The 71,456-nt window shown below is 48.9% G+C and overlaps 1 protein-coding gene across 3 annotated transcripts; it reads right to left on the bottom strand.

Annotated features, from left to right (window-relative positions):
- Positions 1-43,923: 43,923 nt before the first annotated feature.
- On the bottom strand, positions 43,924-48,399 carry PJA1 (praja ring finger ubiquitin ligase 1). 3 transcript variants are annotated; one of them, XM_058658613.1, is made up of 3 exons: positions 48,245-48,399; positions 47,960-48,030; positions 43,924-46,047 (listed from the first exon to the last, which is right to left on the bottom strand). In XM_058658613.1, the coding sequence occupies exons 2-3, from the start codon at positions 47,968-47,970 to the stop codon at positions 44,046-44,048; spliced, it is 2,013 nt and encodes a 670-aa protein (XP_058514596.1). In that variant the 5' UTR covers positions 47,971-48,030; positions 48,245-48,399; the 3' UTR covers positions 43,924-44,045. The 3 variants fall into 3 exon arrangements, with proteins under 3 accessions (XP_058514596.1, XP_058514597.1, XP_058514598.1); XM_058658614.1 differs by having other exon boundaries at positions 43,924-46,041; XM_058658615.1 differs by lacking the exon at positions 47,960-48,030 and having other exon boundaries at positions 48,245-48,398.
- Positions 48,400-71,456: the final 23,057 nt, after the last annotated feature.

Below are 71,456 nucleotides of genomic sequence, written 5' to 3'. Positions count from 1 at the left end.
CCACCACCACAACCAGGAGTTGCAGACTCTATCCAGCTCCCCACCACCCCCAGGCCAGGGAAACCCCTGGAAACTCTCAGAGAAAGAGCAGAGTGCTGTGCGAGGCTGCAGGACGACTGGTTTGGGCTATAGTCCTGTTTCTGCTTCACCTTGGCCATGTATGTGATCTTGGGCAGCCCACTTTTTTTTTAAAAGATTTATCTGTTTTACTTGAAAATCAGAATTATAGAGAGGGCCTGGCACACTGGCTCAGTTGCTAAATCCCCGCTTTGCAAGTGCCAGGATCCCAAATGGGTGCCAGTTTGTGTCCCAACTGTTGCACTTCACATCCAGCTTCCTGCTTGTGGCCTGGCAAGCAGTTGAGGATGGCCCGAAGTCTTGGGACCCTGCATTGGCATGGGAAGACCTGAAAGAAGCTCCTGGTTTCGGATTGGCTTAGCTCCAGCTGTTGTGGCCACTTGGGGAGTGAACCAGTGGATGGAAGATATTTCTCCATGTATCTCTTTCTCTATGTAAATCTGCTTTTCCAATAAATAAATCTTTAAAAAAAATACCAAGACAGAGGGAGAGAAAAAGAGAGCTCTTCCATCTGCTGGTTCACTCCTCACATGGCCACGATGACCAGAGCTAAGCTAATCCAAAGCCAGGAACTTGGAGCTTCGTCTGAGTCTTCCACATGGATGCAATGGCCCAAGTACTTGGGCTATCCTCCGCTATTTTCCCAGGCACATTAACAGGGAGCTGGATCAGAAGTGGGGCAGCCAGCGCTGGAATTGTGCCTTTGGGGGGATACCAATGCCACTAACACAAGATTAGCCAGCTGTACTACCATACCACTCCTCCACAAACCTCTCCACTCTGTGGGTTCTTTTGTCTATAAAACGAGGAAGATGATGCTACTTTCCCACTTGAGTATGGGATACTCCATGTGTCACTCCACGTCACAGAGTCTCAGGATGCTAGGAGCTGGAGACACAGAGAAACAGGATTCTGTCTGTGCCTTTGGGCACTTGCCAGTCTCATGCAGGAACAGGCACAACTGCGTTAAAAGGAAAATTGTGGTACCTTCCTTAAGAAAGGGACACATGGGGTGCTGGAAAGTAGACACAAAGACAAGAATGGAGAGGTTGGCACTGCGGTGCAATGAGTTAAGCCTCTCCCTGTAGTGCCAGCATCCCATATGGGCACCAGTTTGTGCCCTGACTGCTTCATTTCCCATCCAGGTCTTTACTTATAGCCTGGAAAAGCGTCAGACCATGGCTCAAGTGCTTGGGCCCCTGCACCCATGTGGGAGACTTTGAATCAGCTCTTGGCTTCTAGCTTTGAACTGTTCCAACTTGACAGGTACAGCCATTTGGAGAGTGAACCAGTGGATGGAAAATATCTCTCACTCACTCATTTACTCTTCCTCCCCCTCCCACGTCACTCTATTTTTCAAATAAAAAATATCTTAAACAAAATAAGAAAAACAAGAGTGAAAGCATAGGGTGACTTTAAGGAGGCTGTCTCATTTGGGATCCATCTCACCATCTAATTCCCCTTGGTTCTTCCTGAGAGCCTGGGCATCTGGTCAGAAGCATCTTGGTATAACACAGCAATAGGGAAAGTCCCAACATCACTTCCTCCCTTGTCTGCTCCTGCTCATTTGTATGCGTGTGTGTGTGTGTGTGTGTGGACTTCTCTGTATTCATGTATGCATACACATGTAGAGATGAATGTATGTGTGTGTTGGGGGTGCTCACATGTGCATGGAAATCTTGGGGGAGGAAATAGAAGAAAGCAGCTTGGGAGCAGGGTCCCCTCTGCCAGTGCCTCAGAGAGCTCAAGCGGCCCACGGCCCACCTCCTCCCCCACAGTCCCTCTCTTTTGCTGGGCACCCACTCTCTCCCAAAGACAGCACCCTGCCGCTCCTTCTCCTTCCTCCCAATCACTATTTGAGTGCACAGTTCCCCTCAGATCAGTCCCCTTGTCCCAACAATTAGGTTCCAGTAATAGCTTTACTTAAAAGTTTGGGAAAATGTGCCGGCAAGATGGTAACAAGTTAATCCTCCACGTTGCAGTACTAGCAACCTATGTGGGCACTGGTTCGTGTCCCTGATGCTCTGCTTCCCAACCAGCTTCTTGCTAATGTGCCTGAGAAAGCAGTGGAAGATAACCCAGGTCCTTCAACCCCTGCACCCATGTGGGAGTTCTGGAAGAAGCTCCTGGCTCTTGGTTATGGATTGGCCCAGATTTGGCCATTGAAACCATTTGGGGAGTGAACCAGCAGATGGATGATCTCTCTCTTTGTCTCTCCTTCTCTATATAAAGCTTCCTTTAAAATAAAAATAAAATGAATCTTTAAAAAAGGTTAGGAAGCAGGCATGAGCGAGATATGCTTTAATCCCCCCAAATTGGTTTTTTAAAATAAGCTCTTCAACCTCTAGTCCTTTGGTGGCATAGTTTAGCCTCTGGGGGTCCCACAAGCCATTTAAGGGATGGGTTGAAAAGGAAGGTTGGGGTAGCCTTGTGGTGGAGCACGTTAAGCTGCTGCCTGCAAACCCCACATCCCATTTGAGCAACAGTTTCAGTACCGGATGTTACACTTCTGATTCAGCTGCCTGCTAATGCACCTGGGAAAGCAGTGGAACTTGGGCTCCTTGCCACTCACGTGGGAGACCCAGATGGAATTCCTGGCTCCTGGCTATCTGTGACCATTTGGGGAGTGAACTAACAGATGAGAGATCTCCATCTCTCCCTCTCTCTTTGTCACTATGCCTTTCAAATAAATAAAATAAATCTTGCTGAAGAAAGACCAGGAAGGCTGCTGCATTTGTCCAGGAGCCTGGGATCCCTTGGTCCTTGCTACATGCCGTTTCTCTAGTCTTCAGTTTCACTGGCACGGCCCTTTCTCCGCCCTCATGGAGATGAGGGAATCGCAGCCCCCTGGGCAGGCAGGAGGGCTGTGCAGGTTAATTAACTGTTTCCCAAAAAGCTTTGAAGCTGAAGGCTCTTGGAGTGGGGGTTGCAGGCTGGCTCGTAGGCTGGCAGTGCTGCCAGTGAGTTGGGGCACCAGGTTGTTATTAAGGAAAAATCCCCAGCTCCTGGCCTCCATGCCACCCACACTTGCCAGGTGCTACCAGTCGGCTCTGCGCTTTGTGAGCTCTCTGGACTCTATGCCCTACCGTGCCTGGGCGTGCTTTTTGAAGACATGTGGCTCTGATGCAGGAGGGCTCAGGTCCTGGTCACTGGCAGGCAAGTGGAGAGGAAAAGGAAGGAGCGCGGTGGACTGGAGGCAGTGCAGGTCCCAGGGCCATGCAGGCGCCACCCCAACACTCTCCTTGGGAGCCCATTCCAGCTCAATTTGGGGAAATGAGATTGCCGTCTCTGGCTTTGGCTCAGCCTTGCCAGGGCTCTTCTGCAGTGTGCTCATGTACTCCAGAAGCTTAACTCCAGAGGGCCAGAGAAATGGCTTTTGGCCCTCAGAAGGCCAGAACTGGGAGCTGAGCTAGTTTACCCCAGGTCGACCAGATGGACAGTCAAGCTCCTCACTAGCCACCAGTCTGAAATTTCCCATAACTGCCTTTTTGTTCTTTTTGTCACCTCCCCCCTGCCTCCCAGTGATGCAGGTGCAAAGATGGCAAAACCCTGACCCCATCCTCCAGGAACTTACAGTCTGACTGGAGGGACAATGTTGAAATGACACCAGGCAGAACCATTAGATCCAGGATTCCTCTCTGGTTAATGATCCTATAGAAGTACAACGACCAGAACTGGGCTGTTCTAAAGCCAGGAACCAGGAGCTTCTTCCCAGTTTCCCATGCCAGTACAGGAGCCCAAGGACTTGGGTCATCTTCCATTGCTTTCCCATGCCAGCAACACGGAGGTAGATTGGAAGTGTAGCAGCCGGGACTCAAACTGGCACACACAAAGGATGCCAGTATCACAGGTGGAGGATCAGCCTGCTTTATTACCATGCCAACCCCAGGGGCCTGCTTTTAAAAACTATTCCACTCATGGCTGGCATCGTGGCATAGTAGACAGGCTAAGCCTCTACCTTCAGCACTGGTATCCCATATGGGTGCATTTTTTGTTTGTTTATTTATGGGTGCCAGTTTGTGTCCCAGCTGTTTCACTTCTAATCCAGTTCCCTGATGGCCTGAGAAAGTAGTGAAAGATGTCCCAAATCTTTGGAATCCTGCACCAATGTGGGAGACCTGAAAGAAGCTCCTGGTTTTGGATCAGCTCAGCTCCGGCCATTTCAGCCATTTGGGGAGGGAACCAGTGGGTGAAAGTTCTTCCTGTCTCTTCTCTCTGTAAATATGTCTTTTAAATAAAAAAATAAATCTGATAAAAATGTTTTGAAATTAAAAATTTTAAAAATAAATAAGACTCCATCCTACAGAATACAATACACCTGTTGAAAAGAATATGGCAGGGCCTGACATGACAGCCTCGTGGCTAAAATTCTCACCATACACATGCCAGGATCCCATATGGGTGCCGATTCATATCCCAGCTGCCTGCTTCCCATCCAGTTCCCTGCTTGTGGCCTGGGAAAGCAGTCAACGACGGGCTAAAGCCTTGGGACCCTGCACTCGCATGGGAGACCTGAAAGAAGCTCCGGGTTTCTGGCTTCGGATTAGCATAGTTCTGGCCATTGTGGCTGCTTGGGGAGTGAATCAACGGACAGAAGATCTTCTCTATCTCTCCTCCTCTGACTTTCCAACAAGAAAATAAAATAAGTCTTTAGGGAAAAAAAGAGAAAACGGCAGGTTCATATACATGGTACAAAAGATGTGTACGATATATCTATCATTAACATTTAAAGGATCATTTGTGAGGCCTGGGTGCACGGAGCACAGCATCCCATCCACAAACAATGGAACCAGTTCTATTGCTCTGTGTCATCTAGTAGGAGGGGACTTTCCAAAGTTTGTGGGAAATGGAATTAAAGATAAGTATATTTGGGTGCAAACAATTTTGAAAACCATATAATTTTTTCATAATAAGCCCTATATGGGAACTACTTGAAGACAACTTATAAGCATGGAATTCACAATTGCTTGCAACAACATAAATTTATCTTTAAAAAAATGTTTTATTGATTTATTTGAAAGACAAATTTACAGAGAGGGAGACAAAAAGAGAAAGAATGTTCTATCAACTGGTTCTCTCCCCAAATGCCCACAACGGCTGGGCGTGGGCCAAGCAGAAGCCAGGAGTCCAGAGCTTCTTCCAAGTCTCCTATGTGGATTCCAGGGCCCAAGCACTTGGGCTATCCTCCACCACTTGCCCAGACACATGAGCAGGAAGCCGGGTCTGAAATGAAGCAGCCAGGACTTTCACTGGGATATGGAATGCTAGATTGCAGGCAGCAGCTTGGCCTACCGCAATACAATGCCAGCCAAAATAAATTTATCTTTTAATACCATTTTTTACAAACTTTTGGATGTGTCTTGGTATGTATGCAGACGTTTAGAGCATTTCTTTCCCCCCTGGAATGTTCCTCTAACTCTACCTTGGAGAGGAGGCCTGATGCGTCTTCCTTGATCTTGACCTTCTTAGTGTGACAGCAGCAGAACTATAGGACAAGCAGTAACTGAGGGCCCAGTCAGGGCCAGGCCCATCTAGGACTGAATGTAAGTTGCCCAGTGGTGGCTAAGTGTCAGCTGAAGCTGTCCGATGCTGCCCAAAGTCGTCCTGACTCCTCTGCCTCCACCTCAGCTGGCTTCTACCTATGCCGGCAGCTCCCCAAGAGCAATCAGGGTCTCCCACTGAACCTCTGGCAAAGCATGTCTCCCTAACTCCAGGTCAGGAGCCAAAGGTCAGCAAGCCTAGGTGGGTGTGCCTGCACACATGCACACACACGCGCATATGCAGAAACATCACGTGCTAGACCCTGAGAGGTGAGTCAGGGAAAGCAGAGGATAGAGCATCCATCTCCAAAGTTTGCTAATGGCTCAGAAAGGCAGGGTCCTCACAGCACACACAGAAACCAAGCACCAGTCAACTTGACCTCTAAGGGAATTTCTACTGAGACTCATCAGTGTTATTCCCTGTATGTGCGAAGCATGATGTGCAGGCTCGCAGTTGGAAGGCAGCTTGCCCAATGTCATCAGCTACCTGGAGGCTGAACCTGGACTTGAGCCCCAGGACTCAGGCTGTGCCCTCTCCCACCCACGGCAGCTTCTGCTGCTGTCTGAGCAGCCCCGTGGGATCTCAGCAGGGGGCTCTAAGAACTTGGTGTCAGCAGAGCTCTTGGGCTCTCCCTTCTCCCGTCTCGACAGCTTAACACTCAGCATATCTCTGAGCTCAATTTAGAAAAGGGTGCTCGAAGCCCCTGCTGCCAGCCAGTCCTGTGGGAGACATGCAAGGGCTAACTGTGGCCACATTCCCTAGGGATGGCTTTCCTGACAGCTCCCTGCAAGACGAATTGGTGTCCCCAGGCTGTGGCAGGGTCTGAGACAGAGCCTTGTCCCCAGAGAAAGAAGAGCAAGGCATCCTCAGAGTCGCATTTCACTGTTGCCCTTCACTCCCTCCAGCAGTACTGAAGTGGGCAAGATGCTGGGAAGCAGAGGTGAACCAAAAGTGGCTAAGGGAGTTATCCCATAGGGCTAAAGGGGGAGCATGTCCTTTTGGCCTGAGGGTGGGCTCCCAAGTTCTGTAACCACCCGACCCATTCTCTAAGATGACTATCTAATCTACTATTCTGGGGGCACTCCACCCCTCCCAAACTCCTCCACTGCCAAGGCATAGCTACAGGTACACAGTCCCTTTGGGGCACCAAGCTGTTACATGCATTTGTGGCCTCCCACTGCCGCTGGGAAAGCTGTAATGTTCGGAAGCTGAGTTTGGGGACCCCCCGAGCAGATAGGAGCTGCCAGCTTTGCAGTCCCATGCTTGGAGGAATCAGCAGTTTCCTGGACTCACGCATCGAAACCCTTAGCCTGTTCCCTTGGCCCATTAGCCATGTGGGGAAAGTGAGATTGCAGGGTGCAGAAAAGGCTCCATTGTCATCCTCCTAAGCCACCCTGGACAGTGCCAAGAGGGACACGGATGTTGGGGAATAAAATCTAGAGACACTTGCTGATACTGGGTCCCCATCTTGTCCCTATCTGCAAACGACCCACCCTTTTGCAGCCTTCCGCTGGAGGTCCCACGTGAGACCAAATGGATATGAATCAGACAACATGGCAGATGCTCACACCGTGCCAGGCAAGACCCAGAGTGCCATTCAGCTTTCACTCCTTGATACCTCACAGACACACTGTGATCTGGGCTCTACCGCTATGGCACATCGGCAAAGTGTTTAGGGGAGACCTAAGGCACAGGCAGACCGTGACTTGCCTTAATATCACAGAATCAGTGGCAGAACTAAGATTTCAAGCCAGGCAGCCAGGTCCCCAAACTTTTCCCCTTAACCACGGCACTATACTGTAAAAGATTGCACATGCCTCGGTGTTATTTTTTAATAACAGTCTCTAACTCAGGCTGCTTGTGGTTGGTTGTAGCTCTTCAGAGCAGCCTTGACCCACAGGGAAAGTAAGTGAGAATCTGCAAAGGGGAAAAAAAAAATCAATGCCTGCTTTCTCAATGTGGTAGCTGTCTGCGGAGGTCAGTTCGTCATGTTCGCCCTGGCAAGGGGCTTGAGACCTCGTCCCCACCCCCACCCCACCGTTGGATCTGGGAAGGGGGGTAGTAGTGTGTGCATCAGGATGGGTCGAGTCTGCTCCGGCTGTGGGGGCAGGTCGGTGGGGCAGGAGTCGCTAATCAGAAGCAGCGGGCCTGCCCGGGCTGCTCCCCGACTACTTGGCTGCCTCCTTAGCAGCAGAAGCGCCTGCTGAAAGGGCGCTGCTCCACCCTGGAGCTACCGGCGGCGGCTGTGGCAGCGTGGTGATGCTGAGCGCGAGAAGCCCCTCCCCGGGGACGTCTGCTCGTCACTTGCCTTTGATAGCCCCATCCAGGGGCGGCGAGTCCGCAGGCCAGCAGCTCCTCCAGTGAGGCTCACATTCTTCCAGGCCAAGGAGGAACGCGGCGAGCTAACGGGATCCAGATGTGGAACTCCACTGGGCTTGAACCCCCAAATACCAGTCAGGCCCCTGGGAGACCTGGGATGCACGAGGCTGGGCGGAGAGACGCTGGGGACTCCTGGTGTCTTGGACAGCATGGACCCCAGCCTTTACCATACACACACACCAGCACCCCAGTCCCTGGTTCTTGCCTTGTTTTCTAGGGCCTGGGAGCTTGGTGCTTCCGGTGTGGTGAATCCCTAGCCAGAACTGGCCTTTTTTGTTCAGAGAGGCCTTTAGCTGTTCATGAGGCCTGAAGATCACAAGAAGTGAATGCCAACCCTAACTCAACCATGACTCTAGGGCCTTGGACTTTGAACATGTCATTTCACTTTCCTGGAACTCAGTTACCTCATCCTTACAGTGGGTACATGTATGGCAGTTCTGCAGTGTGCACTACCAGACAGCCCAGCCCAGAAAGCAGAGCCTGGCACCTGGCAGCATAGACAGACCAATTCACGGAAGACCTCAAGCATTGAGGCATGGCTGCCATTCACCCAGGCTTCCTTCTTCTCTCACAGGGACTGGGTCATGCTAAGCAGGAGAGGGGCTGCTCGTGTGTGTCTGGGTCCCTGCTGTTGGAACTAGCAGGCTGGGAAGAAAATGACAGCAGGCCAATCTGAGTGTTTCATCAGACATGTTCCTTTGAAAGTGAGTGCCACTCAAAGCCACGGCTGTGTGCTCTTCAGCAGACTGTGGTCCCAGCGCATTGCATAAATGGTTTGTAATATAATATGATGGACTCTTAAAAGGTCTCCCCATCTCCACAGCTCTTTTCCAGCCCCCAGCAAGCCCAGAGAGCCTGAAATTACACCATTAGCACTTTACAGAAAGTTATTATTTGCCATTGACACCACAGTGTGAATTAGTTGATGAGCTTGCTGCAGTACTAAGAGTGGTGGCCTGGGAGACTCGAGCTGGAGCCTGGAGGGGTAGACCTGAGCCTGATTCAGGTGCAAGGGGAAGGATGCCAGGCCCTCCAAGAGTTGGGCATGGATTGGAGAACTGAGAGGTCAAGGGCACTGACAAATACAAGACTGGTGTTCAAGTCTTACCATTGCCTCTCACTCACCAAGTTGTATGTGCCCAGTCAGGACAGCCATAGTGTCCTCTTTGCTGTGTAGGCAGAGCTTGCCATGGATGGGACAAGGAGAGTGGAATGATTGCCAAATGCATTCTGAAGAACATTTGAGGATGGATCTTCGGTCTCCGTGTGGTCTTGAGAAAGTGGCAGCAACAGGGTCCTGGGAAGAGAGTCTGGACCATGGATTAGGGAGTTGGGAGGTTCCTGCTTTGTGGGAGACCTGATTCCTGGTGTGCACAGACTCAACAAGGTAGATAAAGAAAGAAGGGAGGGAAGGAAGGAGAGAGGGAGTGAGAGGGCTAACCCTAGCCTATCCCCTTCATTGCATTCGCTTTTAAAATAAAACCCATTTATATATAAATGTTGGCCTCATGCCCAGTCTCTGTAGAAAAGCTTTTCTGTATTAAACGCTACAATGAATTAAATTAACCATAATGATTTCTTTGTGAATGGAAACTTCTCTCTCTCTCTCTCTCTCTCTCTCTCTCGCTCTCTCTCTCTTTTCCTCCCTTTCCCCCCTCATTTGTGACGTGGTTTTGATCAGGTTCTCTCCTCCCTCCTCAATTCTGACACCTTCCACCATCACCCCAGCCCTCTCTTCTTCCTTCCTCCCCAACCCCTGCTAGCACCGCTGCTGTCCCAGCTAGTGACCCACTCTTTAGGCGCTTCCCAAGGTTAAAGTGATGTCCAGTGTGAGGCAGAAATCATCCAGCCCAGGCTGGCTCAATGTGCACAAACCAGGCTGAGGGCGTGCCCTGGGAACACATGCACCCAGCACAGCTTCCATGTGAGCTTTCCTGCCACCACACCTCTCCGAATCTCTCTTTTTTTTTTCTGCAAGCTGGACCAGGAGACAGGGTGGACACGAGCCCTTCCTGTGGGGATGCCTTTGTGCATACTGTGCATCACAAAAGACAGGCTGGTGAGGATGGGGGCTTGTTGGACATGCCCAGGAACACACAGCCACAGGGGCATCGCCACACCCAGCATCTGCACTCCTGGGCATGCTCATTTGGTTCCACATGCACATTCCACGGCAACAATTCAAATGCAATGGAGTCTTAACCTCCACACAACAACAGTCTTTCCCATGAACACATGGCTTTATGTTTCCTAGGTCCTTTTATAGGCATTATGTCATTTCTCTCACACATCAAGCCTATAAAGCACGCGTTATTATGGCCATTTTAGAGATGAGAAGACTGACAGTCTCAGGCCTCTGGTGCCAGCTTATCACTATGGCCTGGTCCCAACCCTCCACATGTTCCATCTCTACTAAGCCAAGACAGTCAACAGCGTGGTTCCAGGGCCAGGGGGTGAAGCTACCCCCTGTGATGCTGCCTTTCCATATGGGTACCTGTTCAAGTCCTGGCTGCTCCACTTCCTATCCAACTCCCTGCTCATGCACCTGGAAAAGCAGTGGAAGATGGCCCAACTGCTTGGCCACCTGCAGCCAGTTCCTGACCTGTGGCCCACACAGCTTTCCCTTATGTGAGAGAGCTTTACCACCACCTCTCAAGAACAGCCTTCTCGTGTCTCAGTGTCCCCATCCATACACAAGGCAGGTGCCCAGAACTCACCCAGATCCCTCAGAACTCAGGGCCCCATCCCAGCCTGAGGTCTGCTTCAGCACTGCTTTTTCTGCTTCCCTGTCCACCTTCCAACCCCAGTCTGTGTTTGGTATTACCCCTGGCTGCCCAAATCACCGCTATGGTGACTTCCTGTGACCTCCCCCTGTGTCCTCTATACCTAGGCTCTTCCTCCACAGGCTAAACACCAGGGAGCACAGCACTGATCTCCCAGGCATTTCTATCCTTCCAAGGCTCAGCACAACACCACCTCCTGAGATGCTGGCCACTGACGGAGAAGTGGCAGGGGCAGGGGGTTGGGGTAGGGGTGGGAGATTCCATGCAGAGTCACCTGCCATTCAACTGAATCCTGTTGCAATTGATGCATACTCCAGACCAGACCCTTTTTGCAAAAGTGAGGACAAAGCCCAGGGGCTAGCACGTGCCAAGTGCAAACTTGATACCAAAAAGAGAGTATGCCACGATTAGGGTAGTGACGTGAAAGAGATGACTTCCAGGGCCGCAAAGCCTCTAGAAGATTCAAGTCCCAAGAGCATGGGAGCACAGCAAGCAGGTACTGCATGCCAAAGAACCGACCCAGCAGACAAAGGTAGGTTTCTTTCAAGGACCTGGGATCCCCTAGAGGCTTCACAAAGGTGCCATCTTGTGCCACCTAAGAGGTAAAAGGTAGGGGCAGGAAAGCCTGCTCCTGCCCTTTGACTTTTACTCAACTGCCCTTCAACTGATGCCACCTAAGAGGTAAAAGGTAGGGGCAGGAAGGCCTGCTCCTGCCCTTTGACTTTTACTCAACTGCCCTTCAACTGATGGGTACCAGAAGGGAGTTGTGCCTGAGTTTGCAATGCTTAGATGCTAAGCATCACTGGAGTTCAGAGACATGATCAAGGCGAGCCCCTGGAACTTCCCCACCCCATCCTCTGACCTTACCGCCCATCTCCTTGGAGGTACCAACATAGATGGCTGCGATGGCAGAGGCGATCTCATAGAAGAGAGACCATGCACAGGGGCTGGCTTAGAAGAATTTGGCAGGGGGCCAGCAGGCCTGCCCTGGCACAGAGATGTGAGTGCCTGGCCGTTGCAACTGGTCTAATTGCTGTCTCATCAGCTCTCCCAGGGGTTGATTCGAGCGCCAAGCAAGGGGAGTTTCTGCTGTGAGACTCGAGGGAGCCTGAGTAGAAGTGGAGGGCCCGGCACTTTGAAAGGCACTGACAAACCCCAGCATGCCCAGGGCACAGACCCAAGTCTGGGGCGGGGGATGGGGTGATGGTGGAGGGTAGACAGGGAGCAAAATAGCCAGCAGGGAAGGGCCTCACATTCCCATCAGCTGCTCTTGGCCTGCCTGCCCTGGTGCACTTGACCCAGTGTCTCCCTCTAGCTGCTGCTTTGTGATTACTCTCCCAGGGTCCTGGCAGCCCTGTCTAACACACCCCCATCACGCCAGCACTCACCTGGGCTCTCATCAACCTAATGACAGAGCCCAGGGAAGACTCCGATCTTTGCATCACCACATCTAGCAGCTCCCTTGGATATTGTCGACTACCCTGTTTTGCTTAAGGAAAAAAAAAATCTCTGCTCCCCTATTCTATCCACTTTGCTTGGCTGCAACTTTCTTGAGGTTCTCCTTTGGCTTCTTCGACCACTCCTGCTCGGTCTTTCTCCAGCAGCAGTCCTCTCCACCCCCCTGGAATGTTGGATCCCCCAAAAGATGCTGTTAAACACGATCACCTGGCAGTTCCCAGGTCCTCTCGCCCACTCAAGTAACATCCAATACAATTGCATATCACCTCACCGTTGGAATACTACCCTGAGCTCTAGTGAGTCCACAAAGTCACCCAGTGCCACCTCCAAATATACTTCCAATCTGCACCACAACAAGAGCCTTCTACTCGCCACGCTATCTCAAAGCCACGCTTCTACCCGCTTCATTTCTCAAGAGGCAGCCCCCGCCATCCATACAGGCTCCCAGCTAGAAACCCTGGCTCCTCCCTCTCCCTCACCCCTCACATCTAATTAATTGCCGTGACCTGCCAATTTTACCTCCTTAATAGTTCTGGAATCCATCCCAAGCATTCCATCCCTCCCTCCCAACACCACCCTCATTCAGGCCTTTAGCTTTATTCTGCCGCCAGAGTGCGTCCTCCTCCGACCACGTCCGCAATCTAAGCATGAATGCCCGTGATGATAACGCACCAGCGACTCCCCATCACCTCTGGAGTCAGCCCTGTGTTCCTGAGCTCAGCTGGGGACTTTGTAAGCATCTGTTGCTCACATTCAGTCTCATCCCCTGGGACTGGCATGGCCCAGCCTTTCGCTTCACTTTGTATCAGTATACTTCCAAAGGTTCAGAGAAAGCTAGAATCAAAAAATAAACTTAGAGCCCAGCACAGTAGCCTAGTGGCTAAAGTCCCTTGCCTTGCACGCCTGGGATCCCATGTGGGCGCTGGTCCGTGTCCTAGCTGCTCCACTTCCCATCCAACTTCCTGCTTGTGGCCTGGGAAAGCACTTGAGGATGGCCCAAGGCCTTGGGACCCTTTACCCATGTGGGAGACCCAGAAGAAGCTCCTGTCTCCTGGCTTTGGATCAGCTCATCTCCAGCCATTGTGGCCACTTGGGGAGTGAACCAGCGGATGGATGACATTTCTCCTTGTCTCTTCTCTCTGTAAATCAGACTTTCCAATAAAAATAAATAAATAAAACCTAAAAAAATTAAGTTTAGGGAGCAGGCTAAGATACCCCCTGCTTTCCCCCTTCCGCCCTGACACCCCATACCACAGCTGCCTGAGTTGAGTTCTGGCTCCAGAATCCAGCACCTTCTTAACAGAGACAGTAGGAGGCAGCAGTGGTGCTTTAAGTGACTGGGTTCCCCCCACCCCCGCTCCCTCTCTCTCTCTCTCTCTCTCTCTCTCTCTCTCACAAACACACACACACTCCCTCTTACTAAAATAAATGCTGCAAAAATTTATTCTGGTGGGGCCTGGCACAGTAGTTCAACAGGCTAGTCCTCTGCCTTGCAATGCTGGCATCCCATATCATGTCCCAGCTGCTCCACTTCCAATCCAGCACTCTGCTTGTAGCCTGGGAGAGCAGCAGCAGATGACTCAAATCCTTGGGTCCCTTGTGCCCATGTAGGAGACCTGGAAGAAGTCCCTGGCTCCGGGTTTCAAATCGCCTCAATTCTGGCCACTTTGGCCATTTGGGAAGTGAACCAGTGGATGGAAGATCCTCTCTCTCCCCTCTCTGTAAATCTGCCTTTCCAATAAAAAATAAATCTTTTTTTTTTTTAAAAAAAGTTATTCTGGTACAAAAACATATTGAAATGCATGCATAGTTATTCTGTAATGTGCATTTCCCATGAATTTTTTGAAGAGTCCATGCATTCCGCCCTCCTCATCGGCCTGTCGCTCACTGGCAGCATGGCAGGGGGTTGCGCGTGTGCACTCGGAAAAAATCACTTAACCTCCCAGTACCTCAGTTACTCCATCTGGTAAACAGGAGTCGAAATAATTTTCCCTTCCTAAGGTTCTATCCCTCTCACCGAGGAGTAAATGAGATTCTCATAGAAAGCACCTGAATAGTGCCAGGAACATATTAAGTGCATCATAGGTTTCTGGCCATTCTTAGTTTTGATTCCCCCTTCAAGGTCTAGCACTCTATAGAGCTGCTTCCTCCTTTGATACTAGAAGAAACGTCCCTGTTCTGAGCCAGGCAACCCTGCCTGATTTCCACCATGACACTTGAGACATCTGCTTCCCGCTTCGCCTTCCTTCCCTGCTGCATGGATCAACTGCTGTCCACCTGGCTGGCACCACATGGAGCCTGGAAGTAGTCTGATCACTCCTTATTCCCATGCTGCAGATGAAACAACCGAGGCTTGGAGAGATGACGTACGTTTCCCTATGATCACCCAGCTAGAAATTGGAAAAATGTGGACCTCACCCAGGCCTGCAACATTCCAAACCCATAATCTTTCTGTGGTATTTTACCTGACTGCCTTGAGGAAGGGGAGGGGGTGCGGGTCGGTCTTGGAATCTTGTCCTAGAAGGAAGGATTAAAGGAACGAGCGGATGCTGGGCCAGGAGGAAAGACAACTCAGGGGCAAGGACAATCCCCTCCCACCCGTCTGTTTGAAGCCTACCAGTGCTGGTATGTTGGTTTCAATAGCAGTGCCAATAGCATGTGTTAGACACGTGTACAGTGAGGTCATGCCAGAATGCTAGGGATGGGAGTCTTCAGCTCATAGCCCTTGTTCACCTCTGTGAGATCCTCTGGAGCTTGCAGAACGCTTGCCTATCTCCTTTGTCACTTGATCAGTCTCACACACCTGGGATGAAGTAGTCATGCCTCCGACAGGGCAGGTAAGTGGCTTGCCACAGCTACCAGCGCATCCATCACCACAGCGTGTTTTCACGCAAGCCCCACTTCCTTCTAGCTGGGAGTTTGTGGAGAATGCACCTGTGGCCGGAGAGGTCATTGCCCAAACAGCTGGAGCTAGGAACACTGGGATGGTTGCAGCATCATGGCCCCTCTCAGACTCAGCATTCTCATCTCTTCTGCCAATGTTGCCCCATCTCCTGCTCCAACAAAGATGTTAGCTGAGGCCAGTGGGAACAGATGAACGCAGTTTTTCATTTGGTCTCATCTAGGCATAAAATGAACCCTCAGGACCTGGGGCTTTGCTTGTGAGAACTGCTATGAGCAAGTTAATCTTCAGCCAACAGACCCAGGCTGCCTGCTCCTCTCACTTTCCCCACGTTCCCCACCAACCCAAACCAGGCCCAGAACCATCCAGAGCAGTTAGTACTAGCTCAGTTGGGTCCAGAGAGCTTGAAGCTTGCCATCCAGTGGGTAGGAAGCACAGGTGGGAGTTAGAAAAGAGAGGATCCCACCACCTCTCTCCTATCTAAGTTCAACCCCTGTGGCCTGCTGGGCTCTCTAGGCCTAGCAACCACAGCAAGAGTAGAGTCCAGGCCACAAAGGTGAAGGGTGGGCAGCTCCCTTCAACCCCCACCTTGAGTTCCTGCTCTGGCCCCATTAACAGCAGGCTTCCTGAAGTCACGCTGCATTTGCCCAGGCGCCGGCTCCAGTTTTGCAGAACTTCTCTCACCACCCCGGCCCAGCTAAGCCTTGGGGGCACCCAGAAGGAAGCAGGAACCCATGTCCTGGCCCATTTTGGCTGGTGTGATGACTGCTCAGGGTGGGGGGAGGCTTGGGTAGGGGGCTTTCACACAATCAAGGAAGCAAAGGAAGTGAAGCGGAGTTGTTTGTCGCTTGCAGATGACCCTTCCAGTTGCCTCTGCGCTGGCAGATGGGTGGGAGTGCCTGCAGCCCCCAGTCCCTCCAGTCTGTCTCTGCCCCAAGTACCACCAAGAGGGAGATCAGGAGAAGCTAAGGAATTGTTTGTAATTAGTGTGTTTTTAAAGGCTTTTCCCTGAGCTTTTAGCAGATTTTGGAAGGGGGGGTGTTGGAGGGGGGGAGGAGGGGAAGGCAGCTTGCCAGGGAGCATTGAAATGGAAATCCTATGTTCTATCCGGGACTCTGGAATCTTCCCAGAGAAGGCCAGAAGCCGGGCCCTCCCCCAGCTCCCCTATGTGTCGCTGTGGTCATGGCGGGCTCAGCAACGTGGGGTGGCTTTGTGAATGGCATTCCTGCCCACAGGCCTCCACTCTGCCTCAGGAGCCAGCTGCATGCCTCCCTCCAACCCCCCGACTCCCAATATCCCACCCAGATGACAGACACCTCTTCCCCCCAATCCCTAACCCCACACCCCCCATACTCTCTCTCCTCCCTGTCTGCCCCAGTGCGGGAAAGGGCACCAGCCCTGGAATTGGGTACATGCACAGCTATCTCATCCCAAGGTGTGAGAGCATGACTGTCTCAAGATCTGCCCCTGACCTTGAAACGTATTTCACAATGGCCAGCACCTTGGCACATCCACCTCAGTGGCATACTGGGAGGAGCTACTGTCTGCTGTTGTTTTCAAGCATGGGGAGGCCCAAGAGGGTGTGGCTTGCCCAGGGTTCCTCAGCTTAACAAAGTAACCAGAGCTGGGCCTGACTCTGAGATCTGCAGGATACCTCCCCACCACTCCCCTCAGCCAGCAGGCTGCCTCTCCCACTTGCTGGCTGAATCGCAGGCTGGACGGTGCTAGTGCAATCTTGGCCTTGTGGTCTGGGATCATTTCCTGTGGCCCGAAGTACTTATTTGCAAGTTGTAAGGACTGCCTGGATTCTGGAAGCCTCCTTGAATGCTTCCAGCTGGGAATTTAACCTCCTCAGGCCCAGCTGTGGATCTGGAGCACTTTCAGTTCCCACCCATTTTCCTAGAGCTGGCCCTCTCCCTCCTTGCCCCCAATCCCAGGTCCTAGAAGTCCACAGATGGGAGCAGTGGAGGAGTATTGGACCGAGATCTGGAAGACCTGCCCTGGGCCTGGCTCTGCCCCTCACTGGTGCTGTGAGCCTGGCCAAGGCCCTTCAACTCAGATCAAGGTTTAGAGAGCCAGTGTTTTTTGTCGGGCTCAAGTTTGCAAGTCTGGCCTCAAGTTTTCCCTGGCATGTGAATGCAGCCGAGCTCCCTTTCCTCAGCTCCTGTTCAGTTCAAGGTCTCATGAGAGGGCCCTTGTAGGGTCCATGTAAACCATGCCCTCTAGCAGCCTACGGCTGGGCCAACCGAGGCAACAGACAAGAGAAGTGACTGTTGACCTGAAACATTCATCCTTTAAGCATGGCCAGTTGTGCAAATGCAGCCTCCAGGGCCAGGCAGGCTTGCCACTGGCCTGCTGCTGCCCTCAGGCCCTCCGACTGAGACATGCTGATGCGGACACCACAAGCACAACAGGCTCCTTCCTTGAACATTGCCTGGAAACCTCCACCTTGCTTGGGAACAAGCGGCTTCCTGCTTCAGATCCAAGATTTGAGGGTGGGGTGTCCTGGTGCCCTACCCCCACCCTTGCTTACCCATGGGGCAGGTTTCTTAGACACAGCCTTGCTCTCCTCTGCCTTGGCCCTGCCATTGATTCTAGCAAGACCAGCCTGCAAAGAGGAGGGCCTGAAATTGACAAGTACAAAAGCAGCTTCATCCATATTTCAGAGGCCACTCAGCGTGCCTTCTTCTCGTGTCTTCCTTCTTCGTAAAGGCAGCGCCTCACAGCCCGCCCTGGTTCATGCGACATCAAGGAATTAGAGCATGCTGATCCTGTCATGAGCCCTTGGAAAGTGCCCAATGCACCCTGTCGGGTTCCTTGTGGAGAAACTGAGGCCTGGAGAGGGTGCAGGGACTTGGAATCTGGCTATGGAGCCACTACCAGAAACCTCTCTGGCCTCCGCAGCCAGTGGTTTTTTTTTTTGTTTTGTTTTTTTTTTTTTTTTTTTTTGTTTTTTTTTTTTTGCCTCTCTCCTGTCCCCTGCTGCCTCCTGCATCCACGTGCATGCTCACCCACGTGTACGCTAATACAGGCTGACGGCTGCTGGGAAGGTCACACATGGAACCACACACCGGCCCATTCACTCTGACACATACCCCAGCTGGCTGTCCCCCTGACACACACCCCACCATCCCTGCTCACCAGCACTGCTCCCCCAACCCCGTGCACGCACTCATACACACACACACACACACACACACTGATTTACAAGCCCCACCCTGCCAGCCACCCCTGGGGTCTTCTTTTGTTGATAAGACTGCCCACAGCTGTGCAGTGGAGAGCTTGGACGTGCCAGGGAAGGGTTGTGTGTCACTGGAGTGCTGTGTGTGGATGTGGGGTGGGAGGTAGGGGGAGGCAGTTATGAATGTAGGCTGTACCCAGAAGGCTCTAGCTATGAGGCCTGCAGCTTGGCACGCCTTGGATACAGCAAAGCAAGGGGAGAAATCATCTCTGTTTGCAGAGGGAATGGGAGTGGAAAAGCAATGAGGGCTAAACAGCAAGATAAGCTTAGAAATGGACAGCCTGGATGCTCTTCCAGCAGAGCCAGGACAGGAAAAACAGCTGGGCAGCCATCCAAGAAGTGTCAGCTCAGAGTCACTGACCATTAGCCTGGGCCCGGCATGGGTAGGATGGTGGAGGAAGAAGTGAGGCCAGGAGCTTGGGGAAGAAGCTGCTGAACTGGAGAGAGGGGAAGCAGGTGCCCTTGACATGACACGTAGAAAGATGATGAGTCTTTGGGGTTTGATGAGATTAGCCTGTGCCTGATGCCCCAGGGTGCCAATCATTGGTTATTAGAAGAATGAATGGATGGGGGCCCGGCGGCGTGGCCTAGTGGCCAATGTCCTCACCTTGAACACCCCAGGATCCCATATGGGCACCGGTTCTAATCCCGGCAGCTCCACTTCCCATCCAGCTCCCTGCTTGTGGCCTGGGAAAGCAGTCGAGGACGGCCCAAAGATTTGGGACCCTGCACCCGCGTGGGAGACCCGGAAGAGGTTCCTGGTTCCCGGCTTTGGATCGGCGCGCAACGGCCCGTTGTGGCTCACTTGGGGAGTGAAACATCGGATGGAAGATCTTTCTCTCTGTCTCTCCTCCTCTCTATATATCCGGCTTTCCAATAATAATAATAATAATAATAATAATAAAAAGAATGAATGGATGAAACGAATGTGCTCTGTCACTCTGTACCATGGTGACGGAGCCTTGGCCTAAGCCTGCCTCACAGAGCTAGCTACATGTGGCCAACTGCGTGAGGAAAGAGATGGAGCCATTTCAAGACAATACCCTTCAGCCTGACACAGTGGTGCCCAGCAGATGGGTTGCTGGGTCATCAGCTACTAGAGCTGATATTGCCCCACTTTTGCCCATCTAATCCAACCTCTGTCCTCTAGCATGGAGAAACTGGGACTCAGGCTGGACAATGAGTTCGCCAATATCCTTCAACCTGCCACCTGGAGGGAGCCTGAACTCACAGCTTCTGGGCCCCGCAGAGACCTGGCAAAACCAGGAAAGGTGTGGTGACCATAAAGGAAGGAGATGAAATTGAGCTTCTTTGGAGAGAAGCAGAGGAGGTGCCATGTGCAGGAGGTACATGTCCATCACAGCCCTCTGCTGCCCACACTAATGCTACTGTGAGGCTAAACCATTTGCCTGTGACTCTCACCAAATCTATGGGGCAAGGTTTGTATTTTCCCTGTAGCATACCAGGTCTGTGTATGCATGCATGCACACACACACACACAGAGCCACAGGGTGTCTGTCCTATTGTGTGACAGAGGCCGTGTCTCCATCCCGCCACCTCCCAGCAGGGCCTGGCCTTGGAGCGATGCGGGAAGCACTGGGTGGCTTAGGGGACAAAGGCCTTTGGATTCCTTACTCCACCACCGGTGGATATTTTTCTTGTTAACACACAATGCTGCTTGCATAACTGGAACTGGCTAGACACTGTGAGAAATGTTTATGGTTTGCAAAAAGCAGGAGGAGGAATAAACAGCCACAAAGCCACAAGGTCCCAGGAGCTGCTTTCGCGAGGATGTCTTGCTCCCCCCACCCTCCCACATTCCCATGAATGGGGCTCTGGAAAGGAGCAAGCTCTCCTTCCCCCAGCACCCCACAATGCCTAGTAAGCAGGCAGGCTGGCCTCTTTGGGCAGAACCCAGGACCCTCCGTGGCCCGTCACCTTGTTGTCCAGTTGGCCAAGAAGGCCACAGCCCTCTGGGTGGACCTGGCTTCTGGTCAGATCCACTATCTCCAGGTTGGGAGACCATGGTTATTCACCTGTGAGGGCAGATCCTTAAGCAATGTTGCCACACATCCCAGTCAGTTGTACCAACTGAAGCTGATACTTCCCAGTCAGCCTTAACCTTGACCCCAGTCGTCACCCTGAGTTCAACAATAAAGTGACCCTGAGATGGTAAGCAGTAGCTTTAAGGAAACGATCAAAGAAAAATGATTTTATCAGATGATCTGAAAAAGTTTCTTTGGCCCAAAATGGCCACCTCTTCTGTCCCCTCAAGCTGGCCCCTGGGGCATTGTAGAGGGTCAGGATGAAAGGACAAAGGCCAATGGGATAGGATGCTTAACCCCAAGTACCCACAGAGCTGCCCATCAGGAGGTAAGGTGCACTGTGCAAGGCTGGCCAGCACAGACGGGCATGGTCACCTTCCTCATGAACCCCATGCTAGCTGAGTCACCTGAGGCCCATCTCCTTGGTGGACACCCAATGGGCACCCGCCTGAGTGAAGGTGCGAAGCTGCCTCACCTTCTGGAGCAAAGCTGACCCAGTTAGGACATGGGGTATGGAGGCCACAGACATGGTATTGCCTGGCTCCAACTCTTCCGCTGTGCCTGCGTGCATACGCTTAGGCCTTCCCGAACTTCCTTCTCTTCATGCCCACCTCCACCTTTCCCATCCTCAGTGAATTCCCACCATGCCAGGGAGGCGGCACTCCTGAAATACAGCTCGTTTTTAGTCCCCAAGGGTCCTCATTGCAACTCTTGCTCTGCCTGCTCCCTCCCCACAACATGGGTTAGGGAGATCTGGTGACTGGCACCCCTGGGTCCTTAAATCAGAAGCATGTTTGTTTATAGCCAGATGAAATTCATCTCTACTCCCACCCCCGGCCCGTGGCCACGTCTGTGTATAGTATCACAAGTTCCTGCCCCGGCCTCTGCACCAAGCTGGCTGCTGGGGTTGGGTGGGGGGGGGGGATGAGGGAGGTGCCCCTCCTCCTCCCACTTCTCCCAACCTTCCCACCCCTGGATCCCTGAGAGGCGGGGCTGAGGCAGCTGCCACATTCAGCGTGGCAGAGCCGCTAGCTCAGTACAAATCAGAAACACATTGGAGGCAGGCAGGCCGGGCAGAGAGCAGACAGGCCGGGGCTGGGGCCTATTAAGGCCGGAGCCCGGCCACGCTGTTTACCATCTCAGCACCAGGTTTCAGGTTTGCCTCCTGATTGTTTGTTTCAGAGATGAGAAAGGCCAAGAAGGCAGCTGACAAGGACCAGGGTGTATGTGTGTGTGGAGGGGGAGGTTGCAGGCGTATTGATGGTGGGGGGGATGCAAGGTCCCCCCCCACCACCAACTACCACCACCCTGGAACTCAGAAAGTACAGGAGAAGCGAGCAGCCTCACTTCCCTCCCCCCACCCCCAAATGCCAAACAGATGTGCAGTCAGATTCCTCCTCTCCTTGGTTGGGGGAAACAAAAGAAATTAAAAATGGGACCCTAGAGACCCTACTTTCAGGAGAACCCTAATATAAAGAAAGGATGAAAGGGAGACACAGGAAGGACTTCCGGAGGGGCAGGTGAGATGGGAGAGGCAGGGGGAAGGCGGATGGGGTGGATACAGCTCACTGCTCCCACTAAAGGCCCAGTTCCCCCAAAATTCCTCCCAGGGGTTGGGTGCTGGGGGAGGGGTGCCGCCTGGCAGGAAGATTGCTCTGGGAGGTCCCACTGACTCTCCAATGTAAAGGATTCAGAGATGTCGCAGACGTGAATCAACTTTATATATCTTGATGCGGGCTGGTCCTGACATAATTAGGGCTGACAGCAAAGATCCTGGGGCCAGGGCCCCTCACTGAGAGACAGAGCCTTCCAGGCCCAGAGAGGGGAAGCCATTGCTCAGAGTTATGTAGCAGACCACTACACCTCAGTAGAAGCTTTCCTGGCGTGTTCCACACTGCTTTCCTTTCTCTATGGTTAGGTCAGGTTTTGTAGGAAGGCAGGTGCCCTGCCTCTCTCCCTGGGATGTGCCCCAGCTCAAACCTAAGGGCTGTTTTCACAGATTCTGGCAGAATCCTCTAGGGTTTCAATGCGCAGCTACAGTTTCCCATGAGCAACCTTCTTCAATCAGTGCATTCCACATCAGGCAACTCTGAAAGATCATAGCTGCTGCTCGAGGATGGTGTGGTCAAATGATGGACATATAGCTTTACGGCACTGGCCAGAGACCTTGCTCCAGGCAGGACAGCTTCCAGCCTGCCCACCGACAAGGCTCTCACCAGGACACTGAGAGTTCGGGCCCAGCCAGCTCTGTCACCTCAGGTCTACTCGAATCCTGCTCTCCGCCCATGCCCACTAGAGGCCAGGCTGTCTCCAGATGCTCTCTGGCTTCCTAGAGAGACTTGGCAGGAGATGGTGCCCGAAACACATACATGCTTGCACACACAGTTGGTGTGTGCACACACAGATGCTGTTTCCAGAAGCATCTGGTAACGGTTTCTGGGCTACTTGGGCCTAGAGAACTGGCCAAACCTCACCCTCCAATTAAGATTCCTAGCCTGGCAGTAACCTATAGCCTACTGTCCTCTTCAAGCCCTGGCCCCAGAAACCTTCCAAAAGTCCTGACTCTGAGGCTATTCACCTAGATGCGGGTGCTGTGAAAAAAAAAAAAAAAAAAAAAAAAAAAAAAAACAAGTTTCGCAAGGGAGATGATAGCCAAGGAGATTAACTTCCCTCTGTGCACATGCTCGGTTGCTCACTCTCACACACACCCTCATTCCTCTCAGTCTCTTTCTCTTTTTCCTCCCTCCCTCTCCCTTTTCCTCTCCCCTTCCTCCCTCCCCATCTCTCTTTTTTTCTTTCAGTAAATTCCAAACAGATGGGCAAGTCTTCTCTCCCACTTCTGAAGTTGAGAGGGAATAGCAGCCATGGGGGAACCAGAAATCATTGCCTTCCTCCGACGGCAGCAGGCGGCCTCTGCAGGCCTCCTTTCCTTCTGTCTCATGCCTCACTGGATTAGGCCAGATATTAAAAAGTATTTCCTTAGTCCTTTTTTGTTCTGTGTCTACTATTGACACTTGGGCTTTCCTCTCTGCAGGGCCTCAAATATAGTGGGGCAGAGGAGGAGGAGAGAGGGGAAGGACACACTCTCTAGACCTCAGCTATCTGAAGAGCCAGCCCCAGGCTGCAACCCCATTAGGATGGGGGATGGCGGCGGGGAGGGGGGAGATGTGGGCAGGCAAGGGAGAAAAGCTAAACTCCTGTGCATGACTGAGAATATCAATGCAGTCCTGTCTGCCTATCCCAGCTTCCTAAGCCTAGAGACGAGCACAGAGAGAAAAGGCAGCCTTCGCAGCAGTCAAGCACTGCTCCTTGCTTTGCAACCAGAGCTGGGTCTTGTTATTTGAGCTATAGACGGAGGGATTTATATGTCTCCATGCGATTTTGCCTCTCATTGCCAAGGCCCAGGCTCTCTATACAAGAAGCAGGGTGGGACAAAGCCTCTCTCATCTAGAGGTGTTTTCTGGAACGTGGAGCTGTGGGCTGTGTTGGACTGAGAGCAGTTTTTCTGGGCCTGCAGCCTCTTAGGCCTATTGCTTTGGCCACAGAGCCATCACCCTGGGCCCTGGGGTTGAGCTCACACTGCAGCTGATGCATCAGGTGATCCTTTGGATACTAAGCTCAGGTGTCAACCTGTCTTACCACTGCTTTCCCACTAGTTTGTGCCTCTGTCTTATCCCACGTCCACCAGCTTGTCCCCTAGCCCATGAGCTTGAGCCCAGGCTAACAGGGGCACAGTTGTTCCTGGCTGGCCTGACACATGATGCATGACAAAGGTAATCAATACCAGTTGGATAGTTGCTCTGCTCCAAGAACTTGACCCAGATCCTAAGACATGGGAACTCAGCGTCACTCTGCTTGTACAGATAAGAAAGCTGGGGTCCAATGTGATGGCTCAATTAGCTAATTCTCCTCTTGCAAGAGAAAACAATCTCATATGGGCAACAGTTCATTTCCCAGCTGCTCCACTTCCAATCCAGCTCCTTGCTTATGGCCTGGGAAAGCAGCAAAAGATGGCTCAAAGCCTTGGGAGCCTAAACCCATGTGGGAAGCTTCAGATTAGTTCACTCACTTTGGAAGTGAACCAGTAGATGGGAAATATTTCTGTTTTTCCTTCTCTTTGTAAATTTGCCTTTCCAATAAAAAAAAATGTTTTTAAAATGCTGAGGTACAGAGAGGTTATATAACTCATCTGCAGTTTGAAGCCAGAAATCACGAGCTTCTTCCAGGTATCCCACCCGGATGCAGTGGCCCAAAACCTTGGGCCATTCTCTCCTGCTTTTAACAGAGAGCTAATGCAAATAGAAGAACTATGATTCACTCCAGGATCGAGACCAGGCCCTCCAGATCACAAGCCCTGCCTTTCAGGGCTATTAGTCTCTCTCCCCCAGGATTGCAGTCAGGGCTGCAAACCCTGTGCCTGGTGGCTACACTTCTATTAGCTGCCTATCAGTCTTTTACCAGATACCACCCACCCACCTACCTGACTCCTGGCCAGTCCCCTGACCCTGGAACTCAAGGACTGTTGAGCCTGCTAGGCCAGGCCTGCCTTGGCCTCTTGCCACCTTCTGGGACCCTCCCCCAGTGACCTGTCCTGCTAACACCAGTGTTACTACCGCTGGGGTTTTAACACAGTGTTATCTGTCCAGGAGAAATGTCATGCAAGGCACCTAGGGAATTTACTAGTAACAAAGGTAAAAACACATTTAAAACACACCCCAGTGAAGGATGAATTCATGATATTTTACTTTACTAGCTATATCTAAAATATGGGCATTCTGCATGTAACCAATACAAAAATGAATTATCTTTTTATACACTAAGTCGTCAAACTCCCCCTATAGCCAGCCCCATGTCAAGTGCTCAATTGGCCACCTTCTAGAACAGTAGATCCAGGGTCAGGAGTAGGGTATATGTCCTATGAAAGGGATGATGCAGAAAGGATATTGACTTAGGAGCTGAGAGAATGTCACTGGGAAGTCTAAGTCACTGGGGAGTATCAGTAAGTTCCTTGTATTCTCCAGACATCACAGTGCTTGTTCCAGCGAGAAGATTGGCCTAAAGACCCTTGCAGCTTTAACACTGCCTTGTGTCTGCCCACATGCATGTGGCATCTAGTTGGTAGTAGAGGCCCAGAAGTCCCCGAAGTCAGACAGTGTGACAAACAAAGTGTAATGAGCACCTGTAGCATCCCAAGTTTTCTGACCCTTAAACTGTGCCCTTTCCTGCCTCTTTTGGAAATATCTCTGGTGACATGAGGCTTGGCCTTCCTCAGTGGTTGGTAGAACTTGGCCCTGATCAGCCACAGACCCCTAAATATCTACAACAGAGAGTCCAACCATCTTTGCAGGGTCCAGTGAGTCGGCAATGTAACAAGCAGTTGAGCCTCGCCATTCAGCAGAACTCTGCTGGCTTGATGTTGCTCAGCCCTCATTCACATCCATCCATCTCCAGGTTCTGTGTCTCCCACGTCAACCAGGAAGGTTCTGCCACATGCTGGACTTCATGGATGCTAGCCCAAGCAGAGGGAACCAGGTACCAGGAACAAGTGTTGACAAGCTTCGCACACCCTTCTTGGCACCTCTGTGTATTACCACCATCAATCATACCCCTACCTCCAGACCCAGCTCACCATCATTGGCCTGACCATTTTGTCCATTTGAGAACTGGTTTCACTAGGGTTCTCACTTTGAGATTTGAGAAGAGCAGGGGTTCTCAAGGGATCAGAGCCAGTTATAACCTAGTTGGAGAACTAGGAGCTGATTAGTATTCTTCTTCTCAAGAAAAATATGGCCTGTTTACAGTTATCATGGAGTAAGGAAAACTCCTTATCAGCAAGGTCACATGCTGCCACAAAATTAAAATAGGTATTCCACTTACAGTTAATGGGGGAGGGAGGGGTAGAAGGCTTTGCATGGGCCAGAGTCTGAGGATATTTCCAAAAATTCATAGAAATGGAATTAAAAACAGCTTAGCATTGAAACCCATGCACACAAGCAGTCTTCATAAAGTTTAGTCTCAGCTCCTGGCTAAGGGACCTCAGCTAAGTTTCTTCTTTTCTCTGCTCTATAGAGCCCCAGAGGGAACACAAGGTGAAACCCTTTGAGATAATCAAGTTGCAGAGAGACTTCAAAGGGCTGGAGCCTGTGTCAAGGATCAACAGACCAATCCTCCAACTGCAAGCACCAGTATCCTATAGGGGCACCAGTTCATGTCCTGGCTGCTCCACTTCCCTTCCAGTCCTCTGCTTGTGGCCAAGGAAAGCAGTGAAGGATGGTGCAAGGCCTTGAGACCCTGCACCTGTATAGGAGACCCCAAAGAAGCAGAGTGACACAGAAAGAGACCAGGGGAAAGAGATCTTCCATCCACTGCTTCACTCCCCCAAATGACCATAATAGCCAATGGCAGGCCAAGAACTCCATCTGGATCTATGTGGGTGGCAGGGACTCAAACACACTGGGATCATCATCCGTTATCCCTCCCCACCACCCTGCTAGACACATTAGCAGGCAGCTGGATTGGAAGTCGAGTAGACAGGACTAGAATCCACACTCAGATATGTGATGCCAGCACTACAAGCAGCAGTTTACCCACTGTGCTACAACACTGGCCCCAATAATAATTAGTTAAAAATATTCTATTAATTTATTAACATTTATTTTATTTTTTATTGGAAAATCAGGTTTACAGAGAGAGAAGGAGAGACAAAGATCTTCCATCTGCTGGTTCACTCTCCAAGTGGCCACAACAGCCAGAGCTCCAAAAATTCATGGAAATGGAATTAAAAACAGCTTGGCATTGAAACCCATACACACAAGCAGTCTTCAAAAAGACCTGGCCTGAATTTGACCTGGCCTGCCAATCTGAAGCCAGGAGTCAGCAGCTTCTTCCAGGTCTCCCACGTGGGTGCAGGGTCTGAAGGTTTTGGACCATCTTCTGCTGCTTTCCCAGGCCATAAGCAGGAAGCTAGCTAGTAAATGGAACAGCCAGAACAAAAACCAGGACCCATATGGGATCCCAGTGTTTGAAGGGCGGAAGGATTAGTTAATTGAACCATTGTGCCAGGACCTCCAATAACAATTTTTAAAAATTTATATAATATTTATAGAGATCTTCCATATGTTGATTTATTCTCCAGATGACTACTATAGTCAGGCTTAGGCCAGGCCAAAGCCAGGAACCCAAAAACTCCATCAGGGTCTGCCATCATCTGCTGCCTTCCTAGGCAGGGAACACTCGTGCATATGTTCATAATTGACCTGGAAAGTAGGAAGTATTACTCTAGGGCCCAGAGAGGATAAGTAATTTATCTAAAGCCACACAGCTAGTAACCTGCAAGAGCCAGGATTTGAATCCCAGGCAGCAGCAGCCTAGGCCCTGTTTCAATTGCCCTCTAGGCAGATACACTGATCTAATGTTCATGACAGCCCCAGGAGGTAGGTACCATAGTCATCACGCTCTCTGCGTTGGAGACACAGAGAAGTTGAGTCACTTCTCTAAGGCCACCCAGCTTCTAAATGGCAGAGCTGGGATCTGAAGCTGGCCATCTGACTACTCTTGGGTGTCTTTATCCACTTGCCCCGATTGCATCTTGGCTCAGGTTGTGTTGCTGAAGCTGAGGCTGAAAGGAAGGATGTGTTCCTCTTTGAGGCTGGCCTGAGTGGACCTGGGGAAATCTCCTCTGCAGGCCAGCTGCCTGGGCTCCAGCAGCCCCTTCCCCGGAGCGGCAAGCCATTGCACTCACCTTTTAAGAAAGCGCAGCCAAGCAGAAGCAAGCAGCCTGACAGAGACGCAAGGTGGTGTACTGGAAAGAATGTGGCCACTGGCATCACACAAACCTGAGTTGAAATCTTGGCTTTGGGAATTACTTCGTGACCTTGGGCAACTCACCCAACTTCTGTGGATGTCGGCGTCCCGCCCCCCCCGCTAAGAGCTGTTGTGAGAAGTAAATGAAATGGCTATATAGAAAAGTGAATTATATACTCTAAAGTGCTCTTGAAGGTTAGTTGTAATTGTTAGTTGTTCTATAGGGCTAAGTTCCCCAGCCCCATCCCAGCCAAAGAGGAAAGTAAGAGAGAGTGGGCTTTAGAAATGCTAATGCGAGGCTTGAGTGACAGGTTGAGGACAATGGAGGAGGGCTCTATGAATGGGGCAGCCCGGCCTGGGAGCGGGGCTCCCCACGTGGGGGCTGAGTGGGGAGGGAGGGGGAGGGGAGAAGCTGTTCCTAGCACAGGGCAAGGGGTTGGGGTGGGTTCAGGGAGGGGGAGGAGGAGATGCTACCTGAGGTAGGGGCTGCTGCTAGCGGTAGGATTCCAAGGAAGGGTATCCTGGCAGGGGAGAGAGGTGGGGTTGTGGGGGGGGGGGAATGAGGCGAGGTGGTGGGGGCGGGGAGAGGAACCTGGGGCACAGGATCAGGGGGTGCAGACAGCTGACCTGAAGACCCAAGGAAAAACATGGTGAATGAAAATCTCTTGGGCTTGGGCTGACTGCGGGTAGCAACTGAGCAAGGGCTTCTGGGATAGGGAACTCCAGGGCTGAGCCTCCGTTGGAAGTAGCAAAGATAGGGGCGCTAAGCTCAGCTGGAGACCTGACCTCTAGGACTGACCTGGGAATCCCAGGAGCAGTCAGGGCGGTGTGCACGTGCGTGCGCGTGCCTGCGAACCAGGGGGAGGTGAGGGCCGGGTCCCTAACCTTCCTCTCTGCTCCCGGCTCCTCCTCCGTCGCTCTTCTTCCCTTAGCCCCTCTCCCTGTGCCCTCCCCTCCCCCGCCGCCATGAAGGCTGTTTTTGTTCCTCCTCCTAGGCTAGCCCCTGAGGTGTGCAAACAGGAAGGGCCTCTCCCTGGGCAGTGAGTCAGGAGGGGAAAATGAGGTGTTGAAAAGATGACAAGTCGCCCTGTCAGAGCTCACCTTGGCAGGGAGCAGGCGGCAGGGGCCGGCGGGGAGGTGGGCAGGCACTGTATATGCGTTTGTTTGCTTTTGAAAGCCCCCCCCCCCCATTCCCACCATCAAAGATGCCTTCCTTTCCTTCCCATTTGGAAGAGTAGAGGCCTCTGGGCCAGCAGCTTAGTTTGGGACTGAAGGGGGAGGGATGCTGGGAGGGGCTGGGCAGGAGGCCCAAATCCCTCCGCTCAGCTTCTCCGATCCCACAGCCTCCAGGCCGTCCCCCTGGCGTGTTTCAAAAGCACCTCAAACTCCACACATCCTGAACGGAATTTATCAACGCCGCTGCCCACACCCCAGCACTCTGTCCCTCTGGTGGGACTCCTATCTCAGTAAATGACCTCATCAGCCAGTCACCACAGCCAGAATCTTGGGAGTCATCCAAGACTTTCACATACTCCCAGTTGGAGCGGTTTCCCAATCGGGTCACTTGTCTTATCTCTCAGATCCATCTCATCTCTCCGCATTCCCCATGGCTGCGACCCTATTTTAACTTGCTTCATTCATTCATTCACTCTACCGTTATTATGTACCAGGTACCGTAAAAGCCACTGAAGGAAGATTCAACTGTGACAAAACCTGTGCGGCTTTGTCTGCGATGGCTGGACTCCTAGCACTGGGAGGGGCCAACTGATGAATCCAGGACGTAACAGTATTAATTAGCCAGCCCACCAGGGTTTGGATTCTGGCTAAGTGGCCTTGAGCAAGTATATAAATCCTTTGTGCCTCAATTTTTCTGGTATGAAAAATGGGAGTGATGATTACACCTCTCTCATAGCATTCATGTCGGGATTAAGTGTACTGCTGTTTGAAATCATCAGCACAGTGTTCTATTCATGTGCTTCATGTTATTCCTTAAGATATGGAGCTATGCAAGGGTCTGACAGCACATGGAGTTACCAGAGCCCAGAGGCTAGCCTGTGAGGCAGGCAGCATGACAGATCTCAGGAATATAGCAAGAGGTGCTTACCATGGCTCTGGCAAGAAGTCAGCTGGGGAAGTGCAGCCAAGCTCTGGTGAGCGAGCAGAGACACTAGGAGACCCCAGCCCAGAATTCAGGAATCTCAGGGGGCAGCAACAGGAAGCAGGCAGCAGCTGTGTTGTTACTGTCAGGAGGGCACTACTGCTTGCTAGATGTGTGACCTCAAGCTGGTCATCTCCCCTCAGTTTCCTAAGGATGGCAGTTAACAGGAGCGAAGGGCAGGGTCAACATTTTGCCTTGGTGGGTGAAGCTGCTCTGTATGGGTGCCAGTTCAAGTCCTGGCTGCTCCACTGCTAATACACCCGGGAAAACAGTGGAGGATGGACCATGTACGAGACCTGGAAGAAGCTCATGGCTCCCAGGTTAGGATCGGCACAGCTCTGGCCTTTGTGGCCATTTGGAGAGTGAGCCATCGGATGGAAGATTCTCTCTCTTTCTCTCTCTCTCTCCCTCTCTCCCTCTCTCCCTCTCTCCCTCTCTCCCTTTCTCCCTCTCTCCCTCTCTCCCCCTCTGCCTTTCCAGTAGATCAATCTTTGCAGAGAGGGAGAGGGAGAAACAGATAAGGGGGCTAGTATTGTTTAACTCTCACTTTACAGATGAGGAAACTGAGGCATAAGAAAGTTGAGGCACTCGCCCAAGGTCATGGAGCAAGTAGGATGCTGAGCTCGGACCTGAAGGCTAATGTCATTGAGACTAGGGACCAGAGTGTCTTCCTCCTAGAGGTGTTGTGGAAATGCCATGGTGTGATGCTTACTGGAAGTATTTGGCAGACTACATGCCTTCCACGGAGCTGTGCGCTCCAGCCACTGTATTGTGGCAACACATGTTTGATAGACCTGCAAGAGGAAGCCTGCCCCCTGGGTATCAAACAGTGCTGGGGACAGATTGGGAGTGCCTGGAACCAGCCAGAATTCCCTTGGTGAAATGACAACTCAAGCACTGCCTGGGCTAAGGACTGAGGGAGCCACCACCTATCAGACTGCTTGAGGACAGAAACTGTGTCCCTTCTAGGTTCCCCAGTACTGCAGTACTTGATCAACACAGGAAGGAAATGCTTCCTAGGCGTGCCCTCTGGGTACTGCTCCTGCATTAGTCCCTTATGGCTTCTTTGCAGTAATCCCATGAGGTGAATGTTCCCATTTTACTGATGAGGAGACTGAGGCTGGAAGGGATCCAGTGACTCTTCCAGCCCAGAGGAGAGGGGGAAAAAATAAATAAAGGGCAAAGAAGCATTCCTGTTCAAGGAATGGAGGGAGGTCCATTTTGATACTTACATGACACAATTCACTGGATGACCACATGCCTCCCAAGTGCAGCTGATGAACAAATTCCACCTCCACAGAATCAGCCACAGATGGGAATATGAGGTCCGTCAACATTTGCATGGCTGCAGCTCAAGCCTCCAGCACTGGGCCTCATAGCCTGCAAACCTGTGCTCTGTGACTTTTCTCCCTGGGGAACAAAGGCAGCAGCAGGCACATCCTACTGCCCCGCAGTCCGCAGGGAGCTCCCAGGGCCAGCCCTAAGCCTTCCCATCCCCCCTCCCTGCCCGCCCCATCTCCATGTGTCCAGCCTGTGAGCGCAGAGTCAATGTGGCAGCCATGTCTAATCGGGCAGGGCCCCACGACACAGAAGTTCCTTCATCTGGCCCTGAGGAGGGGTCAGGCTGGGGCTCTGGGAGGGGCCAGAGGAGACACAGAGCCCAGCCAGCCGGGACCAGCCCACATTCCTCAGCGGGCCTGGTTGGGGTGGGCACACTCCACAGGAAGCCAAGCCCTCCACTGACTGGGCCTCTGCGGGCCGCCGCCATCTGTACATGCAGTCAGAAGTGAGCCCAGAGCTCTGGCCAGCCGAGTCAATTGGGACAGAAAAGCATAGCAAACATGTTGCTTCCTCCTCCTGCTCCCCCAGCTTGGGGCACTGAGCTTCCAAGGGAATGGGCCTGGGAAGCCGTGCTCTCTCCAACCCCCAGGGCCCGGCCGGCCTTGGCTCCAGTTGCTGGAGAGAGGACAGATAGTGTCGGAGTGATTTCCACCCACCCGGTGCTCACCTTCTTTCTTCTTCAGAACCTCAGGCTCTTGCTGTTCCAGCCTAGAAAAGAGGCGCTGGGAGATATGACTCCAACACACAGCAACCCCCTTGATGTGCACCTGGCATGTTTTATCCATGCTTGATTTCCGTTGTACACTCTGACTGCCCTATGGGGGCCCATTTTATAAAGACGCAAACTGAGACTCAGTGTAGGCACATGCTCAAAACTCAGAGCTAATCAGAAGGAAAACTCCCTGCTCCCATAACCCCACCCCATCCCAGTGCTGTGGTCTTTCCATCAGGGCCCAGGGCCTAGGACCAAGTCTCTTTCCAACTTGGAGGGGCAATCGGTATGGCCAACAAGGACCCATTTAGCTTCCCTCAGGTAGCTGATGGCTTGAGAGGTATCTGTTCCAGCAACAGCAACCTCCAGGCTGTCTTCTCACTCTCTCTCCCACACCTGACCCCTTAGGGGCAGTAATTATGGCGCAACAGGTTAAGCCAGCTCCTGCAACACAAACATCCCCTCTCTGACTACCCGTTCAGAGCTCAGGCTGCTCCATTTCTGATCCAGCTCTTTGCTAATATACCTGTGAAAGCAGTAGGTGATGGCCCAAGTACCTAGGCCCCTGTACCCACTGCCAATACCCGGATGGAATTCCTGATTCCTGCCTTTACCCTGGCCCGGCCTCAGCCCTTGTGGTAATTTGGAGAGTGAAGCAGTGGGGAAAGATCTCTCTCTCTCTGTCTCTGTTTTTCTGTCTCTCTCTCTGTAACTCTGCATTTCAAATAAGTAAATAACTCTTAAGAAAAGCCACCCCTCCACCACATTGACTGGCTTTTTGAAGAGAATTTAAGAATTGCCTCACCCTCCACCTCAGGACCAACATTGCAGTGTGCTGCATTTGAAGCTGCTGCCTGAAATGCTGGCATGCCTTATGCATGCCGATTTGTGCTCCGGCTGCTCCACATCAAACCCAAATCACTGTTAATACCCCCAGGCAAAAGCAAGAGAGGATGGCCCAAGTGTCTGAGCCCTTGCCACTCACACGGGAGACCTGGATGAAGCTCCTGGCTACTGGCTTCAGCTTGGCCCAGTCCTGGGAAGTGAACCAGGAGATGGAACATCTGTCTCTCTCTGTAGCTTTCAAATACATAAATCTTTAACAACTTGTCCTCCAAAACAGAAAGAAAATTACATTGTCCCCTGATCCCCCCGCTGAGAATCACTGTCAGCTCCAATGAGGGGAAGAGTCCCTGATGGCCTTTCTGTGGCACATGTACACAGGGACCACTGTATATGTGATCGTATGCATGTGCCCTGAGTGCTGGCTGTCTTTTAGCACCCAACACATCTTCAGGAGGCCAATTGTCTATGTTTCCCTTTCATCAAAGAAGGCCTGCTTCAAGCAGCATTTCTGTTCCCAAGGAGCCTGGTGTTGTGGATGAAAGTCCTGTCTACCATTTTCTCACTTGCATCCTGACAATCCACTTCCCACTTCATTACTGGAAATAATGGGAGAATCTATGCGTCACAATTCAAGGGCACATACACTCCATCTATTTCAAACCTCCACTCCTTTGCCCGAGATCACTACCTCCACCTTCTTCTCTCATGTAAAACCAAGAGGGAGGAAAGGTAAGGGAAAGGGAGAGGAAGGTGGAGGGAGAGGAGAGGAGGGAAGGAAGGAGGAGATAAAAGAGGAGAGGAGAAGAAAAAAGAGAGGAAGGTGGAGGGGACAAAGAGGGAAAGGGAAGGAGAAGGGAAGGAAGGGGAGAAGAGAGGAAGGGGAGAGGAGGGGAGAAAAGAAATGATCGAAAACAGCAAAGGGGAGAAAGAACACAGAGTGAAAAGGCTTCTTCTTATCCCTGACCTTGGCCCATTTCTGATATGTTGTTCTAGAAACATTCTGTGCACAATTAACCACAGATCTACTCTTTGGAAAAACACAAATGACAATAACTCAGACCAGTGTTTGCTGTGTTCATGTTGCAGCTTGTTGCTGTTTGGAAATTCTTCATCCCCTTCACCCTATGGTGGCTGTGTCATCATCTATTTAACCAGGCCCCAGTGATGGACATTTAAAACATCCCTTGTTTCTATAATCAATGCAACAATAAATATCCTTATGCAAACAACTTTGTGCTCTCAATCCTGTAGGATATGTTCCTACTTTGGGGCTGGCATGGTAGCAAAGCAAACTGATTGTCTGTGGTGGCGCATTCCATATAAGCACCAGTTCTAGTCCTGGCTGCTCTACTTCCAATCCAGATCCCTGCTTATGGCCTGGGAAACTAGTGGAAGATGACTCAAGTTCTTGGGCTCCTGTACCAATGTGAGGGACCCAGAAGAAGCTTCTGGTTTCAAGCTTTGGATGGGCTCAGCCCAGGGTGTTGAGGCTATTTGGGGAATAAACCAGTGGATGGAGGATCTCCCTTCTCTCTCTTTGTCTCCCTGCCTCCAACTCTTTCAAGTAAAAATAAATAAGTCTTTTTTAAAAAAAAATTCCACTAGTGGAATAGCTGGGCCAGAGAGTATGTGGATTTCAAATGTTAATACATTTCAACAAAGTATCCTCCAAGCTAACGGTGCCAACCGAGAGGGTGAAAACATTGCTAGGGTACATCCTACTCACTCTCCTTCCCTGCCCTGCCCTGGTTCCCACTTTAGGAATGAGTGGGCTCTTCCTGGATGCTTCAGGGACTCTGCCTCCAGTTCTTGGTTCTGGATTACATACAGTTCGTCTCCTCAGCACACCTTCTCCAAAGATCGCAATCCTTTTTTTTTTTTTTAATTAACTATATATTTTATTTTTAATCTATTGTTATTATTATTATCATTTTATGATACAGTTCCATAGGCCCCTGGGATTTCCCTTATCCCTCCCCAAATGCCCCTCACACCAAGTTCCCCTATATCATTACAAAAGTATAGTTCTTCATGCACAGTCATATGCTCATTATTGTGAGCATGGACAATGGCAGAGAGTCCATCATACTATTGTCATATAGTAAACAGTTTCTTAGTCTGGAAGTAGAGATGCCATTGTATCCTCACATCTGGATATGTTAGTCCTCATTTCACAGTTACTGTACATCCCCTTAAATGAAAAGCCACAATACAAAATCAACAATAGGAAGAAAAATAGAAATTTACAATGCCATGAAGTTAAATAACATGTTACTAGATATGATAGTCTCAATTACACAGCCACTATACATCCCCTTAAATGAAAAGCCTCAAAACAAAATCAACAACAGGAAGAAAAGAGAAATTAAAAACACCATGAAGTTAAATAACATGCTACTGAATGACTAATGTGTCGCTGAAGAAATGAAAAAGAAAATCAAGAAACTTCTTGAAGAAAATGATGCTACTGTGTGATCTATGAGTCACTGAAGAATTTAATCAGAATAAAGTGTTTTGAAGAGATGAAACTAACAACAACAAAAAAATCAAAATCTGTGGGATATAGTTTCCACTGATTTTTGTTGGTGAAATGTGTCTCCTGTAGGCAACAAATGAGTTTTGTTTTTTAATCCAGTCTACTAATCTATGACATTTCATTGAGCTAAAGCCATTTACATTCAGGGTTAATGGGTGGTAATTTGGTCCTGTCATTTTAGGAATGGGTTGTTCATTGATGTAGTGTTCTGTTGTTATTTTACTGGGATGTTCTTCACATTTGCCTTTGTTTTTGGTGGATGCTATTCCTCTTCTCTGTCAAGAGAACATCTTGAACTATCATTTGTAGGGCAGGTTTGGAAGAGGCAAATTCTTTTAACTTTTATTTACTGTGGAAGAATTTTATTTTGTTTTCAAAGACAAAAGAAAGCTTTGCTGGTATGTTATCCTAAGCTGACAATTTTTTTCTTTTAGAATCTGGAATATGTCGCTCCATTCTCTTCTGGCCTGCAGAATTTCCTGTGAGAGGTCTCCTGTGAGTTTAATCGACATTCATTTATATGTCAGCTGATTTTTTTCACTTGCAGATTGAAGGATCTTTTCCGTATGTTTGATTGAAGAGAGCTTGATAATCATGTGTCTTGGTGAAGATCGCTTTTGATCAAGCCTGTTGGGAGTTCTGTGCCCCTCCTGGATGTTGTTTCCCAAATCTTTCTCCAGATTAGGGAAATTTTCCCTTATTATTTCATTTAATACATTTTTAAACCCAGCTTCTCTTTCTGCACCTTCTGGGAGTTCCATAACTCTTATATTTGGCCTCTTAATAGTGTCTTTCAATTCTTGAATAATTTTTTGGTCTGATCCAGCTCTGCTTCCAGCTTTTTGTTTATTTCCCCTGGTGACAGGAAATATCTTCCGATTCTGAGATTCTTTCTTCTGCTTGTTTCATTTTATTTTAGAGACTCTCCACTGTACTTTTAATTTGTTTCACTGTATTCTTCATTTCTAAAGTATCAGCTTTGATTTGATTCATTTCCTGTATGATATATTCTTTAAATTCCTTGAACAGCTGCTTTATATGCTTCTCATTGTTGATAAGAAGCTTCATAACAAGTGTTTTGAATTCTGTATCCCCCCATTTTCTCGATGTCTTCCTCAATTAACTCTGAGGTTGGCATAGGGTTTTGCTGTTTTGCAGGGGAGTTTTCAGTAATATTCATTGTGCCTTTGTCTCTTCTTTTGCTCTTGGTCATTGTACTTCTGGTTAGCAGAGTCTTCTCCTTGGGGCAGGTGTCTTTTTTTTTTTTTTAATTAGAAAGGCAGATATACAGAGAGGATGAGAGACAAAGAGAAAGATCTTCCATCTGATGGTTCACTCCCCAAGTGAGCGCAATGGCTGGAGCTGAGCCAATCCGAAGCCAGGAGCCAGGAGCTCCTCCTGGTCTCCCACGCGAGTGTAGGGTCCCAAGGCTTTGGGCCTACCTCAACTGCTGTCCCAGGGCACAAGCAGGGAGCTGGATGGGAAGCAGGGTCGCAGGGATTAGAACCGGCGCCCATATGGGATCCCAGTGGGTACAAGGCGAGGACTTAAACCACTATGCTATCGCTCTGGGCCCTTGGGGCAGGTTTCTAAGCTGTGTCACCCACAGGTCTACAGTTCGATTTTACTTATTGCAGTTGTTACACCGCTCTTTATTTGCAATCACTTGTGCCACTCCCTCCAGCGAGTTCCATGTCTGGGTTCTTATGTTAGATTTCCACCATGGTCTCTGTAATCCCAGCTCCTGACTCACCAGTCTCCACCTCCTGTGACACTACTGTGGCTACATCATTTTCTGTGCAACCTTTCTTCCACTTCCTGTTGGAGCAGTTTCCAGGATTAGGGAGACACCAGTAGTCCTATTTAGCTAGGTTGTTGTTGGTGGTAATCTTGCAGGAACCTGTTGGCTGTTACATCTGTGGACCACATGGACCTATTTTGACCCATATGATGCCATAGTCAGTATTATTTTCCTGTGGGACCAGTGCAATTCACTGAGCTCAGTGAGTTTTCATGAACTCAGCACATGCACAGCTCACTGTTGTCCCTGCATTCCTAAAACTTTTGCCACACTGTACAAAATGGCACCTGACGTGCCACTACTAGAGTGTTTGATCTGCTGGCCATCAGGTCTGAGGGTTACCTGGACCTGTCTTGGGTGGAACCTGTAGGATGCCAGGCTGTTGCAATTTGCTGAGCCAGAAATGAGTTCACTCCCAGCTCAGCATATGCTCAGTTCTTTCCCTTGCCTTTTCCTCCTTAAACAAAATGGTGCCGATTTGGCTCTAGGGGGCTGACTGGACTGTGAAATCCACTCTGTTCCTGCACTACCCATCTGGGTTCTGCCATGTTATCTTTGGCCCTGGTCAAATCAAACAGACCAGCAGGATGGGTAGTTCTTTGGGTTCACCACCTGAGCTCCCAGTGAAAGTTCCTTCCCATCTGGTTGCTGGTGGAGTTCTGGCTGCAGGTGCAATTCAGATCACTGCTCACTGAATGCTGCTAGGGTATTAGTCACTGCATCTCCTTACTGCTGTTTTTGCTTCTTTCCTGTGTCTATCCGTCTCCAGGTATCCCTCTGCTGTTTTTCTTTCCTCTCCTATTTCCTGGAATGTGCCCTCTTTGTTTCATACAGGTTAATGTTTCTCCGTCTGTTTAAACGTGTCTTTACCCTATTCTTCCATCTTTATTCTCTCCGGCAATCCCTTTTTTACAAGTCTATATCCCATGCTAGACTACAAGCTCTTGGAGAGAAAGAGCAGGCCTTCTTCATCTCTTGAGGGAATGGCTAAGCTGAACCCTTCATAGACATAAGCTGCCCCAATATTGGAACTCAGCTATTAAGTTCAGAATCCCCAGCTTGCTCTGGACTGAGCAGTGCCTTGGGCTTGGTTCCCTTAAGATGGGTCTCCATGCATTCCATGCCCCAGTCCAGGCCTGCCTTAAGCTTGGCTCTCAGACCCTGCAACAGCCAAGTGCCTTTATGACAGATACTGCTTCCTGGTCCCCAATGCTTGTGGAAAAATCTTCTATGCCATCAGTGTCTTACTTCCTCTCTTCCACCCTTTTATGAGCAGGTCCCCAGGCTGCCCTGGCCTTGAGCCTTAGGGTGCTGCTGGGAAGTGGCAGCATGTGGTGTCTGTCACCAGTAAGTGTGAATGGGGTCTAAGTATAATTAGTCTGGGCTTTGGTGCCAAGGTCCTGATCCTGCATGCTGCTCTGTGCCACAGCAGGACGAGGACAGGCAGGACGAAGATACCCTTACCCTCCTCCGAAAGCATGCATACCCAAACTCTGTCTTTAGAGGGACTGCCTTCCTGAACCTTGGCCTCCTTATTACTCATTTACTGGGGTTGATGGGAGGGTCCAGTAAGATGGCTGCATTGGCAGGGGTCTGGGGAACACTTACCCTAATGAAAGACACTGTACAGCCTCACCAGTGTTTGACCATTCTTCTTGGACAGTGCAGTTAAGAAGGAAGAAGAAGTGAGGAGACATGCAAAGTGCCATTTTGCAGACACAAACACTAAAGGAGGCCGAAATGGTGGCTCAGGTGACCCATACCTCAGCTTGCTCCATGCCAAGCCTTGTCCAAAGCTGGCATCGAGTGAGCAAATGCCCCACAAACTCCATGTGTGTCAGAGGTTCAACCCAGGCTAAAGAGGGGGTGGGCTGAGGCTCACTGCCATGGATTTCTCCATTTCCAGATAAATATCATCTCTTCTTCACAGGTCCTGGGCCTGAAAACACTGGGGACTCGTTAAGATCAACTGGAAATAGGACAGAGGTTGGGGGGGACGAGAGAGTATGAAGGGGAGGTGGGGTACTGCAGCCTCAAGAGGCTGCAGTGCAAGTCAGGCTGATGCCAGATCAAACTAGCCTAGTTGAGTCAGGTCCCTGTGATGCCTCCTGAGCTGTCTCAGAACACAGCCCCTATTGAAGCTAACTAGGGGCGGGGTGGGGGTGGGGGTGGGGAGGGGAGTAACCCATTCCACATGGCTGTTAAGTGTTGCTTAACACTTATTTGCCAAGCAGTGCAGGCCAGAGCTACAGAAAAGCCTCTGATACAGCTCCTGACCTCAGGGCTTACAGAGTCCACAGTAACAGAGAGGGAAGGAGCTAGGGGTATCAGTATTTTTCCCACTAGGAAAAACACTTTACAAAAGGATGGATAGGATTGGAAAGGGCTGGAAGGAATATTTTGGGCCACAGATCTCTAAGTATATCTGTGGAATAGACAGGGCTTAGAGAAGGGTTCAACTTGGGGGTGGGGAATAACCACAGGGATTAGGGTACTCTCTTGCAAATGTAGCAGCTTGGGTTCCCAATCAGTGACCAAAATTTCAGACTACCCATTTCATTGCCCTAAACCAAGAAGCCATGTGGTGGGTGGTGCCTTTAGTGAACACACCGAAGAACCTAGTGTCAGAAACGAGTGCCCTGTTTGTGGAGGCCCTGGGGCCTGATTTCAAGCACCCTGGCTTTAAGTGCCAGAAACGAGTCCAGTGTATTTGAAACAGAGCCTGCATGGCCCTTGGTCCTTTGGGATAGCTTCTATGACTAGGAAAACACATGCAAAAAGGAGGCTACAGTGTCAACAAGTGTGTCATTTGGGGTTCTGGGTCACAAACAACAGAAACCAACTGTAGTTAATCAGAGAAATTTTATTGGAAAGCTATGGAGAAGCTAGGGGAAATGTCAGGAAGCCTGGAGAATCGGAAATGAACAGCAACAAAGGAATTGGGTAGCCAAAGGCATGGTCCTAACCTACCACTGGAGCTATTGGCCACCAGCTCTGCTACAAGACCTGTGCCACTGCCGTCCTGGACTGCTACCTCCTCTGTCGCCACCATGCCCACCTTCACCTCAGTGGTACAGGGGCAAACGCTCTAGGACCCATGCTTCTCAGCCACCTTCCTCCATCCCTCTGCCCCTGCAACACCAGTAGGGGCTTCAGGCTTCTTCCAGTGGAAGGGAAAAAAAAAGATCAGATGATCACCCAAGGGTGCTGCTAAAGTATCTCCTTGTGCAGTTCCAATTAGGGCATAGAAATGGCTAATGGCAAGGCACTATAATCTCACCCAATAACAACCCTGCCAGGAACTTTCCTGGTCCAAGGATTTGGAGCCCCAGGACCAGCCGAGGTGCCGGCTGAAGGCCAAGAGAGAACAGAAAATGGCTCACTAGGAGTGAAGTTATACATATCAGTTCAACCCTCTATAGAATGTATGGTTACTACCCATGTTTTTGTGCTTGCAGTGAGAGGAAGAATGTTATCTTTCTAAAATTCAGACATTTTGATTTTACTTTTGTTACTATTTGTGAAAATACACTGACATGTCAAAAAAATGGCAAGTAATTCATCACCTCAGGTCCTCCCCACAGAGGGGGACCGCTACCATCACTTAAGGAAGAAGGCACTTCCAAGAGCTTCTAGAAAATGGATTTAAAATCTTAAGTGTCTTTGGATGCAAAAACATGTCTGAAATTCACACTAAAGCGGAGTCTTCCAAAAAATAAATCATGAAAAAAGTGGGTGATGGGGTACTGATGTGGTTAGGCTGCTGGGAATAGTCCTCTCCCCTTCTCCCCTGTCCTCCCTCAATACAGGAAGAAAAAAAAAGCAATTGTCTCATTCATTTTCCCGCATTCCTTGACCCCTCCCAACATAATCAGTGGGCCACATGAGCGTGCATCCTTCTGAACTATGTAGACATCATGAAAAAGGAAATAAAATTATATATAAAAAAGTGGGTGATGAACAAATTATGCATGGATTTTTTAAGTTTTTTGTTGTTGTTTAATAAAAACAGTGTTATCCTTTAAGTTCACTTCCCACAAACTTCTGGAAGTGCCCTAGGCATTTTCATAAAGCAGTTAACTCTTATTAAGGTTTTCTTTTACATTAAGACTCTATATATGCTTTTTGGACTTAACACGTTTGGGACCCTATTCTGTATCACCACATATTCAGGTTTTAACCTCTGCCTGGTATTAATTCCATGCTGTGAAATTACCCAAACTGACTGAAGGGTGTGTGCCACTCATGTTGTTGCATGGTAGCTGCACGTGACATGTACACCAACTGCAAGTCTTCCAGTTTCTTCTCCTCTAAGCCCAAGCTGCTTGCTGATGGACACAATATGTTTCACTGGTGTGGTGTGTTAATTTATATGTAACTGATCACCGGTAATATGGAATATTTATAATATCAAGGAATTAGTACAATTTTGCAATATATAGTTGGGGATGAAGATGTTTAAACCTGAAGCGACCCAGATTTTTCATCTCTACACATTTACTTCCATACAAACTCACACATGTGCACAAAGGGGTATCTTTACAGTATATTCCATTTCTCCCCTCCCCACCCCGTAATGTGGGGAAGAACCTAAATGCTCACCAAAAGAGGAATGCATAAACAGTGGTTTGCATTATAGTATTTAAAAATGTATGAATTGAGGCTGACACTGTGGCATATAGGGTTAAGCCACTGCCTGCAACAAGTGGGCACCCCATATGGAGTCCCAGCTGTTCCACTTGCTACCCAGCTCCATGCTACTGCACTTGGGAAACAAGTGGAAGACGGTCCAAATCCTTGCACCCTTGGCACCCACATGGGAGACCAGGATGAATCTCCTGGCTCCTGGCTCCTGGCTTCAGGCTTCGGCCTGCTCCCACTCTGATTGATACAGCCATTTGGGGAATGAACCAGCAAACAGAAGCTTTCTCTTTCCACAACTGTTTCAAATAGAATATTTTTAAAGCACATGAAGTACACCTACTTCATGTTTAAAATGTCTAAGTCGCAAAAAGAATGTTGAGTGAGAAAAGTTCTGTTGCAAAACAATATAAATTCTATCAATTACGTCTACTTGCGGGGTGGTGGGTGTGCTGTGGCTTAAAAGTGCCCCTGGCTGCTCCACTTCCCATCCAGCTCCCTGCTAGTGGCCCAGAGACAGTAGTGGAGGGATGACCCAAGTGCTTGTACCCATACACCGATGCGGGAGTCTTGGAAAAAATCTCCGGGTTCCCAGCTTCAGACCAGCCCAACCCCAGACACAGTGGCCATTTGGAGAATGAACCAGCAGATGGAAGTTCTCTTGTCTCTCCTTCTTTCTGTTTGTAATTCTGCCTTTCAGATAAAACATATTAAAAATAAAATTTATGTCCACTTTGAAAATATAAGTGCTATTGCTTATGGACACACACACACAGATCTAAATGTGCATATATACATATATATGTATATGTATGTGTGTGTATATATGTATATGTGCATATATTAAAGTAATAATGTTCCAGTGTCAAACCTGCTCCCTCTTCTTCTGCAGCTCTTCGGGGCACATATGCTTTCTAGCCTTAAGTGTGTCATTGTGTTAATGTATACACCTGGAACAAACTTTCTTGTTTTATGTATTCTGAGAGTTTCTACGTTCTCAAAGGTGACTGTTTAACTCACACCTGCATGGATTTATTTGTTCTTTTTCATTGTTTCTTTCCATCCATCTTTACCTATTGGATCTTTTCCTGTGTAAGTTGTTTCACAACAACACACTTTACTCCTACTTTGAAGAAATCACTATCCTCATTTTTTTGTTGTTGTTGCTGAAATATTTCCAGTGAGATTAAAGTTTTTCTGCTGTTGCAAACACCTCTACCTTTGATGCAAATGCAAGGGATCAATGATAAAGTTAGTAGCACCATTTCACAGAAAGCCAAATGATTCAGTTAAACCATGGAAAACCAAAAGAGCTTTAATAGGCTTTTACGGCACTGCAATTACAGGAACATTAACCCGTAACATGCAACAAAAGTGATTTTGTCTCTTGGACTTATTTAACAGATAAATTTGACATTACAATAACAGCAAGAAATTCTACCAAAGAAACAAACGTAATTTACTTCGAGTTTCAACTTAGAAAATGTACCTTCATACTGCAACCTCAAGTAGCATCTTAGAAATTTTAGTTTTCCCTTTCTAGCCTCTAAAGGACAGTAAGATTTTGAATGCAATTTGTACACAGCCATTTTTATCTTGGAAAGTAACGCAATTTGCACACAGCCATTTTCACCTTGGAAAGAATCACAAGTAATCAATAAGTTTTGTCTAATTTACTGATTGGTTGTCACTGTCATTGTTAACTTTGAGAGGGCTCCTGCAGTATACTGTGGCTTTGCGATGGGGAAAAGAACCAGACCAGGGTCCACTCCCTTGGTCTTTACAGAGGGGGTGGAAACATGCAGCGGCACACAGGGCAGGTGCCAGATTTTTGAAGCCAAATGGACACACAGGGCTTGTGGAAATAATGGTGGCATGGCAGCTCGGTTGCCACCTCCCCCTTCACGTATTCACTGCAACAAATAGGACAGCACATTTCCTGGCCAACGGCGCCATGATCTTCCGTGACCAGGATCTCAGGTAGATCATCAATGCTCTCCTTACTTGCAGGCGGGTTGGCTACTTCGACATCCACAGCAAGCGACTCCAAGTGTGCGAGGGCGGTTTCCATGGCCTGGGCCAGGCGTTCTTCGAGTGCCATATAGGTAAGAAATTGGGGATCCACGTAGGAAATGGCTTCGGCCACTCCCAACCCATCTGCAAACCCATCAAACAGGCTCCAGTCCACTTCTAAATCTTCACTGACACTGGAGTCATCTTCGAGGTTGTTGTTGCCATCTAGCATGAAGACTCCAGGTTGCATCATTTCAGGACCAGAATCGTTATCGCCCTCACTGCTACTCTCATTTACATTATATTGGAGCCAAGGAATCTCTCCTTCTTCTAAAGTCGCCCGTTCCCCTTCCTGAAGAGAAGGTTCTGGAACCTCCTCTGGATAGCTACCACTACTGCTGGCCTCAGCCCTGACCCTAGTGCCAGCGCTGCCACTGGCAAGGCCACTGATACTGGCACTGATGGTGATATTGGCGCTGCCACTGACGCTGACACTAGCGCTGACGCTGACGCTGGCACCGGCACTACTGCCAGCACTAGAGCTGGAGCTGGTGCTGCTGCTGCTGGAGCTAGAGCTGGCACTGGATCTGCTGCTGGCCCTGGAGCTAGTTCCAGCGCCAAGGCTTGCATTGCTGGTACTCACTCCAGCTCGCTGAGGCTCGCGGTCATCTCTCCCTGGCAGGGTTTCCCAGCTTTCACCACTGGAAGATAGCGTTTGCTCTTGACTACGATACTTGCGCCTCAGAGCAGCGACACACTCTTTGTCACTGTCAGAGTCTTCGTCGCAGTACCTGTAATAGTCATCGCTGTGTGTCCAGAAGTCAGGATCAGCCGTGGTGTGGCGCCGGAGTGGCATCTGCTCTGGCTTACCGGGCTCATTTCTTGCTTCCCTCCTCTCTTCAGGGAACGGCGGCCTGCAATAGCCAATGAAGTTCTCTCTTCGGCCTCTTCGGCTTGGGCCATTGGAGTAGCCTTCATCGGCACGGGCAGCATCTCTCCACCTGGAAGTACTGTGTGGCATTTCATCGTCATCATCCGTATCAAAAAAGATTTTGGGCTTCACACAGTTGGAGTTGTTCACATTTCGAATTTTGGGCCTCACCACGGGTTCCTCTGCACTCCTTGGGGTGTTTTCCCCATCATCACAAATACTTGCAGGAGCCCTCCTGGGGCGCGCAGGTAAATTCTGCTCCTGTCTGTCTCGCTCCAAAGTATCCCCTCTGGTAAGCCCCTTGCCTCTGGCAGATCTGTGAGAGACCAGGCGATTTTGCTGGGGATATTCAGCTCTACCAGTAGAGCACCTGCCAGCAGGGGCTGGCTCTAACTGATCCAGTTCCTCTCTAAAACTAGGAAACTGCGGGGCCACCCCAGCCAGAGACCTTGCCCCATTCTCTGGGTCATACAGCTTATTATTATCTTTGACCTTGCCAGCTTTTCCTCTCATTGGCACTCGTTCCACAGGCCCAGCCCCCTCCTCCTCACTGTCCTCTGGCCCAAAACAGTCAATATGTCCATACGTTACACCTCTTCTGCTCCCAGACGCCCGATAGTCTCGGGGCGGGTACCTGGAGTAGTCCTCATTATTAACATGCGAGCCGTGTCCCGAGCTCTGACTGTTGGCCCAAGTACGACGATTACGACGCGTAGAGGAAAATGGTGATCGGCTCCTCCTGTTGTTGTGACTGGCAGTTGATCTACGCATTGGGACGTCTGATGTTGTCCTTCTCTGGTTGATAATCCTGTCCTGCTGGCTTGTGCTTGGCCTGAAACTGACATAAACATGCCTGATTCCACACCTCCTGCCTGTTACTGGACTGATTCCCTCCTGCTGGTCTGGGCCACGCAGGGCTGCTAGATTCCCAACCCACTGCTTTGATATAGAGCAAGGCTGCCAATACAGTCCAGTCGGGCCGGACTGCAAAGGCTCCTGCACTCTTGCCCACATTTTACAGATGGCAGTTACAGCAGTCAGAATAAAGGAGCAACGAAATTTACTTTCACTTTGGCAGGCAGGTAACACCAAGGCCAGGGGAACCTTTAAAATTACTGTCACTGTCTTCTAAGGCCTGGAGTAGCATTCCAGTGACTGGCAGATGCAGACCTGGAACACATTTTTAATGCTGGCAAAATGATTACAAGATTAGGTTTGCAGGAAAGCCAGACTCAGAGGAGAGCTCGACAGAAGTCAGGGAGCAGAGATGACCGGATACTTAAAACATGGGTGAAGTACTGTGAAACTGTGCCGATGTGGGAAGACAAAAGGCTGCCTGTGTGGGTACGTGTGCATGCGTGTGTGTCTGTGTGTATTTATGGGCTTTTTTTTTTCTGAGCCCTGCAGACATGCAGGAGAATGCAAATTGGAATAGGATGGAAAATACGCATGGCTGTGTGTGCTTGCTGCCCTGTCTGTGTGGGAGAGACAGGTCGAAAGGAAGTACAGCGCTTCTGCAGTGCAGGGATGTGCTTGTCTGCAGGAAGCAAGGGTGAGAATCAGCAGCATGAGACCCACTCTGCATGTGAACTTGACCCTGACAGGTGGGGGGTTCAGAGGAAAGGGGTGTTGGAAGAGGTGCTGCATGGCTGAGTACCTTGCAGGCAGACTGGCAAGGGTGTGGCGGCAGGGGCAGTATGTGCATGTCATCATGGGAGGCAATACCAGAGAGCTGTCAATGTGGGCAAACACAGCAGGCATCAGTGCAGTGGGAGGCAGTAATGGAGAGTGGTGTGTGTGTGTGTGTGTGTGTGTGTGCATCAGATGGAAGCGAGGCTGGCAATCAGATTGCCTATGTGTGTGACTGTGGCAGGCAGTGGGTCCCTGACGGGTTTGTGGAGTTTGTGTATGTGGCGGGGAGCAGGAGAGGACTGTTGATGAACACAGGTGGCGTTGAGAGAGCATTGAGAGAAGGTTGTGTGAGTTACTATGTGTGTGTGCAGACGTGTCCGTGGTCAGCCACGGAAGGATGTCCTTATATGTTTCTGGCAGGGGAGGCAGGGACGGGGAGGGTAGTCCCGGAGGATGGGAGCCTGTGTGTGCAGGGGTGTGTGTGTGTTGTGTGTGTGTGTGCAGGCGTATGTGTACTCAGCAGAGTGCAGAAGGAGGGGAGGGGGAGTTGGAGAGGTGCTGTGTGTGGGAGGCGGTAAACCCAGGGAGAAGGTACTGGAGGGTGGGAGGGTGGGAGAGGGTGTGCACGTGCCTGAGTGCGCATGCGCGGGGGGAGGGGACACGCAACAGAACGCTGAGGATGGAGTGGCCGGGAGGCCCCCCGCCAAAGGAAGGGGGTGTGCGTGCACGCATCTGTGCGTGTGTTGTGTACGTGTACGCATGCGCGCGACCTGGGTTTAGTTGGGGGGGGAGATGAGAGGGGTGCGATGTCATAGAAGACAGGAAAACGTTATCAGCTCAAAGGGCAGAGCCACACCAATGTGGAGGGGGCGGGCAGGCGAGAGAGGGAAGAGCGGATGTGCGGAATACAGGTTTTCCCTTAGGAAAACATGATTTTTTCCTAGCACGAGTCTTTCCCCGAGAACACTTATACCTAAAACCGTCACTATATCCCATTCCACGAAAGAACCGACCAAACCGGGGGCGGGGAGAGGGGCGCGCGCACAGGGAAGGCCCCGGGGAATCCGGCCAGGGGAGTGGGGAGGGAAAAAGGCAGGGCCACCGCGACCACTACTCACTCGTCTCCCATGGTCACCGAAGCCGTTCGAGTGGGAAGCCGCACCGCCTGGAAGGGGCTCTGCCGAGGAGGCTGCAGGGCCACACGGAGAGGCCGAGGGAGGCCACGGGTCGGGTCCCCGCAGCCAGCTCCCGCGCTGCCCCACCCCTTCCCGAGGGGCGAACCTGGAAAGCGGTGCGGCCGAGAACCCTCTCCTCCCACCGCGCCCCACAGCCCCCTGCACCCCCTTGCTCCTGCCGCTCGTCCCAGGGCCAGCGCCGGGATGAACGGTAGAGCTATCACTCACCCAGACCGGATCACCGCAGGCTTCGTCCAAGAAGTGCTCCCGGCCTTCCGAGCGCCGCCGCCACCAGAGCCGCCGCTCCAGGGTCTAGGGCTCCACCCCCGCCAGACAGCAAGCCTCTAACGGGGCGGGGACTGCGGCGACGGAAGTGATTGTTACGTGGACTAAGGCTCCGCCTCCTCGATGTGGCTGGGCGGCAGCTGCTCTGGGCAAGTGAGGGGGCGGGGCCCCTTAAAAAAATATTATTTCTTGGTAAATGATGAAATCGTCAAGGGTACAGAAAAGCACAGCGAAAAACTGAACAGCCGGAGTCAACAAATGTTAAACATTTAGCCATATTTCCTTCTGTTCTTTTTAATCAAATGCAATCCATAAATTTTGATGAATTCCAATGTGCGCAGCTGTGTCGGAGTAGGAATGTCACATACAGTGTGATACGTTGTTTCTGTTGCAACTATTACAAATGTGAAACTATAGTTACCATTGCAGGAGTCCTCAGTGTTTTGTTTTCTGGTTTGCTCTCCCCTTCCCCCCAAACTGGTGATCAAAACGAATAGAACCTCTTTACAGAAGAATTTGGTGCTGATAATCGTAAAATCAAATGGCTGCATCCTAATGAAGTCATCAATCATGCAACACAATAAAACTACACATCTTGGCAACTGCAGTTTGTTGGTAGTTGTTATTTTTTTTATAAGGATCTATTTATTTTCACTACAAAGTCAGACATACAGAGAAGAGGAGAGACAGAGAGAAAGATCTTCCATCTGATGATTCACTCCCCAAGTGAGCCGCAATGGCCAGTGCTGCGCCGATCCGAAGCCAGGAACCAGGAACCTCTTCCAGGTCTCCCACGCAGGTGCAGGGTCCCAAGGCTTTGGACCATCCTCGACTGCTTTCCCAGGCCACAAGCAGGGAGCTGGATGGGAAGTGGAGCTGCCGGGATTAGAACCAGCGCCCATATGGGATCCCGGGGCGTTCAAGGCGAGGACTTTAGCCGCTAGGCCATGCTGCCGGGCCCGGTAGTTGTTATTTTAAAGAGAATTGTACCTTTCGGACTTAAACAATGTTACTAAATCCTGAGCTCGAATTTTGACAGCCAACATAAAGATTTTTCATATTCAAGATAATAGAAAAGTTTTCTTGTTGTGGGAAGTACAAGGCACATGGAAACAACGAGTTTAGAGTGTAAAAACAGAATCAAAAATACAATGTAAGAGTTCCAAACCATTAAAATAACAATGTACAGCAAGAGAAAATGCAATCCAGTCAAGGCTTGGAAATGGAGTCAACGTAAAAAGACAAAATGCAAATCTGAAGTAAAAGCTCAGGAACAAACATGAAATTAGCAGTATGTCCTATGGGTTAATAATCAATTAAAAAATGAACTGTGGGGCTTGGCACAATGATTCAACTAAATAATCCTCCCCTGGAAGTGCCAGCACTCCATATGGGTGCCAGTTTGTGCCCACTTCCCAACCAGCTCCCTCTCTGTGGCCTGGAAAAGCAGTAGAGGATGGCCCAAAGCCTTGGGACCCTGCACCCACATGGAAGACTTGGAAGAAGCTCCTGGCTTCGGATTGGCTCAGCTCTGCCCACTGGAGCCACTTGGGAAGTGAACCAGCAGATGGAAGATCTTTCTCTCTCTGTAAATCTGCCCTTCGAATAAAAATGAATACATCTAAAAATGGACTCTCCTTTTGAGCATTTCATTTTTAAAACTCAAGTTATATGTTGTTTATATGCATTTAACTTAAAAGAGAAATAGGAATGGAAAAATGTATGCTAGTTAAACACTGGGCGAGGGAGAATGCAAGAGAGGGAGGGGATGGGAGAAGGAAATAAGAACAGAAAGCGACGGATAGATAACAGACTTGCAACAGCACTACCATTACAAACATCAAGGCAAAAAAAGGGCTTAGAACAGAACAGGCTGGTTCATTCCAAGAAAGATAGGATCGACACAAAAATGCATGGGCTAAGCAATGGAATTTCAAAATACATGAAGCAATAGCTGTTAAGAGTAAAGACCAGGAAGTTGGCTATTACACTGAGAGACTTAAATATATGCTATAAATGGACCAATATACTAGAAATAAAGAAGTAGAATGATTGAACAGCACAGTAAAAGCCTGATCTACTGTGTACTCCAGGAAAGATGCATTTTGATTTATAAAAATATTTTTAAATATTCAAACATACAGATAAGCACTGAGTATGACACGCATTTGAATGCACCCATCACACAAATTGAACATATTTTATTTCCTTTCCATCTTCAGACCCTTTTCTTTCTGAACTAGAATAGTCAAAGCCTTCACTATATCCCCAAAGTAACCTTACTTTGCTAGCAATACAGCATATGGAAATTGATGTGATTCTTTCTCATCCATGGTTATTTTTCTCTTCCTGCATATGTGTGTACTTAGAACCAACACACACAATTATCATTTGTGTTTCAAGTCATGTACATGGTGTCAGGATCAATATGCCATTTCACAATTGCAATTTGCAATTGCAAATATATATATATTGAAAATGAGTCATTATGAGACATATAGATCCAGATTATGCATTTGACTGTTGACTCTTCTTCCATCCATGATCCAACATGACATTACCATAATATAGTGTATGGACTTCCATTACTCTCTTCTGATACTGACAGACCTGACGGGTTGTTGCTGAGCTGTTTGGTGCCATTTAAAGCATGAAGTTCGTGACCACAACAGTGCAAGGTTCCTTGTGTCCATATTGACGTTTCTCTAGGGCAGAACTTCCAACTGAGTTATGAGTTTTTGTGATGTATTCTTCCTTTAGCTATCCAGGAACATGGGACTGACTTCCCCAAACAGTTTCTCCTGAGGACTACTGTCTCTGGCCAAGAGCAGGCTGTTCGTTTATCCCAGTGAACTACTGCAAGTATTCAGCAATTTTACCCTGCATGCTGATGTGAAAGGACTGGGAAAACAAATAAAAACAAGCAAATAAACAAAACCAACTGAATCCTAAGTTTGGTGAAGTACAGTTTCAAGGTCAAAGAGCATATAGTAGTTTTCTGTTGGTTTGTAACAAACCGTCCGCAAACCCAGCAGCTTCAAATCACGAATATTTATTATACCACAGCTTCTATAGATCAAAAATCTAGCCATAACTTAGCTAGGTGCCTCTGGCTCAAGGTTTTTCATTGACAGTACACATAAGTTTTCATCTGGAGTTGCAGTTGCTTTTGAAGCCCTAATTGGCATGATTGGTCCTCATCCAAGCACTTCTACATGGTTTTTGGCAGGCCTTAGAAGATCCACTTCCAAGTTAACTTACATTGTTATTGTCAGGCTTTGATTCCTTGTCATGCAGGCTTAACCATAGGCCAGAGACTTCTCACAGTATGGCAACTGAGAGAGACAGAGAGAGAGAGAGAGAGAGAGAGAGAGAGAGAGAGAGTCTTTTTGTAACATAATCTCAAAAGTGATATCCTGACTGGGGGTGGGCCGTGTCAGGCTAGGCCACAGCACCTGCCAGTATCTGCAACATCCAGGGTTGGGAACTGGTCTAATAGGGGAAATCTGGGGATTCCCCTGCTAGGGGCATAGTTCCCACTGTGGAGTGTGAGAGGTGGGGCTAGGGGACAGCCAGGCCAGGCTATGCTGTAGTACACTTGAGCATGTGTGTGAGCCATTTCTGGGGGTGGGCTTGGCTGAGCTAGGCCACAGCACCTATTGGTGCACAGGACAGCCAGATAGGATAAGGGATACACCAGGTTAGGTAGTAGCACTCACCAGTACACGTGAGAGTTGCAGCTGGGGGCTGGTCAGGCTTGGCAAGGCCATAGTATCTGGCACCTTCCAGCATGAACAAAAATCAGGGCTGGGGGCAGGCTTGATGGAGATTGTTGGGGATCATCCCAACTTGGCCACAGTACCCACAGGTACATGGGGATTGGGCTTATGGTGGGCTGGGCTGGGCTAGACCGCAGCAGCCATTATTTCGTGTGAGGTATGGGGCTGGGGCAGAACTGACCTTAGTATGTACGTTGGCTGGTACAGGTGACAGATCGAACCTGACCCTTCACTGGCTGGCACAATGAATCAAGTCTGAGGTCACCCCAGGCAAGGTTTCTTGGGGGACTCCTCAACTAGATTGCTGAACTCAAACCCCAGTCTCAGGGAAAATCACAAGATATACGGTCTGACCTTGGAGTACATGTAACAGAACTGGGCCTCCTCAGTTGCTGCTGCTCATGTAATAGAGAACATACCCAGATGTGCACGAAAGATGTGACAGCCAGCTCATCTAAGCCAAAAGAGAATGTTGATTACTTTATCAAAAGATGGAAAGCAGAGCAGGTTAAACAGCTCTCCTGGCCAGGCTTTGTAGCAAATGCTTTTGGTCTGTGGATACACTGAAGTAGCCTGGTTATTCAATAGACTTTAGATTTTCTCAATCCTGGTGCAAAGAAGTCAACAGCGTCTCAGAACCATCAAGACCACTTAAAAGCAGCACCCTCACAGCATTCATCTCCACATTGGGTTCTCTAAGGTGATATCAAATGATTGCCTCCATCCCCAGGCACTGATGTAATTTAACAGCAAGGAGAGGGCCCTCCTTCCCCCACCCCGCCATGCACACAGGACATTTGTCTCACCTACCTTCCTCCACAACTCAACCCTCCCGAATCTAATCAGAGACCCACATGGGCATGCAACCCTCTCGATTATGTTATCAAATTTTAAAATTAAAAAAAATATGAAAAAATTATATCCCCTCACTTTTGACATATCCTATTAAAAGCACACAACAAATTTATGTATCTCTTCTAGGCTCCCTAATTTGTAGCCATAGAATTGTTCATCATACTTCTTTATTATCTTTTTAATGCCCATGAGATCCACAGTTTCAGCTCCATTTTCATTCTTGTTATAGTCATTTTGCTCTGTTTTTTCTTGGTTAGCCTAGCTAGAGGAGTACCAACGTTTTGGTCCTTCTGAAAGATCAGCTTGTTTTCATATTTTTTAGCTGTTATTTTTTTATATTAGAAAATGATAAACATTTTTTGATTAGTAACAATTGTAAGTATTTGTGGGCCACAGTGTGGCATTTCAATAAATGTATGCAGTGTGTGCTGCTCAAATCAGGATAATCAACATTTCCCTTGCTTTTTCATTACTTTGTGATTGGAGCCTTGTAATTCCTCTCTTTTATTAGTTCAGGAAATAACATAATGGGTTATTGTGAACTATATTAACAGAACTATGCTGTGTAACAGTAGGAACTTGTTCCTTCTCTCCAATCCATTATCCAACTTCCCCCTTTCTCCTCCTTTCCTCCTACGCAGTAGTAAAAACCAGCTTTTCATTTCATTTATATTTTCACTACTGCTTTATATTTTAAGTTTCATTGACTTCTGCTCTATTTTTCATTGATGTTTTCTCCCCCTTGCTTTAGAATCATGAAGTTAATTCTCCTTTTTCTAGTTTTCTAAGATGACTGATGATAGCTCTCTCTGGCTCTCTAATAGATACATACGATGCTATAAATTGTCCTCACAGCACTGTTTTTGCTGCATCTTGCAAAATTTGGTGTGCTGCATTTTAATTTTTATTTATCTTAAGGTAATTTTAAAATAATCTTAAGATGTCTTCTTTGACCCATGGGTTATTTAGAAGTATATTCCAAATATTTCTGGATATCCCAACTATCCTGTTGTTGATTTCTAATTTAATTCCATCGTGGTCTGGGAGTATAAGAACATACTGTATGTGATGACTGTTCATTTAAATTTGTTAAGGCATGTTTTACAGCCCGGGATGTTGTCTCTCTTGTTGAATGTTCCACGTGAGCTTGGAAAGATTGTGTATTCTGCTGTTGCTGGATGAAGTAGTCTATAAATGTCAATTAGATCCAGTTGATTGATGGTGCTGTTCAGTTCAACTATAGCCTTGCTAATTTTCTGACTGTTGGGTCTGTCAATCACTGAGACAGAGGTGTTAAAGTCTTTGATCATAATAGCAGATTAATTTGTTTCTCCTTGCAGTCCCATCAGCTTTCTACTTCACTCATTTACTTTACACATTAAGGGTTGTGGGGTCCTCTTGAAGAACTGACCCATTTTGTTGTGAATTTTCCTTGTGAAATCTACTGTGTCTGAAATGAATTATTGGTGTTGGCATGCTATATATATTTCATCCTTTTAAATTATTTATTTATTTATTTATATGAAAGGCAGTGTAACAGGAGAGGAAGAGTCAGATGGAGGATGGGTCAGAGATAGTGTGTGTGTGTGTGTGTGTCAGAGAGAGAGAGAGAGAGAGAGAGATCTTTCATATATTGATTCATTTCAGAAATAACTACAACAGACAGGACTTTATTATGTCAGGTCAAATTCAAGATCCAGGAACTTCATATGGGTATCCCACGTGGGTGCAGGGGGTCCAAATCCTTGAACCATCATCTGCTGCTACCCAGGTACATTAGTTGGAAGCTGGATAGGGAGTAGAGCAGCCCAGACTCAAACTGGCACCCATTTGGAATGCCAGATTAGCCTGCTACACCATGGTGCAGCTCCCTTCTCTGGTTTTATATGATTCCATATTTTTCTCTCTCTAGGGTAACAACTATACTACTTCTGCTCTTTTGATTGGTAGAGCCTGTAGTGTGCATTTACAGCTAATCCAAGTCCAGATTCAGTTAGGTATCTTATAACAGGGTATTCCCGACTCCTCCCTCTTGTCTCTTATGGCATTTATGGCAATTAATTTCATCTATAGATAACTGAAATCATTGACCATCATTGTGATCGTTTTGAACCAATTATTCCTTGTTAAGTCAGTTAAAAATAACAAATGCTATTTATGCCTTCATTTCGTCTTTCTCAAATGTTCTTCCTTTCTTTATGTAGATCCAAGTTTCCAACCTGTATCATCTCTTCTCCCCTCTGAAGAACTTTCAATATGCCATGTAAAGTAGCTAAATTAACATCCTGTTAACACATTTCCTGTATTGTGTTTAGCAAAAGTGACGTGTCCCCTCTAACCCACATTCAAGATGAGGGAATATATGAAGGCTTGACTTCTAAGAGGTGATGATCAAGGGGCGGGGGAGCGATTTCCAATACCATTTTAACAATTTTCATTTTGGGCCTAGCAGCTTGGCCTAGCGGCTAAAGTCCTCTCCTTGAATGCCCCCGGATCTCATATGGGCGCCAGTTCTAATCCCGGCAGCTCCACTTTCCATCCAGCTCCCTGCTTATGGCCTGGGAAAGCAGTCAAGGATGGCCCAAAAGTTTTGGGACCCTACACCCGCGTGGGAGACCCGAAAGAGGTTCCTGGTTCCCGGCTTCGGATCGGCGTGCACCGGCCGTTGCGGCTCACTTGGGGAGCGAATCATTGGACAGAAGATCTTCCTCTCTGTCTCTCCTCCTCTCTGCGTATCTGACTTTGTAATAAAAATAAATAAATCTTTTAAAAAAAACAATTTACATTTCACCTGAAGGTTGGTCACATCAACATTTCCTTCTGTCCTCAACGCACCTGATGCACATAATTTTAAAATTATCATTGGTCTGATAAATACAATGCATTAACATTTAACGTTGCCTTTCCTTAATTACTAGAGAAGTTAAGCATATTTTCGCATTTTTTGGCCCCTTAGATTCCATCTTCTCTGAGTTTTTTGTTCATATCTGATGCTTATTTTTCTACTATGCTTGTTTTTTCTTGTTATTATTGATTTCTAGAAACTCTTTATATGCTCTAAAAGTCAAATATCAGTTTTATGTATAGAGTTGAAAATATCTTCAGTTAGCTAATATTGTCTTTAAATATGAATATGAAAATTTCAAAACTGTTTACACTAAACCACAAGACAGCTTTTCTTTAAAAAAAAAAGTTTATTGATTTTTATTAGAAAAATGGGGGCCCAGAACTATAGCCTAGCAGCTAAAGTCCTTGCCTTGAACGCTCCAGGATCCCATATGAGCACCGGTTCCAATTCCAGCTGCCCCATTTCCCATCCAGCTCCCTGCTTATGACCTGGGAAAGCAGTCGAGGACGGCCTAAACCCCTGGGACCATGTACCCATGTGGGAGACTTAGAGGAAGCTCCTGGCTCCTGGTTTCAGATTATCTTAGCTCCAGCCATTGCGCTCACTTGGGGAATGAATCATTGGACGGAAGAGCATCCTCTCTGTCTCTCCTCCTCTCTGTATATCTGCCTTTGCAATAAAAAAACACATAAATCTTTAAAAAAGAGAAAGAAAGAAGGAAAAGAAAGAAAGAAAGAAAGAAAGAAAGAAAGAAAGAAAGAAAAAAAAAAAAAAAGAAAGAAAGAAAGATGGGTTTATAGAGAGAAGGAGAGATAGATCTTCCATCCACTGGTTCATTTCCCAAATGGCCACAACAGCAGGAGTCGAGTAAATCCAAAGACACAAACCAAGAGCTTCTTTCAAGTCTCCCACGTGGGCGCAGGATCCCAAGGCTTTGGGTCATCCTCCACTGCTTTCCCAGGCCACAAGCAGGGAGCTGGATGGGAAGTGGGACTGCCAGAACACAAACTGGCACCCATATAGGATGCTGGTGCTTAGAAGTGGAGAATTAACCTGTTGAGCCATGGCGCCAGCCATAAGACAGATTTTTAAATTATGCTGAAGGAAGATCTAGGTAAGCTTGACATAGTGTAAAAGAATACCTAGAGAAAAGATTCAAATAGGGCCCGGTGGCGCGGCCTAGCGGCTAAAGTCCTCGCCTTGAAAGCCCCGGGATCTCATATGGGCGCCAGTTCTAACCCCGGCAGCTCCACTTTCCATCCAGCTCCCTGCTTATGGCCTGGGAAAGCAGTCAAGGATGGCCCAAAAGTTTTGGGACCCTACACCCGCGTGGGAGACCCGAAAGAGGTTCCTGGTTCCCGGCTTCGGATCGGCGTGCACCGGCCGTTGCGGCTCACTTGGGGAGTGAAACATCGGACAGAAGATCTTCCTCTCTGTCTCTCCTCCTCTCTGTATATCTGACTTTGTAATAAACTGAATAAATCTTTTAAAAAAGATTCAATTACATGAAAATAATCTTGGCTTAGAAATTAAGAAATAATCAGGAAACCTATGTCTTACAAAAGAGTACCTAGGTTCAACACTATGCTTCAGTTGCAGACTCTCTAACTTCCTGCTCATGTTGACACTGGGAAGCAGCTTGATAAGTAATTTGGTTCCTGCTGCCTATGGGGGGTGGGTGGCTGGATGTGGGTGGGGAGCAGGGCTAAATTTCCAGCTCTGGCCATTGCAGACTTTTGGGGAGGAACTATCATATAATATCTGTCTCTTTCGCTCTCTTGTCTGCTTTCTCTGTATATCTTTCTGTTTCTCTCTCTGCCTTTCCAGTAAAATGGAATTAAATAAAATTTAAATATTTTTAAGAAAGAAAAGGACAAAGTTAAAGCTAGGAAAAATAATTACTGCTAATTGTGTGAAGAGCTGATTTTGCAAACATATAAAAAGCTCCTATCAATCAATAAAAAGTCAGGATGTGGCATAGTAGTTTAAGCTGCTGCCTGTAACACCTGTGTCTTCTATGCTTGTTGGTTTCAGTTCCAGCTGCTTCACTTCTGATCCAGCTCCCTACTGATGTACCTAGGAAAGCAGCCAGGGATGCTCCATGCTAGAGACCTGATACAGCTTTTGGCTCCTGACTTTAGCTTAGCCTAGCCCTGGTTGTCAGGGCCATTTGGGGAGTGAATCAATAAATGGAAGCTCTCAATCTGCCCTTCCCTCTCCCTCTGGAACTCTGCCTTTCAAATAAAGAAAAAAATTTTTTTAAAAAATCAATAAAAGGTGAACAAGTCTTAAAATGAGCAAAAGATAGCAAAATGCTTTTTGTTGCAAAAGAAGAGTGGACTTCAAAAAGTTTGTGGTAAACAACATACCAAGATACATTTGTTTTGCTGCCAATGACTGAGGTCTACACACAATTTTGCCCATAGCACACATTTGCTGTGAACTTTGTGAAAGACCCCTCTGTCTACAGATGCCTACCTATGAGAGATGCTCAAGCTTCCAGATTCGAGTCAAAAGAATCTCCAGCTTCACCTGTCGGACTGCTCCATACGCAACTCATCCTCCAACCTGCTGCTGCTGCTACTACTACTAGGAGGGGGAAATCGCTGGAGCCTGTCCAGGAAGCAGGTTGGCAACCTCCATGCTCTGGCTTGTCCATGTCTCCCCAAAGTTCACACGGTGGAAACATAATCCCCAGATCCAAACCTTACTGGGATCTGGAGGTGGGGCAATTGGCAGCTCATCAGGATTTGATGAGCTCATGAAGGTGGAGCCTTACAGATGGCAATGGTGGCTTTATTAAGAAGAGGAAGAGGGCATGGAGCCTGCAGGCTGGCCTTGTCCCCCCATGTGGTACCCCTGTTACATGATGCAGGGCAGAGGTCAGTGTGATGCTCTTGCTTTCCCAGCCTCCAGAACCGTGGCTTATATTTCTGTTCTTTAGATATTACTTGGTCTGGGTGCTTGCTCTATGGTGCAGCATGTTAAGCTATGGTGTGCAACACTACCATCCCACATGGATGCCGGTTTGAGTCCCAGCTTTTCCACTCCCAATCCAGCTCCTTGCTAATGTGCCTGGGAAAACAGCAGAGGGTGGCCCAAATCCTTGGGCCCCTGCATCCATGTGGAAGCTCCTGGCTCCTAGCTTTGACCAGTTTTGGTCATTTGGGGAGTGAACCAGCAGATGGAAGTTCTCTCTCATAGCACACATATCCTGCCTTTCAAATAAATCTTAAAAAGTTGCCTAGTTTGGAGTAATTTCTTAGAGTAACAGAAAATGGACTAGGACTTTCTAATCATGTTACTTATGCAAATTATCATTTTTAAAGATTAATTTATTTATTTCATCCATCCATCCATCCATTCATTCATACAGGCACCATATAGGATGCCTGTATGGTTTAATCTGATGCATCACAATATTGGCCCCAAATGCATATATTTTTGATCCATAAAGTCTGCTTCTAGGAACTGACTTCTAGGTATACTTAAGTTTTGGACAACATTAAATTATTCAAAGGGGAATGAAAATTGTTGTAGCATAACTGAGATATGGACTAAATATGCCATGTATTAAAAAGAATACATCTGGAAAACCGTATTGAATGTAAAAATCTGTCTCTAAGAGGATATGCACATGATGATAGCACAAATACATGTTTTTTCTTTAAGACTTATTTATTTTTATTGGAAAGGCAGGTATACAGAAAGGAGCAGAGACAGAGAGGAAGATCTTCTGTCTGCTGATTCACTCCCCAAGTGGCCTCAATGGCCAGAGCTGAGCCAATCCGAAGCCATGAGCCAGGAGCTTCCTCTAGGTCTCTCACGCGGGTGCAGGGTCCCAAGGCTTTGGGCCGTCCTCGACTGCCTTCTCAGGCCACAAGCAGGGAGCTGGATGGGAAGCAGTGCTGCCGGGATTGGAACCAGCGCCCATATGGGATCCCAGTGCATGTAAGGCAAGGACTTCAGCCACTAGGCCACCGTGCCGGGTCCTGGACATATGTTTTAAAGACATACAGGAACATGTGGACTCAAGAGTCTCTTCCCAGAGACCGCTTCATTGGGTCACAGTGACAATTGACTTTAGGTGTCAACCCAGCTGGAGTAAGGAATACCAAACATAGTCAAGTACACCCAGCACTTGGGACCCAAAATTAAGGCCTTTTTGAAGCAAATGATGTTGAAGACATTTTTTTCTTTTCTTTTTTTTTTTTTAAGTTCTTTTTACTTGAAAGGCAAAGTTAGAGAGAAGGACAGAGACAGAATTTTCCATTTATTGATTCACTCTTCAAGTGGCTACAATCATCATAGCTGGGCTGATTCAAAACCAGGAGCCAAGAGCTTCTTCCTGGTTTCTCATGTGGGTGCTGGGGTCATCCTCCACTGCTTTCTCAGGCCATCAGCAAGGAGCTGGATTGAAAGTGGAGCAACTGGGACTCAAACCAGTGCCTGTATGGGATGCCAGTGCTGCAGGTGGAGGTTTAGCCTACTATGCCACTGTGCCAGCCCTGATGCCAAAGACTGGTGGGAACAGAGGGGTGTTCCTCATGAAGACAAGTTGGCCAGGTGTAAGTCACACATTTTGGGGACTTCTGGATTACAGCACATCATAGCTCACAAGGGAACATGTATGTGGACTGGGGTAAGGTTTGCCTTGTAGAGGCAGAACATGAAAGAAAGTGAGCTCCAAGCCTGGCCTGAGGCAGTGGGGTCAGGGCTAGGGGTGTGAGGAAACAAGGTGGCAGAATTTGCTGGCTCCTTCTTTATGTCTCTCAACTTCCTGGAGCAGCCACACAGGCCCCTGGGTTGTCCTGACTTCTCACAGGCCCTCAGCCACCTTCCTCCTGCCTCCCTCCTGTCTCTGCCACTTCATCCTTTCCCCTGGTGTAGCTTCCCACTGCGTGCCTCCTGCTGAGTTTCAGGGATTAGGACTGTCAACTAGAGGACCAAGCTGCCTTTTCTTTTTCTTCCCTGAGCCGGGAGGTTCTTGCCAAGATCTGCTCCTAACCTCATCCCCACAGATCTCTGGGAAGGAATGAGGCTGAGCTCACTGGATGTGGGATTGTAGGGGCAAGGTCAGAGTATGTGTGGGGTGTGGGGCTAACATTGGTCTAACACCTATTAGTTATCAAGTAAATGTTTTGCATCTGTTCCTTTATGTCACCGCCACAGTCAGCCATGAGGGGAGACAGCAATGCTTCCCTAATGTTTCGCTGGAAGAGCTGAGGCCCAGAGCCATTGTAGGATTTGTCCGGAGCTACTCAGCTGCAAGTGGCAGAGTTGTGATTTTGAATCTGGGCCTGTGGATTCCCAAGGCAGCTACTTCCAGGCCTACAGTGAGAAGAATGCAGTGTTCCAAGAGGGGTGGGGGGGACCTTGCAGATAGGGTTGTTCCCTGGTGGGAACTGGGATCCAGTTGCTAGCCTGCAAAGAGAGTAAGGAGTGAGGATTAGACCAGATAAGACAGATGCTATGCTGGAGGTGGAGAGCAACCCTGGCCTCAACCCTGCTCTGCTCAGGCTGGGCCAGGTACCCCTACCCTCAGTACCTCTGTGCTTCCACCAACTGCAGGACAAGGGAGCCAGGTGATACTGCTGCAATCTGCAGGAACCTGGATTGGCAGATCGGAGAGGCCACGGCACAGCTAATTCACAGGCAAGAAGGCTGGGGGCTGCCTCTGGGCCTTGCTGTTCCCAATGGAAGGCATGGAGGGCTTGCATTTAGTGAGGGCTGAGACCCGAGCCAGCTCTGCCGCCGTGTGTGTGTGTGTGTGTGTGTGTTACGGTCTGTCTGGGCAGGGAGGCACTATGGCAATGTCAGCGGCAAGAGCTTCACCTGCAGAACATGGGAGTGGCAAAGGGCAGGAGCTGGGGTAAGCTTGTAAGACGCATCCGCAACCAGCTCGGGCACAGCTCTGTTTGGCTATGTCTGAGACCCAAGCCCTGCCCCTGGCTATCCAGTTCACAATAGAAGGGGCAGAAGGAACGGATGGGAACCAAGGGGGCATGGAAAAAATGGGTCTTTTTGCAATGAGGAACACTGTGGGAGAAGTGCAAGAAGGCTAGAAGGAGCTGGAAACATGGAGTTGCATGGAAAGGAAAAGAACACAAACACCTCCAAGAAAATGCCCAGGGGCACAAGGCGCTGAGGGGGCCCTTCTGAGGTTCTGGTTGATAACCCTGCTGCCTGTACTACCCTGCACCAGGCTTTTTCTTCTCTGGGCCACAGTGTTGGCACCTACAGTGACAGTTTGCACCTGAATGCCTTCCAAGGCCCCCAGCAGCCTTCCAGAGTCTTCCACCAGCCTGCTGAGTCAAGCCCCTTGAGCTCAACAGAGGCTCAGATGTGGGCTGTTGTTTTCACATACTGATCGGCTGTGATAGGCAGGATCCAACAAAACTCCTCGCTGGGACCCAGAGGCTTGGGTCGGTCAGTATCCTGCCTGTCTTTCCAGGTGCCCCCAAGCCTGTTTCCACTGCTCTCCTTTTCTTGCCTACAACATACCAGATTCCCTCTTGTTTCAGTGCATGTTGTTCGCTTTCATCAGAGTAATTCCCCCCAGCTCTTTGCCAGCTAATTCTTCCATTTGATCTCAACAGAAACGGCCCCTCTTCCAGGAAGTCTCCCTGACCTTCCAGCCTGGACTAGCTTCTGATCAAACGCACTCTCACAGCATCATGATACTCGTGACAGCTATTTATTTGTACATTTAATGCTTTTTGTGCATTCCACTCCCCAGCGACCATCCATTCTAGCAGGATAGGAGCCTTGTTTATCTTGTCCACAGCTCTACTTGTGGCATCCAGCACCCCAGGAAACTTCAAACCAACAAATATTTCTTGCAAACGCAATTCCTGGCAGCTGCACTACATTGCACACCTACTGGGAGCCCAGGCACAGCCACCAGCATCTCGGTTTGGTCCTTGACTCCTGCTCCCTGTTCTGGTTTCCTAGGTGCGAGGCCAAAGGGGCAGAGAAGGGGATGGGTTTTGTCCCGCGCCCATGCAGATTCGGGCTGGCAAGCAGGTCCGTCTGCTTCGCGCCTCCTTTTCTGCCTGCCACCACTCTTCGGAGAGGAGCAGCAGCTGTGGCCTCTCCTCGTGTTCCCATAGCAACCAGTGCTTGCCTCCCGCTCACATTGGCTCCTAATTGCCTGATTACGCATCTTCTCCCCCGCCAGCTCGGCGGCTTCTTGAGAGCAGGGTCTATGGCGGGCTTTGCTCAGCATTGCGTGGCTCCAGGCTCAGTGAGTATTAGTTAAATGAACAAAAATGAATGCATGACCATCCATGCACACGGGTTTTTAAAAGCCTTCATCGCAAACAAGGCACCTGGCAGCCGGTAGTGGCTGGGGGGAGGGGCTAGGAGGACTCCGTGCTCCTCAGCTCACCTCCACTGAGTGGCGTGGGTGGCCCGCCCCCCCACCACCCCTTGCCCCGCTGCCTGGAGAAGCTCTTTAGAAAGCCTGCACGGTCATGGCTGCTGGCAGGAGGGGGAAGCTGGAGACAGTGTGACACTCTCCCCTAACACTCCCTCCCCCAGCCCCGTGCATGTACCCATACACACACATACACACACAAACACGCATACAATGCAAACAGCCTCCCTCCTTCCGTTGGAAGCCATCTCAAAGGCTCAGTTCACAATCTCGCCAGTCAGCCCCGCCCCCTCTCCAGCCCCCAATGCAACCCTGTTAATCCTGCTCACCCGCCAGATCTGCCCCCACAGCCACCCCTGCCGCCCACGCCTGTCTCTTTCCCCCCTGCTCGTGCCCCACCTGTCAGGGCTCCAAGAGAATGCAGGCCCCCCAACAGAAATCATCCCGTGTCACTACTCGTCAGACTCACAGGGAAGGCAGGTGCTCACATCATTTTTGTGGCGTGACAGAGGCTGTGGAAGTCACCAAGGCCCCTACAGGAAAGCAGACAGACCTGCCAGTCCATCAGCTTAGTCCTTAAATGTTGGCTGCCTGCAAGATTTGATTTGGGACCAGACACTGGAGCCGGTGAGCCCTGAGTAGAAGGAACCCAGAAAACAAAATAAACAAACCAAAGAAATAAAAAAATAAATAATCCACCTGACTGGGTCTGCACTTTGCAGAAGGTGCTATGGCAACGTACAGCCATTTTGCTTGTGCATGTATGACCAGGGAGGGCTTCCCAGAGGAGGCACATCTGAGCTGGACTTTCTCTCAGAAACTATCAGTTGCAAGCAACAGATACCCTCTTTGCTTCACTGAGAACAGTGAAGGGACTGTTCTGTCTGCCAGAAGGGACTGTGTAGAACAGGCTCTGGAAGCAAAAGACTAGACAATCAGATATAGACATAAGGAATGGCAGCTTTGGGACAAGGGGTCGAATGGTATAGGAAGCAGGAACGCTTTGACCACAGTGCTATCACCGAACTGGATGAAGTCTGTTTTCCAGCCTTGGTCACCAACGCAAAGAGGGCAATAGAATAAAGAGCAGAGGAGGAACTAGGATCCATGGAAGTGTGAGAGGTGAGGGAGAGTGAGTGGTAAGAGATAACTGTGAGGGAGCTGCAAAGGAAGAAAGAAATTTGGGAGAAAGTCTTTGCCTTTGACTCAACAATTTCCAGAAGCTCAGCAGCTCCCTGCACATCCATTCATTTAACAGGTAATATCAGCCGGCCCTCCTTGTGTAAGACACTGCAATGAGACACACACACACACACACACACACACACACAGAGAGAGAGAGAGAGAGAGAGAGAGAGAGAGAGAGAAACACGTTTCCTGGACCCTCTTTAGCCTCTGCCAATGGGAACATCAGCTGATATAGTTATGCTGAAGAATGATCTGGAAATGCAATGCACTGTTTTATTTATTCTTATTTTGTTAAAAGATTTTTATTTATTTGAAATACACAGTGACAGAGAGAGGGGTTGGGTGGTTCTTCTATCTGCTAGTTTAGTCCTCACATGGCTGCAATGGGTCAGGCCAAAGCCAGGAGCCAAGAGCTTCCTCCGGGCCTCCCAAGTGAGTGAAGGGGCTCAAGGCACTTGGGCTGTTTTCTGCAGCTTCCCCAGGGAGCTGGATCAGAAGTAGATCAGCGGGTATGCAAGCCAACGCCCATATGGGATGCTGGTGTTGCAGACTGTGGCTTACTTAATCCATTGTGCCACACACACACACACACACACACACACAAGCCTTTGATTCACTGTTTTAAATAACCACACCTTGGCATATTGATTTCTAGGAATTTATTGTAAACAACAATGTAACTGATGTTTACAGATAGACATACAGACAGGCTGTTACAACCTGTATATAAAGGGAGGAAAACATTAGAAACCTCAATATCCGTCTACAGAGTGAACTGGCAAACTAAAAAATGGTGCCTGTGTGCTGCCGCTACCTCACAAGTAAGAGAGCAGGGGAGACACTGGCTGTACCTCTTGCCCCAAGGGGCGCTTGTTTCCCAGCTTTTTGCCCCACCCCTACGGAAGGAAGGGGGAAAGCTATCAATTTGGGTGTCATCTGAGACTTTTTTTCTACTACAATTCAACTTAAGAAGTGAATTGCTGAAGGTATTGGCAGGAGTGAAATTTTCTGGAAGTGTCTGGAACAGTCCTGGTTCTTGGGGGAAAGAGTTCATCCAGGAAGCAGAGGGGAAAAGGACTCAGAGCAGAGCGTGCAAACTGGAGCAAGAAGGAGAAACATTGTTTGCTGCCAGTGCGACTCTATCTGTTGGCTGAGAGTTAAAGCAAGACCTTGGGAGAGAGACAGGAGGGAAGAAGAAGGCTTTGTTCCTTCCTTTCAACACTGTTGCGTTGTCTGAAGGGCTTCCCACCTACACAATCAACAGAAGTAAAAAGTCAGCAAAACCGGGAGGATGCCTGCATGTGTGAAGGGTGGAGCAGCCTTGTTTTCCCAACCTTGACACCATCGCCACCTGGGCTCCATACGCCTTTGCTGTGAGATGTGGGGCTGGGAAGGTCACCTCCAAGCATCCTGGCCTGTACCTAGCAGGTGCCAGTAGCAGCACACTCCCCTCCCCAAGTTATGAAAACCAAACTGTCTCCACACATTCTCAAATGAAAACAAAGCAAAACAAAACAAAACAAAAAACCCCAAACCAAACCAAACTAAGACAGCACCATGCCCACTTGAGAACAACTTACTCCAGAGGAATTTTCAGTTAACAGCTGGGTCTTCTGAGACCCTGGCTTCTGTAACCCTACCCCCAGTAATGCTGCCTGCCAGCACCTCCTCATGCTGCCATTGGTCTTTAGGCGAAGGAGATGTGGTTTCTGAATTGGGGTTCAGCTGCTTTCTAACTAAAGCCAAGGGCCTTCCTGAGCCTCTTTCCTCATCCCTGAGATGGACTTAATAATAACAGTGGTTCAAGGACAACCAAGTTGGGCCAAGTCAACTGGATCCTTCCCTACTTCTTTTGAAGTGCTCTGGTCTGTCTCACTAAGACCAACAAACCAGGCACCTTCCCGGACCACACTTCGGTCATCCCCTTCTGTGTTATTCCTCTCTGTCCCTGAACTTTTTCTGAATGTTCTGTCCATGTTTGAAGGCAGTTTACACTCAGCCTATCCCAAATCGATCTTATCATCTGTCTCCCCAAACCTGCTTTCATTTCCTTCCTGACCCTCATTTAATGGAAGAGCCTCCCTAGCCTCCTTCAGCTTAGTTACCCCAAGCCACAAGCCCAGAAACGGTCCTCAATATCTTCCACATCATCAGCCCCATAGCCAATCCTGCTTGTTGTACTTCCTCAGTATTTTGGGTTTTCAAATATATTTAGTTCTCAAGGAAGGCAGTTGGCATCATGGTTAGATCCCACTCGGGGTGCTCATGTCCCATATCACAGTTCACGAGTTCAAGTCCTGGCTCTGGTTCAGCAGCAAATGATAGCCTAAGTAAGGACTTGGGCCCTGGACACCTATGTGGAGAGACCCAGATGGAGTTCCTGGCTCCTGTCTTCTACCTGCTGCAGCCCTGGCTGTTAATATAATTTGGGGAGTGAATCAGCAGATGCCTTTCAATTAAATGAAAATGAATTTATAAAATGATTTATTTCTAAATAGGTAGTAGAGCCAAAAGTCAAAACAATAGCAAATAAGATTTGCTGAACAACAGCCTTACTCTAAAGCCATGGATTTCAAGCCCTGCTCCACCAATACATACTTTAATGGCTTGAGGGGGCGGGTTCCTTCCATGGCATCTTTATGGAAAAACAAACACAACGTATTTTCTTTTTCCTCCCTTTCTTCACAAAACATACAATGCGATAGGCATTGTCCCAGGCCTTGCATTTTTCACCCAACAATGCACCTTGTCAGTCTTCCTGATCAGTACTTAGAAGCTGTCCTCAGTATTGTTTTTACAAACAGTGTTCTAACGAGGCAAATTTACCATCATTTATTTTACCAGTCCCATATTTATGAGCACCAGAGATGCATAATCTTTTGTCATTATAAACAATAGCTGAGCATATATATATATTTTTTAATCCACCCACTTGTTTCTGTCTCTTTTGTTGCTGGTCTAGCACAAGACTCAGCCAGAAACAGTTACCTAAACGCGCTGCCCACCCGAAATCATCCCTTGCCCTCTCCTGGATCAGCAGCCAGGGTGATATTTTGGAAAATACAGCTTGAATTATTTCATGCCTCTGTTCATAGCTCCTCTGTAGAGCCCCTCCCTAGCTTTTAGGGTCAAAGTGAAACTCTTTTCTTTAGGGCCTGGGAAGCCCCATCTCACCCACTCTCCTCAATTCCCCTCCCCCCATCTGCTTCACCTCGTCCCTGCTCCACTCCTACTGGCTGCCTTCCAGCTCTGCTTTTGTATTTGCCGTTGTTTCTGCGCAAAACACTCTGTCCTGCTCTGCACACCCACTCTGTTTCTTTATGCATTCCCTGTCCTCTACGGGGAAAGGCTTCCTCAATATCCCCACCCTGCATTGCTCCCTTCTAGACACAGACCCGAAATTCTAGATTCTCATCAGCACCTTCACTACCCGAGTCCTACTCGCTGTTTCATGGTTTTTGTTTTGTTTTGTTTTGTTCTGTTTTGTTTTCTGGAGGCTACTTGGATTGATGTCTGGCTCCTTTTCCCCATGTAGACGCTGGGATCCATGACGTCAGGGCTCTTTGCTTACCAGGAAGACCTTGTATGTAGGAAAATGTTTGACTGAATTAATGAAAGGATGAGGTATATTACAGGGACCCCAGCAATGGACCTGGCACACAGTGGCTAACATATGAGGCTTTCATTTCTCTTGAGTTTGCTGTCTGCTCTTTGTTCTGGAGACTATGACAGGTTGCTTTCCACATGCACTACTCAAGAACATTGCTCTGCAATGACTAATCCCAGGGCTGTTTGCTTCAGCCTCTCTCTCTTCCACGTGACTTATTCGGTGGTTGACCAGTTGGCTGTAAGTGGAGTGTTAGGGAAAACAAGAGGATTTGGGGTTTCACTGCCCCATCTGGGTGCCTGCCAAGCTTGCAGGCACAGCCTTCAGTGTGGCTGCCTCTCAACAACCGCTGCCATGCCTAGCGATGCCTACATCTCGCCCCTGTGGAAGCTCCACCCAAATTTCTGTTCTGTGCACTGCCCAACATCCCTGTTGGTGGACCACTCAAATCCTCCTTGCACACACTGTTAGCTTCGCATGCCATGTCATAGAAATTACAACCTCGGCAATGTTGCAACTTATAACCAGCTAGAAATATCCAATATGGCTGTAGATGATGTCTGTGTGATAACCTTTAGGTCATTATATTGTCATCATGATAAATTTCCCATGGCCATCACTCCTCTCCCATCATGCGTCCGGATGCCATGACATTTCAAAGATTTCCGAAACAGGACACAAAAATGGCATCATTCAAACCATGCCCCCAGACATTGTCCCATTTGACTGTTCAATTAAGTTTCAATCCAGGCATTACTTCCCTTGCCTCCAGATGGCATAAAGAGACAGTCCAAAGTTTCTGGATTATAGCTGATTGTCCCCTGGGCTTGCCCACACTTATTCCTTGAGCTTGTGCTTTTGCTTTAAGTCAGTCTTGCTCCTCTGCTCACCTTTGTCTCTTCCTTAAATTCTTTCTCACAAGGAGACAAGGACCTAGACCAAGCCTAGCCAGGGTCAACCCCACAATATTAAGTCCTTCCTCCCAGAAATGTTCTCTGTCTTGGCTCTTGCTGTAGTCTGGGGAGGTGTCTTCTCCAATACTCCTGTGGAAACTTAACTCCTAAAATTCTATTCTTAGTATTTGGAGGTGGGACCTTTAAGAGATAACTAGGATTCAATGAGGTCATGAGGGGTGGGCCCCCATGATGGCATTAGTGACTTTAATCTTTTTATTATTTAGTCATTTATCTATTTATTCATATATTGATATTCATGTTTGATATGTGGAGAGACAGACAAAGGGCTTCCATCTACTGATTCACTCAATTATATCCAACAGCCAGGGTTAGGCTAGGCCCAAGGCTAGGAGCCCAGAAGTGAAATTGGGTCTCTCATGTGGGAGGCAGGGACCTAAGTGCTTGAGCCATCACCTTCTGGCTTGCAGAGTAGACATTAATTGCAAGCTGAATTCGGGGCAGAGATGGGACTCAAACCTGGCACTCTGATAAGAGATAGAAACATTCTAAGCAGCATCTTCATTTCTTTGTTAGATGGTCACCCCGACTGGTGACTTTGTAAGAAGGTTAAGAGAGACCCAACTTCTCTTGGGACTATGCAGAATGTCCCCACCGGTAAGAAGGCCCTCTCCAGATGCAGCCTCTTGACCATGGACCTCCGGGCCCCCCAAAACCATGGAGTGAATACTCTTTTGTGCTTCTGAATCTCCCAGGCTATGGTACTCAGTTATAGCAACAGAAAATAAAGGCAGTTTCATAGCCTTGGGGGTTCGTAGACCTGAGAGATTGAGTTCCCTTGGGTTCCATCTGTAAGGCCTTGGCTTGGTACTATATGCACTCTCTCATTTATGCTTTCAGCTTCTGATATCATGGATGTGCAATCTAAGTATTCTGTCCAGGTTCTGTAATAAAATGGTCATAATAAAATGGTCATCTCTGCTTCTAGAATATAAGCAAGCTCAGAAAGCTAACACTGTGTCTCTGCTTGCTTCCTACAGGCTACCCAGCCCCTGAAGAAGTGTGTATGTATCACGTCACTACTCATTACAGGTGGAACTTTTACCTTGGAAGAGAAAGACTAGGGCCAAGGAGCCACATCCAGGTGTTTTTTTGTGTTTGCTTGGGCCTTAGTCTCAATCACAAGGAAAGACAGAATGCCAGGCAGGGCTTGAGACCAGGAACCAGAAGTTCTTGAATCAGCATACTTCCTATGGATTCCTTCACCCCATTTGTAAGCCATAAAATACTCTTTAATAAAGGAAAAGAGGGAGAGAGGGTGAGGGGAAGAGAGAGAGAGACAGCTCATGGGAACATGTGCCATCAGGCTGTCTGGCCAAGTAGCCTTTCAGGGCAACAAGCAGCAGCTGTGACCTGTGGCAGTGTTGTCACTGGGGATGGAGCACGAGCCTCACCCACCACTCCTCCAAGCTCAGCGCCTTCCAGCCAAATGTCAAGGGTAGAAGAAAACCAGGCTGGGGGTGTGGGAATAGAGAAATTATGCAGATAGCCCTGCTGCAGTGCCCTTGGCACGCATTCCTAGCAGAGGCGGATCTGACCTGTGGCCGGAGCCTTGCCCTGACTGCCCATGAGAAGTACACAGTGTTCCAAGTCAGAGCAGAGGAGGTCCTTGGAGTCCCAGTTCCATCCACATCATGTGCCTAACTGGCAAATCTGAGGTGCGGGACAAGGCAGAGACTGTCCTGTAGCCATGAACCCAATGAGCCCAAGGCATCTGGTTTATCTCTTGGCCAGTGGCCTTGGGCCAGCTGAGCTGACCCCTCCTCCCCGCCCCCACCCCGACCCTGGGCTGCCCAGTCTAGAGTTGGTAAATTCTTCCTGCTTACATTCTAGAGAGGAGAGTCAGATCATAATTTAGGAAAAAAAAAAAAAGAATACAGCATGGAAACATGGAATAGGAAAGATGAGGAGCAATGTGTTATGGAGAAAGAGCAAGTAGTGGAGGAGCCCTGTGTGGTGCGGTTTGGACTTTTGCGATGGTGTGGTTTAGCAGAGGCTTCCTTAACCACAGAGCACTGGAGAAAAATCTGAAGTTGGCAAGCATACAGGCCAGCACTCTCCACACTCTCCTCCAAGGCCGCGCCATAGGGGACTTGTGTCTCCAGACTGACTTCCCCTAGGGCCTTGGAATGTTACCCTATGGATTCTGGCTTGGGCGCAGCAATAGGGAACAGGCATAGTGTCTGAGACTAGGGCTGAGCATAGGAAAAAATGTCTGTGAAATCCTGGTTCACGTCATGATAATAATAATAGCAACGCTCAGCATAATCCTCATCACCATTACTGCAATAACATCCTTTTGACACTGAGCACTAGCATACACCAGGCACTGTTTGGAGCATGTAACATGTGGTATTTGTTCCCATTCTCACAGTGACTCTATGAAGTAGGAGCTATTCTTCTGCCCATATCAGAGATGGGAAAATCGAGGCTCAGCTCAGAGTAGTTTCAGAGTTTGAACGAAGTCACAAAGTTCATATGTGGCAGAGATGGCCTATGGTCCTAGGTCTTCGGGCTTCAGAACCC

This window comes from Ochotona princeps, chromosome X (assembly GCF_030435755.1).
Source record: "Ochotona princeps isolate mOchPri1 chromosome X, mOchPri1.hap1, whole genome shotgun sequence".
NCBI lineage: Eukaryota > Metazoa > Chordata > Mammalia > Lagomorpha > Ochotonidae > Ochotona > Ochotona princeps.
Note: the sequence above shows the minus strand (reverse complement) of the source record. Positions and strands in the feature narration are given on the sequence as shown.